At 40.5% G+C, this 72,089-nt stretch overlaps 2 protein-coding genes, 1 long non-coding RNA gene and 1 pseudogene across 13 annotated transcripts in view; 3 read left to right on the top strand and 1 right to left on the bottom strand.

Annotated features, from left to right (window-relative positions):
- Positions 1 to 21,705: 21,705 nt before the first annotated feature.
- Positions 21,706 to 39,041, top strand: LOC143883480 (prohibitin-1, mitochondrial-like). Its single transcript, XM_077386828.1, has 6 exons — positions 21,706 to 21,951; positions 22,355 to 22,532; positions 30,459 to 30,575; positions 37,827 to 37,997; positions 38,140 to 38,352; positions 38,588 to 39,041. Exons 2-6 carry the CDS (start codon positions 22,368 to 22,370, stop codon positions 38,777 to 38,779), a joined length of 858 nt encoding a protein of 285 aa, XP_077242943.1. The 5' UTR covers positions 21,706 to 21,951; positions 22,355 to 22,367; the 3' UTR covers positions 38,780 to 39,041.
- A 3,248-nt stretch (positions 39,042 to 42,289) lies between these two features.
- Positions 42,290 to 44,678, top strand: LOC143883479 (uncharacterized). Its single transcript, XR_013252395.1, has 2 exons — positions 42,290 to 43,720; positions 44,065 to 44,678. It is a non-coding gene; the product is annotated as an uncharacterized LOC143883479 (long non-coding RNA).
- Positions 44,679 to 58,660: 13,982 nt separating this feature from the next.
- LOC143883478 (abscisic acid receptor PYR1 pseudogene) lies at positions 58,661 to 59,915 on the top strand (annotated as a pseudogene). Its single transcript, XR_013252394.1, has 2 exons — positions 58,661 to 58,730; positions 58,822 to 59,915. The product of XR_013252394.1 is annotated as an abscisic acid receptor PYR1 pseudogene (transcript).
- A 9,479-nt stretch (positions 59,916 to 69,394) lies between these two features.
- Positions 69,395 to 72,089, bottom strand: part of LOC143884951 (ASI1-immunoprecipitated protein 2-like) — a 12,422-nt gene continuing 9,727 nt past the window's right edge. For 9 of the 10 annotated variants that reach the window (XM_077388839.1, XM_077388833.1, XM_077388836.1 and 6 more), the window contains exons 12-13: positions 71,097 to 72,089; positions 70,416 to 71,004 (exon numbers count right to left, since the gene is read on the bottom strand). The exon at positions 71,097 to 72,089 is cut by the window's right edge and continues 364 nt beyond it. In XM_077388839.1, the coding sequence (XP_077244954.1) occupies positions 71,335 to 72,089 (755 nt within the window). In that variant the 3' untranslated portion in view covers positions 70,416 to 71,004; positions 71,097 to 71,334. Of the gene's footprint in view, positions 69,694 to 70,415; positions 71,005 to 71,096 lie in introns of those variants that run through there. The other variant, XM_077388834.1, reaches the window with a different exon arrangement.

Genomic DNA, 72,089 nt, shown 5'->3' with positions numbered 1-72,089 from the left:
GAGCTTGAGAATCCAGTCAAACAGCTTCATTTCAAAGATGATCAACCCAGAAGAATTCAGAAGTAGAAACATCAGAAAGCCCAGCTTCCGTAAAAAGATCATACTCCAGGAAGGCATCTTAAGCTTGGAAGAGCCTCAGATGCAATGATGGTCGAGCCAATTTCTCAGAAAGATGAACCGTTAAAATTCAGAATTTCCTTCCAGTTAGTTAAATACTATCTTGGTCAAGAAATGTTTATCTAAACACCTATCAAGAGGCAAGTCCCACTTTTCCATGATTATATCTAAGAGAGCCGTTGTTCTAGATTACCAATTTCAAGTGTCTTGTTCAAGGTTTCAGTCATCCAAATCCCCAAAGACAAGACCAGCAGTCTCTTTGAGAAAAATCTTGTTGAAGTTTCATAAAAGTGTTTCTAATCCATTCTTGTTAATAATGGTTCTTTGGTTTGCCGTTTCATCATTCGTCACGGTTTGCCGTTTCATCATTCGTCAAAGTCCTAGTTTCCGATATCTTTGTCAAGCACGATCTGTAACATCCCCGATTTCATTAAGTTCAAAAAATCAAAAATTCATCAAATCCAATCCTATGTCAAATTCAAGTTCATGAAAAATCTCTAAATTCTTCTTTGTTGAATTCATCAATCAAAGCTATCTTGTTTCTTTGAGCCTGTTTGTGAACGGTGCCTCTTTTCTCGAGTCCATTTCTAAATGGTCTCATCTTCTCCTTGAACCCGTTTGTGAACGGTGTCTCATTTTTCTGAGTCCATTTATGGTCTCATGTCCTCCTTGAGCCCGTTTGTGGACGGTGCCTTATTTCTGAAAAATCAAAAATTCATCAAATCCAATCCTATGTCAAATTCAAGTTCATGAAAAAACTCTAAATTCTTCATTGTTGAATTCATCAATCAAAGCTATCTTGTTTCTTTGAGCCCGTTTGTGAACGGTGCCTCGTTTCTCGAGTCCATTTGTGAATGGTCCCGTCTTCTCCTTGAACCCGTTTGTGAACGGTGTCTCATTTTTCTGAGTCCATTTGTGAATGATCTCATGTCCTCCTTGAGCCCGTTTGTGGACGGTGCCTTATTTCTGAAAAATCAAAAATTCATCAAATCCAATCCTACGTCAAATTCAAGTTTATGAAAAATCTCTAAATTCTTCGTTGTTGAAGCTATCTTGTTTCTTTGAGCCCGTTTGTGAACGGTGCCTCATTTCTCGAGTCCATTTATGAATGGTCTCATGTTCTCCTTGAGCCCGTTTGTGAACGGTGCCTCGTTTCTCGAGTCCATTTGTGAATGGTCTCGTCTTCTCCTTAAGCCCGTTTGTGAACGGTGCCTCGTTTCTCGAGTCCATTTGTGAATGGTCTCGTCTTCTCCTTGAGCCCGTTTGTGAACGGTACCTCATTTTCTGAGTCCATTTGTGAATGGTCTCTTATTCTCCTTGAGCCCGTTTGTGAACGGTGCCTCGTTTCTCGAGTCCATTTGTGAATGGTCTCGTCTTCTCTTTGAGCCCGTTTGTGAACGGTACCTCATTTTCTGAGTCTATTTGTGAATGGTCTCATGTTCTCCTTGAGCACGTTTGTGAACAGTGCCTCGTTTCTCGAGTCCATTTGTGAATGGTCTCGTCCTCTCCTTAAGCCCGTCTGTGAACGGTACCTCATTTTCTGAGTCCATTTGTGAATGGTCTCATGTTCTCCTTGAGCCCGTTTGTGAACGGTGCCTCGTTTCTCGAGTCCATTTGTGAATGGTCCCGTGTTCTCTTTGAGCCCGTTTGTAAACGGTACCTCATTTTCTGAGTCCATTTGTGAATGGTCTCTTATCCTCCTTGAGCCCGCTTGTGAAAGATGTCTCATTTTCTTTTAAAAACCGCTTGAGAACGATCTTTGTTCTTTCTCTTCGGAATCCATTCGAAACTGGTATCTCATTCTCTCGTTGCCCGTTTGTGAACGGCACCGCATCAGGATTTCTTATTATGTTCTAATTCTAGGATTTCATTTAGGGTCTTGCATTAGGTAGTAAATGTTTGCGTCTAGGCTCCGTTTTGTGTAGAGTCTTTTGTCGATTAAAGCTACGCAAAATGGCTCTGTCATTTTGACTTTGGTATTCGATGACTACGTCATCTCTACCAAAGAGGGGCATCTGTAGACACCCCATTTTGCTCTACCTTAATCGATAAAGAAATTAGGGTTTGTTTTCCGTCGGTTTTCCAATGTCTTTCTTTCCCGCATCCGTTTGTTACATTTCTAAATATTTTTGGTCATTTCCGTCGTGTTTCGCATTTTCCCGCTAAATGTTGAGAAGGATTATTCAGAAAAATCTAAACTAGGGAGAATTTGTACCCGTTTGTGTGGGACCCGCTGGTGTGGGACCTGCTAGTGTGGGACCTGCTAGTGTAGGACCCGTTTGTGTGGGACCCGCTGGTGTGGGACCTGCTAGTGTGGGACCTGCTAGTGTGGGACCCGTTTGTGTGGGACCCGCTGATGTGGGACCCGTTTGTGTGGGACCCGCTGATGTGGGACCCGCTTGTGTAGGGCCCGCTGATGTGGGACCCGCTTGTGCGGAACCCGCTGATGTGGGACTCACCATTAGCATGACTTAACTTTCTCTACCATTTCCACTAACTTCATTTTTCCCTTTAAAATAACACCATTATCTCCATTACCATTATATATTCCATTATCCCCACCACCATTCCCACCATTACCATTATATATTCCATTATCCCCACCACCATTCCCACCATTACCATTATATATTCCATTATTCCCACCACCATTCCCACCATTACCATTATATATTCCATTATTCCCACCACCATTCCCACCATTACCATTATATATTCCATTATTCCCACCACCATTCCCACAATTACCATTGTTTATTTCCATTATTCTCCACCACACCCACCATTCACATTATATATTCCATTATTCCCCACCACAATTCCCACCATTACCATTATATATTCCATTATTCTCCACCACACCCACCATTCTCATTGTTTATTTCCATTATTCTCCACCACACCCACCATTCTCATTGTTTATTTCCACCTCTCCACTAAGTTTTTCACTATATAAAGAGAGGTGATGAGAGGAGGAGGAAGAGAAAAAACAACACATTGTTTTTGGATAGTTTTCTCTTTCTCTCCCTCAATATCTCTCACTCTCTCACTCTCACACTATCATTATCTACTTTCTCTCCTTATTTGTTTATCCCCATCTCTCTCCCTTGTTCCATATAAAAAAAATATAAAAGAAAATAAAACAAAGAAAAAGAGAAAGAAAGCGGAAGCGGATCAAGCGGCGGTGCGATTTTTGAATTTTTCGGCTCTCGGATTCGGCAAGGATTTCGATCACAGGTAGGTACTTAATTTTTGGATTTTTCTAGAATTATTTGGTATATTTGCATGATTTTTAGTATTTAATTGGATTTAGTTGAAAATTAAATATGTATGCTCAAAATCATGATCTCCATGAGTGTTTCGAAAATAAAATATATACTAAATGAATTCCAAAATTAATGAAATTTCGTGGGAAACTAATATGATACCAGTACATTCTACCATGAAATTTTGAGAATTTTGAGAATTTGTTTGGTATATTATTTTATGCTTTCTTTGAAATTTACCAGCTTTTGGAGGAATTGTTACTGACATCAGATCACAACTAAAATTCTTAAAATTTTTACAGTAGTCTTTAATCTCACATTTCCAGTTACTGTAAAAGTTTCAAGTGATTTGGATCTGTTTTCATATGGGATGTAGGGTTAATTCATAATCTGGTCTGAAAATTAAAAAATCTGAAACTGATAGTAAATGGTTTCCAAAATTCATGAAAATTTCTCAGTATGTTATTTTTACTTATATCTTATTAATGTAGAAATTTCATTGAATTTTGATTCATATTTCTAGTGGTTTCTGTGTTATTTGTGCAATCTGGTCAATCAATTGTTAAATCGAAATTAAATATGAGCTTAATGTAAAAATCTGTAAAACTCTTTCCGTAAGCTACATTTCATCATATCTTGCTGCTGTAGAAATTTCAACTCATTTCGAATTCGTTTGCTACAATTTCACTTGTAAAACCGCTCATATGCTTAAAATTGATAAAATCCATGGAAAATTCGAAATTAATTGAAAATCATATAAAAATTCCTAAAGAACTTTAAAATTCTGTCACATGTTCACTCCTTAATCCATTGAAACAGAAATTTTAGGATCTTTAGATTTTCCTGGAAAAATGGCCAGTGCATCCATAATCGTATCCCAATTGCAACTTGATCTTTGACAATTTGAATACTTAAGCTATAGCATGTTGTTGGCTCCGAGGTTACTGTCCACGGAAATCCTGAGATATGCCAGGCAATAAGATGTTATAACCTAAGTATTAAATTGCGCAAGGAAAGAACGCACGATTCCCTTCCTTGGATGCTATTCTGGGCCGAAATTGGTGAACCCTAGAACCATTGGTAATCCTCAAGTGTCCATAAATCGAAAATCCAGGAAATCTGAAATTAATTAACTTCAAGAATTTGAATTGATTTGTCTCGAGTCTTCCGGAACCATTGGATTATGGTTTCCAATCTAAGAACCATTAGAGCCCAATTTAGGAACACTAGTGTTGTGTCGTGTCCTAAGTTTTAGGGAGTCCTAGAGTTAGGAGTCCAGCCTCATCACGGACGCTTGCTATGTATAGCAACCGTACCATAGGTCTAGTTACACTAGTCACCCGATCTTTCCCTAGGACAAGCCTAGTAAACTAGGATGTAGGCAAACCTGCATTAGTCTAAGGGACAACTTGCATTCAGATAAGAATCATATAGCATCTTAGATGAAATCCTAAGATAATAAAATCCTCAACTTGAATTAAATAATTCCTCTTAAAACTGTTGAAACAGTCAAATCCGTCTAAGTCGGTGTCCTAGTTGAGTTAGGCATATGTAGCTTAGCTTAGGTGCACCGAACTACGTCGACTCTGATCCCAGTAAGGCTTGGGTACGTAGGCAGCTTGGATGTCTGATGGCATACCACCCGCGAGTCGGCACCACAAACAAATTGTGGTGTTTTGTATATTAATTTTCTTGTAAATACTTAATCAAATCAGTTAGGGTTTTCCATGAAATTAGAATTCTAGGAGAACTTTCACTTAGAATGAATCCAGACAAATTAATAAATCAAGATACACATCTAGGATTCACATTGAAATTAGATTCTAGGATGCATGTCACTTAGTTCGCACATTAACATAGAGTTGAATGAGCCATTTAAAATAAATTTAAAAGAGTTAGCTTTTGGAATCGAAGACCGATTATCGGACAAGAATGGTGCATGTGGTGGATAACTCCCCATACCTTCCATTCTCGTAACCAGGTAGCGAGTCTAGATTTCTGGTTAATTATGGGTCCTAGATCCCACATCTAGGTGGCGACTCTGTCAGTCTCTTTCGTGTGGAATTCGGATTGCCTTAGTGATCCCAAGTTCACAGGAAAGACGAATCAATAATAAAATGCACACGCCAATCGCGTGGGTACGAGAGACCAAGAGAGAGTGCATGGCGGCTCGCGCCCCACCCCTCTCGCGGGATCATGTCCCACAGGGCCATACCATACTTTTAATAAAGTGAGAGTGCGCTCATAAGAAACAGTAGTGTTGATAACATTTCCATCTGTTTTTTATTTTATAAGAATTTACTACCAAGCTTCTCCTATGGCAATTTCTCGGCAAGTGGCCATCGTGGTGCAAAGATACGCACCGGTTGAATGTTGCTAGCAAACGAAAAAAAGTAATCATTACACAAAAAAAAAAGTAAGATAGCTAAATTATAAAGTTTTAAATGAAAAATTACCTAAAAATGGTTATAAAATTGTAAAATTACGAAAAAATACCAATAAAATATAAAAGGTTATGACAATTACGGAAAAAACAGATGCTTTCAAATCAGAATAATTATTACAATCCCATATTTGCGGGTGACCCGCGGGTTGACCCGGCCCACCTGCGGGCCGCGCGGGTCACCTAAATTTTGACCCGCAAAAATGCGGGTCATTTCCTCACACGACCCGTGGACCCGCACCCGCATCACCCGCAGGTTGACCCGGCCCGACCCACCCGTTTGCTAGGTCTAGCTACAAACGCGCTTCTCGCGGGTGCTAGATCTAATGATTTCCGCCGAGCAGTGGCTCGCCGGAATTTGCACTCTCTAGCAGATCTAATGGCCGGGGCAGAGGAATATATATCAGTGGAAGAAACACTGGCTGCCCTGGACTCAAATCGGAGGAGAACCTCTGAGGACAAGAACCCTACTAAACAGCGTAGGGATGACAAGGCCTTCAGAAGAGAAAAGTCCCCCCAGAGGAGGGAGGAGAACTTCACCCCTCTCAACACCTCCCGGAGACACATACTGGCCGCTATCAGCAAAGAAGAGTTCGTGAGGTGGCCTACTAAAATGCTCTCCAAGGGAAACAGGAGAGACAAATCAAAGTACTGTCGGTTCCATAGGGACCATGGTCACGACACGGACGAATGCTGGCAGCTCAAGGACGAAATCGAGCAATTGATTGGCCGGGGCTATCTGAAAAAATACATCCGAAGTGACGGCCACAGAAGTGAGTGCAAAGGGAAAAGTCCCCAGGGCCGGAGCCCTCGGCGGTTACCACCGCCCCCTGCCCGGGGTCAGTCTCCTCCGCCATCCAGTCCACCACCAGAGGCACACCGATCACAGCCAAGGGGAGTCATCAGCACGATTATGGGCGGACCCGCCGCTGAGGGCACATCATCAGCCGCCAGAAAAGCATATGCATGCCGAGTCAACGCCGTGCACACATGCAGCAAGAAGATGAGGACGGAGAATGAGATCTCCTTTTCAGATGCGGATCTCGACAATTTGATACTGCCTCAGGACGACGCACTGGTCATAACCATGCTCGTCGCGAACTGGGAGTTGAAGAAAATCCTGGTCGACAATGGGAGTTCAGCCGATATTTTGTACTATCATGCTTTCGAGAGAATGATGATAGGAGATGACCACCTCAGGCCAGTGAACTCAGATCTATTCGGTTTCTCGGGAGAGGTCGTCAAAGTGGAGGGACAGATTGAACTCCCAGTCCTCGTCGGAGAGCCGCCCTGCCAAGCTTTCGCCATGGTCAACTTCCTGGTAGTGAGGGCCACTTCGGTCTATAACTCTATCTTGGGACGGCCTGGCCAGAACCTGATCCGCGCCGTCGCGTCGGCGTATCACCAGAAGATGAAGTTTATTACGCCAAACGGCGTGGGAGAAGTCCGGGGGGATCAGCCGCAATCCCGGGAGTGCTATGCAATGGCATTCAAGGGCAAAAACACAGTGGAATCACTGCCGATTGAGTTACTTGATCTGAGGGATGAAGCTCAGGGAACTCAGCCTGCCGAAGACCTCATCTCCATCGCCTTGTGCAAAAATGATGATGAGAAGGTCGTTCAGATCGGCTCCTCTCTAGACAGCGGCACCAGGCACAGCCTCACCCAATTCCTCCAGGACAACGCAGATGTCTTCGCATGGGCTCCTGTTGACATGCCCGGCATAGACCCAGAAGTCAGCACACACAGGCTTGGTGTCGACCCTACCTGCAGGCCGGTGAAGCAGAAAATGAGGCACTTCGCCCTTGAAAGGCGGCAGGCGATTAAAGAAGAAGTGGAGAGGCTCCTGAGAGCTGACTTCATTCGAGAAATCCAATACCCGGACTGGTTGGCAAACGTAGTCCTGGTAAAGAAGACAAATGGAAAGTGGAGGACCTGCGTTGATTTCACTGATCTGAACAAGGCCTGTCCCAAAGACAGCTATCTGCTACCAAAAATTGATCAGCTCATTGACGCCACCGCAGATCACGAGCTACTGAGCTCCATGGACGCCTTCTCCGGATACAACCAAATCAGGATGTACGAGTCCGACATACCAAAGAATTCCTTTGTGACGGATCAGGGGACATACTGCTACCGTGTCATGCCCTTCGGCTTAAAAAATGCCGGAGCCACATATCAGAGGCTCGTGAACAAACTCTTCCGGAACCAGATCGGCCGCAACATAGAAGTTTATGTCGACGATATGTTGGTCAAAAGCCGAAGTGCACAAGATCACGTCTCCGACTTGAAAGAGACATTTCAGGTCCTGAGAGAACATAAGATGAAGCTCAATCCCACCAAGTGCACCTTCGGCGTCAACTCAGGAAAGTTCTTGGGGTTTATGGTAAGCCAAAGAGGGATAGAGGCCAATCCAGAGAAGATCAAGGCCGTGGTGGAGCTAACTCCACCGAAAACCATCAGAGAAGTACAGAGACTAACAAGAATGGTTGCCGCGTTAGGGTGCTTCATCTGAAAGTCTGCAGAGAGGTGTCTGCCCTTCTTCAGCGCTGTCAAAGGACTCAAGACTGCGCCCTGGACGGAGGAGTGCCAGACCGCATTCGAGGATCTGAAGCAGTACTTATCCTCCCCACCACTATTGACAAAACCGGAACCGGGTGAGGAGCTACTCTTGTATCTGTCCGTGAGCCCCCTGGCCCTAGCAGCTGTCCTAGTTCGTGAAGAGCACAACCAACAAAAACTGGTCTACTATGTTAGCAAAGTCCTGCACGATGCAGAGGTCAGATACCAGCGAGTCGAGAAGTTGGCCTACGCCCTGATCATGGCAGCCAGGAAGTTGAGGCCGTACTTTCAAGCTCACACAATAAAGGTCCTGACTGATCAGCCGCTCAGGCAAGTTCTCCATAAGCCGGACACCTCAGGACGACTCGTGAAATGGGCCGTGGAGTTGCGCGAATTCGACATCTAGTACATGCCAAGACCAGCAATCAAGGCTCAAGTACTGGCAGATTTCGTGGCTGAATGCACCATCCCCCAGCAGATCACCGAATCCGAAATTGTCCAAACCCCAGCTGTAGAAAAGGTAATCACAAATGAGGAATGACCAGAAGATGGAACTTAAGAAGAAATCATCTCCATACCAGCAGGACATGATCCATCGCCTGCCGGACCGCTCTAGGAAGTATACGTGGACGGATCTTCAAACAAAGGTGGCTGTGGAGCCGGTCTGGTTTTAACCGGGCCGGACAACTTCACTATAGACTACGCCCTAAGGTTCGGATTCCGCGCATCCAACAATGAAGCTGAGTATGAAGCCCTCCTCACTGGAATGAATCTTGCAGTCCAGACCGGCGCCCAAATACTGAAAGCCTACTGTGACTCTCAACTGGTTGCAAACCAGATTCAAGGGGTCTATGAGGCCCGCGACGAGCGCATGATCAAATACCTCTCCAAGGTCCGCCAGTTATCCAGCAAGTTCAAAAGTTTTGAGGTCATCAGAATCCCCAGAACAGAAAATGCAAAAGCAGATGTGCTGTCTAAGCTGGCCGCGTCCGGATACACAACTCTCGGGAATATATGTATGGAATTTCTCTAGAAATCCAGTATCGAGAATAAGGCCGCTGAAGTGATGCAGGTGGAGCACGAGTCCTGCTGGATGGACGAGATCGTCGACTACCTACGTAGTGGGAAACTACCCGAAGCCAAGAAAGAAGCTCGCAAAGTGACACAAAGAGCGGCCCGGTTTTCCCTGGATGGTGAGAACCTCTTCAAAAGGTCCTACACCCTCCCGTACCTAAAGTGCCTCCTGCCCAGCGATGCCGCGTACGCCCTGCAAGAGACACACGAAGGTATTTGCGGCGAGCATCTAGGGGGCAAGGCCCTGGCGATCAAAGTGTTGCTGAGAGGTCTGTACTGGCCCACATTAAGACAAGACGCACTGACCCTGGTCAAGAAGTGCGAGAGATGCCAGAAGTTCTCTCCCACCATTCACCAGCTTGCCGTGTCTATGGCCCCGATCATCAGCCCACTCCCCTTCGCAGTTTGGGGGATGGACATCTTGGGCCCCTTTCCACCGGCCTCCGGAAGGCGCACGTTCGTAGTAGTGGCCATCGATTATTTTACCAAGTAGGTGGAGGCTGAACCTCTAGGCCAGATCACAGAGCAGAACGTGCAGAACGTGCATAACTTCTTTTGGAAGTCAGTGGTTTGCAGATTCGCGATCCCACTCGTCTTGATAACAGATAACGGTAAACAGTTCGACTACCAGAACTTCCGGAAGTTTTGCTCCGACTTAAAAATCGAACAGAGGTTTACTTCAGTAGCGCTCCCGCAGACCAATGGGCAGACATAAGTGACGAACAGAATCCTGCTTCAGGGAATTAAAAAAAGGCTGGATGATCAGGCTGGCCGGTGGGCAGATGAGCTTTATCATGTCCTGTGGGCATATCGCACCACCCCGCGCACACCAACGGGTGAACCACCATTCAACCTGTCCTTTGGAACCGAGGCAATAATACCAGTCGATGTAGGCACCCCGTCTCCCAGAGTCACCAACTTCAGCGAACAGCTCAATGATGATGGGCTCCGGGCGAACCTCGACTTGCTGGAAGAAGCCCGGGAAGAGTCTCGAATCAGGGTCGCGACTTACAAGCAGAAAGTGTCCAACTATCATGATTCGAGGATACGCCCCAGAGAATTCCGAGCAAGGGATCTAGTCCTAAGGAAAGCTGCTATCTCCTAGCAAAAAAGGTCGGGAAACTTTCTCCGACCTGGGAGGGACCGTATCGAGTGAAAGAGGTGATTCACCCGGGCAGTTATAGGCTTGAAACGCTGGAGGAGCACCTATTACCCCATGCATGGAACTTCAAGAATCTCCGGAAATACTATCAATAGCAAATCGCCGGGCGTAAAAGGTGACTTTGTAAATGTAAATATTGTTGAAAATGAATGATATAGAGACTCTTTTGCAAATCTCCGCGTACTCTTAGAAACCCAGTTCACTAAAACTAGGGTACTCGACGCTTGGTTCGCCACGGCTCATCTCCGCAAAGACCGGGAGCGTACTCCTGGTCCGGGACCAGTCCGGATGCAAAAAACCAAAGCTCCTCAGAAACCCAGTTCGCTAAAACTTGGGTACCCATCAAATTGGAAACCCAGTTCACTAAAACTAGGGTACTCGACACTTGGTTCGCCACGGCTCGTCTCCGCAAAGACCGGGAGCGCACTCCTGGTCCGGGACCAGTCCGGATGCAAAAAAACAAAGCTCCTCAGAAACTCAGTTTGCAAAAAACTTGCGTACTCATCAAATTGGAAACCCAGTCCACTAAAACTAGGGTACTCGACGCTTGGTTCCCCACGGCTCGTCTCCGCAAAGACCGGGAGCACACTCCTGGTCCGGAACCAGTCCGGATGCAAAAACCAAAGCTCCTTGGAAACCCAATTCGCTAAGACTTGGGTACTTGCAACTAGGAAACCTGGTTGCTGAAGCTAGGGTACTCGATAGTTAGAACACCACGGCTTGCCCCCGCAAGGACCAGGTTCAACCTAAGCTCGAAACGCCTGTCCAGGGTAATATCGACACAGCATAGAACCAAACAATATTAATCAGAAACAGACAAGTGGAGAAGGGGTGGACAGTAAAATTTACTTTCCATTCGTGAAGTAGGGCCTCAAAGGGCCATTACAAAGATTGGGCCTCCAAGGGGCCATTACAAAAAGGAATCGTCAAAAGAGAAGGAATAAGGGGAGCTCAAGGCACCCCCTGGCTGCCATCCTGTGCTGGATCCACCTCTGGGACCACGGGTGCAGCAGTAGTGGCCGGCTCGTCACCACCAATCGTAGGTGGGTCAGGAAGAACCAATCCCGTCAAAACCACGGCCGGATTGGATTCCTTAACTTGCACATGGCAGTCAAAAAACCCGATCTTGTAGGCCTCGCTAGACAGAATAAAGAGTTCGTCCTCCCATTTTTGAACGGCTGCTATCTGCCTCTCTCGGGCTCTCTCTCTCTGAGTGTTGAGGGCCTCTGCTGCCTTCTCCTTCTATGCGGCCAGCTGAGCGGCAAAGTCTTCTCTGAGCCGCTTGTTTTCCTCGGCCGCCTTTTCAACGGACCTTTGTAGCTCTTTTGCCTCCTGTATCAGTCTCCCGTTCTCCTCCTCGGACCTTGTTATTACCTTGGAAAACTTCTGGCTCTTCTCTCGGAGGTCGTTATAGTACAATAAAATCTGCATACCAGCCAGTGTTAACACAGGAAAGGAAGGCAATAAATAAAGATAAACAAGCACTCGAGGGCCATCTCACCTGGTAAGCGGACGAAAAGATGGCCTCATCAGCTGCAGCTGGAGGTTCGTTGAGAACCTTAAGCTTGTCATTGCTGAGGAGAACTTTGTTGAGGAGCTCCTTAGCTACCCGGCTCTCACCAAGGCCGGTGTCATTTTTCTGAATGGCCCAATTGGGCCGAAAAACATTGTCTCCGGTCCTTACCGGGGGAGGACGGGCTGCAGCAGATGTCCCCCCGACTTCGAGGACGCCCGCCACGGCCATAGGCGCTAACCAACCTCACTGTAGTCTTGGCTTTGGGAGGCGGCGGCGCGTCCTGGGTTTGGGCCGGACTCGCCATCTCTACAGCCTTTCTTTTCTGGCCCTGCTGGACCTTCCCAAATGCCCCCTGCCTCATTCTCTCTACCATGGACTGCTGCTGCATCTCTGAAAGTCAACACAAACAAACGAAACTAGTCAGAAGCAAGAAAAAGAGGAAACGGAGTTTTAAAGCAAGACTAGCCACATACGTACCGGGGTCGCCGTACTAAGGCCAAGCCCGACCAGAACCGCCTCCCCAGAAAACTCTGAGCAATGAATGGGGCCCCCTCGTTCCAACTCCTCGCAGATTAAGGCAAACGTCCTCACATCATCGCCCTCAAGTAACGGCTTGCGGCTCAACGCAATTGTGTCCGGGACGTCCCATCTTAAAGGAACCGGCCAGGGCTCGGTGGACTCCCTGTCCTCGACGTAGAAGAACCTGTTCTTCCATAAGTGAATGGAAGAAGGAATGCCAGTGATCATTTTCACCTCCGGACGCTGGCTAATTTAAATCCAGCCCCCCTCCTTATGCCTCTTCAAATGTGCACAAGCGCGGAATAGCGACACCGACACATTTCTCTCAAGCCGGCCATGGATGAGGTACATGAACCCAGTCAGCAACCTCCATTAGTTCGGCGCAACTTGGGCCGGAGCCAGTCCATAATGTCGGAGAACCGCGGTGAAGAACGAGTGCAAGGGGAACCTGAGTCCAGCCCTCAACGATTCATCGTAAATACAAACATCTGAGCTTTCATTACAGGCCCTATCTCCCTCTGTCGCCTCCCTCGGCCCAAACCTGGAGGGAACACAGTACATATCCCTGATATCCACCATCATGGACTCATCAAAGTAATTCTCCTCATGAAGAGCCCGTACGTTGTATTTAGGATTGGCATCCATCCGGGCCCTAGCTACGACCTCAACAGCCCGGCCAGGGAGGAACATTGTGGACGCCTCGGCGGCGTCACTACCAACACTCCCCTCTGCTCGGAGATAGCTATCCGTTGGGAGCGGAGTGGTGTTCAGATCCAAAATCACTTCGTCCCCAATCACCTCGTCATCACTATCTATGATATCCACACTGACATCAGGACTTGCCATTTGTGAGGCTGGTGTCCAGATCGGCCTATCCTGGGTCCTAATCGACGACCTAGACCCTGAGCTACTAGAAGACGACTCCCCTGAACCGGACTCAGAACTAGAGCTACTACTTGATATGAAAGTAAGAAAAGAAACGAATGAAAGGCGCGCTCAAGAAGATTACCGGACAGAACTGAAATCTCCGGTTTCGAACTGAAAGCTCCCAAATCCGCAGCCGTTCACAACCACGAACCACGCAAGCCGAACTGGCAGAGCGAAAAGCAGAAGGAGAGTAAAAAGTGAACAGTAAGAAATGAAGGGTGAAAACCCTCCTTTTATAAACCTTGGCGATGGGGGCCTGCATTTAATGAAGGGCACGCGCGTCGAGGGCGCCTACATGGTGCCACGTGTCTTTCATTAATGACGGGCACGAACCTCGAGGCGAGGACGTAGGTAAAAATACGCGCGTATCTCCAAAAGACTAAGGGCATCCGTGAAGGTGCTCGTGTGAAGGGTGGCTCTCAAAAGGGGATTGAGTTCGGCCCAAGCCGGACTGGATATGACGCGTCTCACAAGACGACAAAAATCAGTCCGGCCCAAGCCAGACTGGATACGACGCGTCTCGCAAGACGACAAAAATCAGTCCGGCCCAAGCCGGACTGGATATGACGCGTCTCGCTACACGACAAAAATCAGTCCGACTCCGGATATGACGCGTCTCGCCGGACTAACAAATTCTGGACAGACTCCCAGGCCGGACTGACAAATTCTGGACTGACTCCCAGACCGGACTGACAAATTCCGGACTGATTCTCCAGCCGGATTGACAAATTTCGGACTGACTCCCAGGCCGGACTGACAAATTTCGGACTGACTCTCCAGCCGGACTGACAAATTCTGGACTGACTCCGAGACCGGACTGACAAATTCCGGACTGACTCCCAGGCTGGACTGACAAATTTCGAACAGAGATGAACTCACCACACTTCCCCAAGTCATCACCATGGCTTGGAGAACTGGAGGGCAACTGATGGGGTATAAAAACAGCAGCCTATTAGCTGTCGACACGTGGCCCAAGGGTGGCCCACCGCAGATCTCACGTCAGCAGGGGTAGTTTGGTAATTGGCAGGGGTAGTTTGGTAGTTACAGCAGAGTAGGTGAGCTCGAACCTATAGCTGGCCGACACCTGTCCTGGAGTAATAACTCCCCAACTACCCCAGTTTTCCCTCTATAAAAAGGCTTCCAAAGCTCATAAAAAGGGTAACAACTTCTTACCCACCACTCTTAAAACTAGCTCTGCACTCTTGCTCATACTGACTTGAGTGTCGAAGGGCCTGTCCGGAGTAACACTCCGGGTTGGTCATTCTGACCTCGTTTGCTCTTTACGCAGGGCTCAGCTACTCAGCTCCCTCACCTCGGTTTCTCGAGTCCTCCAGCTCGGCTCTTACGTCACTGTCATATCTGTTACCGATTTTAGGCCTAACACTTAGTGTTTGTCGCTCATATGTGCTAAGCCTTGGTCCTCCCTCTCTTGCATGTTCCAAGTTAGGGTTGGTTTTGTGCCTATTATTGTATCATCTTTCTCTTTATCCAATAAACTGGTAGGGGTCCCCGCCAAACCCCAGCTTACCCATAAAAAATAAAAAATAAAAAAATGACTTGTGGGTCAATTCCAGTTTCTATGAATTTTGTTTTATATTATGATCATAGAATGATATGATGCTGAATGGAGATCTTGAAGAGCCTTTTGGAGCTCCGATGGGTAATTTAGGAATGAAAACTCATTTGTGTGTGTTATTGTACCTCAACTGAAATAGGAGAATATATAGAGGGGAAAAAACATAAGAAAAGGTTAAGAGAAACAACAACTAGCATATGAAGATGGTGACGACGATTACCGGCTGCAATGACTATGGGGATTTATACAATGCGCTGTCTTCAAAGGGTGCAGATATCAATTTTGGGGGTCCACTATTTTCACGAAAACATAAAAGGGTATTTGTTAAAAGATAGGATGGTGAATTACTAAGCCCTCTTCTTTTTATACATTGGTTTGCAAAAGAAGCATGGTAGGGTGTCGATATCAATGTAAAGGTAGTATAGACATGATATAACAGATATAAAAGGAGGTGTACTAACTGAAATGACAGGTTGTAGAAAAGAAAACGATGAAAGCATCTAATGGAGGAGTGAAATGAAAAATGATGTGAATTAGGAATTTAGGAGTGCCATTATCAATGTTAGGATAAATAGTTTCCAAAGAACAAAAGTAAGTTGTGGGTGTTGAGACCCAGGTAGAACTCGCCCTCAAAAGCTAGCTGTTAAGGGGAGGGAACCCAGTCCCTTATAAACCCATCCACATCTTTACACTTTTCCGATGTGGGACTATATTGCTTTCAAACCCCCCAACAATCTCCCCCTCCACGTGGAAGCACGGTGGACAATCTCGCCCCTTCATGCAGCAGGAACGTGGGAATTATGAGATCTTTTCCGGGGGATTTTTCTGTCCTCGGAGGCATACCAGGGTTACCGAGATCTTCGCTGAGCAATGTTTCCATCCTCGGAGGCTAAACCGAAGTTACCACGTGCCTGACTCTGATACCACTTGTTGGGAATTGGGGCTCAAATCAACCCTCCGCGGTGACAAGTTAACATTCCGAACAAGAAAATGTGTTTCCGGTATTGTGTTTAAATTTTATGCAGCATTTCTGAAGTAAATTTGCAAGAAAAAAATAATAAAGTGCAAGCCAAACCACAAGAAAAGCACACAAGATTTACATGGTTCATCACACGATGTGTGTAACTATGGTTTAAAAAGAAAAGAGGCATGGATATTAGCATCCTCTATTTACTACCCACACCTGCTTTTTGTCCTTTGGTAAATTTCATACCCTACAAAATTGATATTGGCACTTTATGTTCTTTTCAATTTTCAAACGTTTACAGTATGCATTTCCAAACCCATAATTTTTATCCAACACTACTATCTTTCAATGCCAAAAAAAAAGAAAAAAGCACCATCCCATCTTGATCAAAGAGCCTCCTTCATTCTAAGTGAAATTCAATCCCTATATTTGATATTTGCACCTTCTTTTCCTCCAGTATCCATGTTCTTCCAAATTTTGCCAATAATTGCCATCATTATATTAGCCGCTTGTTGTCGTTTCTTCTTATTTTCTTTCCTTTTATGTCAATTTTTTTCATTCTTCGAGCTGTTTTAGTTGAGATGCCTTACATGGTGCGTGCTTGAAATAGGACTCTTTTCAGTTGAGGTGCTTCAATTAATTTGAAGTGCGTGCCTGAAGAGTATTTCATTTCTATGAGGATCGGTACTTGCCGACCCATGATGTCTTGCCCATTGAGGCCCATTGAGGCCATTAAGGCTTCATTTTGCACATCGAGGCTTTAGTCCAATGTGACCCATTTCCAGAAAGTTCGATATTCTAAATCGGCCTAATGACTAGCCCGTTCTGGCTAAAGTCCAATCCAGTTCTTTGAAGCACTTCGTGGCTAATCTTTCATGCTACACATCCTTCAACAACAGGCGGCACTTATCTTCAGCAATACGGGCAACATATATCTAGCGGATATCAGTCATGGCAGTGTGCATCAAACTTGGCGGACATTCATCATCAACTTTCAATCATGTGCATCACTTGGAGGATTTAAGTTACATTTCTTAATTGGGGCAAATTCAAACTACATTTCTTAATTTGGGATATCTTAATTGGGGGCATTTTATTGTAATCAAATGTACTTGGATTTTCAATCAACATACGTTTGAGGAGGCGTGTTAGAATAAGATCAAATCTTAGAAGATTTGATTTGATTATTGGATTGATTTGGTTAGATTTAAGTAGTTGGATTGGATTATAAAGTGAATTAGATTAGGATAATCTCTTTTTATTGTTATCTCTATCTTTATATGTTTATCTCTATGAGTGTTTTATATAAACACACATTAAGGCTCATTGTAATCCATCCAAGAAATCAAGTTTAGTGGAATTTCTCAAATTTATCATCTACAACTGTAATCCGGTAGCTTCACCAAGGTGGAAGGCATGCTTAATTAGATCAGAAAACAACTATCTAACAGGTGGGTCCCACAATTTGGTAATCTAGGACCAGCTTAGAATATCCTACCTTAAAATAGTGTTTCAAAATGCAGATAGGGGACAAAACACATCTAAAACACATCCTAGTTGACTCGGCATGGCACAATCAATTATTCAGTTGATGCAGTCATAACTTAGGCAGTGTTTGTTTTGGATTTTGAGAACCGATTGTGAGTCCAAAACTGTTGGTTGGACTCAAAATTAAGGCCTGTGTTTGTTTGAGATTATGAAAACTGACGGTGAGCCCCAGACTCATTACCATTTGAGTCCGATAATGGATCCGGGGGGGCTCACCATCGGTTTTCATAATCTCAAAAGAACATGGCCTAAATGTGAATTTGAGTTCAATAATCAGTTTTGTACACACCTCGGTTCTCAAGATCCAAAAAAAAACAGGGCCTAGTAGACTCTGGTTAGTTTTGAAAGCATGCCTTAGATCTCTAATGGCTTGCAAAACAAGATAATTAGATGAACTTAACTATCATATTAATAGATCAAAACAGAGAGGGTCAGAAGAATATAAAAGCAACGGTACACATTCAACGATGAAAAATAATCAAGGGCAGTAGCTATCATGGGGCGTCTGGCTGAAAGGAAATTTCACACAGAGGTGCCTTGAATGAGGATAATCTCTACAAGCCACCTATCAAAAAAATAAGAAAAGAAAATCAGAACCCAATCACGATTAATAACATTAAGCATTCTATAATCAACAAACTAATAATTAGTAAAAACCTGCCTTTTTCAAAAGTACAGTAAGGCCCACTCAATAGGATGATCCAAACCGTCCATTCGTCGGACCACAGCTTAAATGGGTTCTGTCCTTTTTCTCAAAGCAACCTCTCATGCTTGCACGATAACCCAAGATTGGTTGATTAGATTGGCCTCAACCTTTTCTCTTTATTCCAAGCACACTCAAATACAAATCATGTCACTCCTAGATATTGATAAGGACACTCATACCATTTTCCAAAATCTTCTTCACTAGCAGTTTTAATCCCTTTATTATCTGGGAAGCCACCACCTCGCCGTATCTAAAACCCTTAGATTTGATACTTACACCCGCACTTTCTAAATCCGCAATATTGTCAGGCTTTTCAAATTGTTTGCCACCATCATATATCGTTCGTTATCGCTCATCTTATTTTCTTTTTTTCATATCATTATTTCTTATATTTCAGTTGATGTTTCTTTTTTTAAGGTGCGTGCCTGAAATATTGACCCGGTTCAGTTGATGTGTTTTATTCATTTCGAAGTGTGTGCCTAAAAGACAAATTTGAATTCTAAGAGGATGTGCATTCAAAGCTGACCCATGATGACATGTCGATTGAGGCTCATTCTTGCACAGTCTTGCATTGGTCCATAGTGACCTATCTTGCTCATCGAGGCTCATTCTCACCCATTCTTGTATTGGTCCATAGTAACTCATCTTGCCCATTGAGGCACATTCTTACTCATTCCGGCTTGGTCCATGCTAACCCATTCCTATTTGTCCATCGAGGCTTGACCATCATTTAGTCCCACTGAGGCTACGATCTATTGGCTTTTAGGCCATCTTCGCGACACATCAACAAGCAGCATCTTCTTCAGCAATCGGTATCGACCATCACCAAACATTCGGGAACACAAAATCAGGGGATATTCATCATCAAACTTCGGCAGTACGCTTCAAATCAAAAGATTCTATTGAGGAGAAAATATTATTTTCATATTGAGGAATTTTAGTTAGGGGTGTCAATGGATCCAAACGGTCCGATGGATCCTTCGAATCCCAATGTTAATGAACAGGATCTAAACATATCAATAGGATCCATGGGCTTATTTTGGTTCATCAAATGTGGGATTCGAAAACTTTTGGATTGGATATGGGCTTGCAACAGATATCCATTGGATAGTCATGATCCGAACTGTTTTACCAAAATACCCTCCAAATTTTCATAGTGTTCATAATTCTTTTAAGGGTATTTTCGTCAAAACCTCTAATTAATGAAGTGGAGTGCGATTTCACGACTCAAAAGCGACTTCTCGCCTCTCCTGTTTTAGGTTTTTTTTCCCCTTTTGCTGTGAGATTTCAAGAAGAGAGAGGAGAGGAGAAGAAGAAATTTCGACCTCCTCCTCCGGCCACTGATCCCCTCCACCATCTCCTTGGCTCCTCCCATATGCCACTTCCACCACTTCTTCTAAGTCCCGGCCGCCGCTCCATAATTACCTCAAAATCACAGTACCACCATTATGCTTTCACCATGCTAGTTTATTGAACATATATGATGCCATGAATATACTATTACTTCATGATTTTGTTTGTACTGATTGTTATTGTTATACATCTTATTCTTTGATAATAGTTATACATTATATTCATATATGTAATTTAGATTAATTTTATTGTTTACAAGCATTATTTTACTCATAGATTAAACATAAATAAAATTTTAATTTATTTGAAGAAAATGCATATAGACACACTAAGAGTGGACTGACATTCTAACTCTTTTAAAAAAAAATTTAATTGTGTACTAGCTAAATGGGACATAATAGGATACTCCGATGGACGTTCCGAATTAAAATGGACCGTGCTCGTGTGAGGGGGAAAGTAGGATCCAAAGAACAATCCGAACCTGATCCGACCGATAAGGAATTTGAATGGATCGTGACCGTGACATAGGTGGATCCGATCCGAAGTGGATCCATTGACACCCCCAATTTTAGTGTAATTTGTTTGGGGGGGCATGTTAGAATATGTGAGATCTCATTATCATCTTGGGTTGAAATACCACCATTGGATCATCAAGGTAGCAGATTAGGCAAGTTGGTTAAAAGGGGTAATCTTGTTAGATTAGGCACCTAGATTAAATTAGTAACTAGTTTAGATAAGAATATTCAACTAATATCTCTTTCCATGTTTACCATGATCTTCCTTCTATGTTTATCATCTAAGTGCTCTATACAAGCACTACTTGATTCTCTTGTAATAACATCCAAGATTAATAAAAATTTATGTTTTTTTGCTGTCGAGGGTCAGGATGATCCTATGGAAATAATATTTGCGCCAACAAATGGGCGTTTTTGGATCATCCTATGGAGTGGGCTGTACCATACTTTTTGAAAGCAGGGTTCACCGCCGCACATCATATAACTGCTCTAAGCAGAATGTTACCAGCACAACCATATTTTGATATTTGCAAAAACTCAGTTGTCTTTTCTTCTTTAATTGGCTAGCGAGAGGTTTATGGGAAATGGAATAACCCTTTGACTGCTATTCAAATAATAAAAGACAAGCTGTTTGTGGAAATATCAAAATATGGCCGTGTTGGTATGATTTCCCTTTCTCTGAAGTATAAACGAGTAGTCCTAAATCCACTAAGTTTGGAGAGGTTCTCAAGGTGGCAAACGGGCCATGCCGTGCCGTGCACGGCCGGCACGAAACTTCTCGGCACAATGTGGCCCGCAGGCCAGGCCAGGCACGGCGCGAAAAAGTTTGAGGTTAGGCCCGGCACGGCCCATGGCCCGTATCGTGCCAGGCCGTGCTGGCCCAGGAAAATAGCCCTAAATGCCCACTTTTTCACTGATTTTGCCCTGACGGGCCGCTTGTCGTGTCGTGCCGTGCCGCGGGCCTAAACCCACAGCCCAGCCGGCCCGCGACTTCGTGTCGTGCCGTGCATTGCAGGGCTGTGGGCTGGCACGACCCCATTTGCCACCTTGAGGCTGTTCCAAGTAAGAAAAGGGCGATCATATCACTGCCCTTTTTTGGAAATTCCAACTGGCCCTCCTCATTTTTTGAGACCTGGTTTCGGGTCCAAGTTGTTATTAGTCTCAAAATTAAGTTGGACATCTGCACAAGAGATCCAGAGCAAGGCGTATGAAATTGACAGTTCAGATCGATCAAAGGTGGGATCCCACTATGCTATATCGGCCTCATACGCCACATTTCGTGATTTAATAATATCGAATACGGGATTTGGAATTCGGATGTGGCATCTCTAAGGTGGGGTCTACGGGATGAACGGTCCACATCATTTTGATGCTTTCTTTTCTATTACTAGTCCACCTTAAAAAACAAAGATTATTTGTCGTTTTGAACCATAATCGGAAAATCGGAACACTAATCTAGATGTTTTCCCACCCAACCTGAGTCTCTTGGGTGAGAAGGCAAAGGCAAAAAGACAAAACTGGAAAGCGTTTTTAGGGTTTTGGTAAAACCTACAAAGGAAACGAGAGAGGGTTTTGGGCTATTTGTGTGTGCGGAACGAGGTGAGAGAGAGAGAAGGGTTTTTCTTCTTGGGTTCTCTCGGGTTAGTCCTGTATGGTCTTGGTTTGAGAGAAGCAGGGAAAGAAAAGAGAAGCAAGGAAAGGTATTATGAGACTCAAATTTAAGTGTAATTTTGAGTCCAATAATAGGTTTTGGGCTCACAATCGGAAACAACCATGCCCTAAAATTGTTCTATTGCTTACGTTCTTCTGCTCTACGAATGCTGGTGGCACTAAAATATGATTTGCCCAATTGTAGCTTAGTATGGTAGAGTTTAATGATAAAAATCTTATTTTGAGTAGAAAAGAGGGACCTGTGTAATTAAGAGAATATTGTTATGGTGTGCTGTTTATCTATTTCCATGTCTGGGTTTTTGTCAAACTAATCAATAGTACATTTCAATTTTTTTTTTCTCATGAAAGGCTACGTATCGTCTTTGAGATATGTTGTTGATAAAGTTCTAAACTCCTGGTTACTACATTGATATTTGATTTATATATTTCCAGATCTTAAGTGAATATGGATTTCAGTAGACTCCCTAGGGGTGGTGGTGCAGCAACTACTCTGGTAAGAGTGGCTGTGCTTGGTGGGCTTGGTTTGTATGGAGCTTTTAATAGTCTTTACAATGTTGAGGGAGGGCATCGCGCAATTGTGTTCAACCGTGTAGTCGGTATCAAAGACAGGGTACATGTTCTACCCCTGTTTGCGGAGTTTTTTTTAATTCATATTGGCAGTTGTTTCATGCTTCATTGATATTTGATTTATTGTAGAGAGTTGTTTCACATGCATTTCTATTTTTTTTTATACATTATGCTCAATATATAATTAACTTTCCGATTTAAAGCTTTCATTTTTCCATGTTACTTTTTTACCTGATTTACGATGTAGAATTTTGAAAGTTGATTCTCTTGTGTTTTCGTTTAGATGAATGTCTTACCTTTTTACCTGATTTACAATGTAGAATTTTGAAAGTTGATTCTCTTGTGTTTTTGTTTAGATGAATGTCTATTCCTCTTCTTTATTTCTGAACGTACAAGTTCCCATTTGGAAATATCAATTTATGGTTCTGTAAGTTAGGACAATCTTATGCAAAGGTGCATTTTTTTACGAGTTTGCATGATTAAACTTAGTTTTACGTATCTTTCTTGAAGTCATATGTTTTATACATGCTCGTGCTTGATTGCCGACTGCTGGTTTCTGATTTTAAATGTGAATTTCAATTGTTTACTTTGCACAAATAAAAAATGCTTTTATTGCATAGGTAGCTAGATAAATCAGGCTACTCAATTCATTCTTAATATACTAATATTAAGGCTCATTCGTTATTGATGATTGCTACTTTCAATTAATAAATCAGCAATGTTATGCAATGCAATGCCATTAAAAAAAATGTAATGCAATGCAAGAGTACTACTTGGAAAAAATTTGGATCCAAAGTGCATAGAAACTTAGACACAAAACAATCTTATTTGCAATGGAATATATTTACAACTTTCCCATCTTGAAAAATGACTTTGTAAATGGATTGTGCTTTGTAAAAGTTACTTCTTACGATGCGAACATCAGGACATGAATAAACTGTCTTGAGTCTTGACCACCAGATTTATTTTTTTCCCTCTCCCTGTTGATTGTTTAAGAGGTGGGTGTACTAAGATTTAGAATAGGGACTTGGGTAAGGATTCTCACCGAGCCATGTTTGAGTTTTACCTATAGTCAATGGTCGTAACTCGTAAGTCACCATGCCCCAAGGTTTCAAATAAAAGAAACAAGAAAAAAAATGGTGGGTTTTACCAGGTTTATACTGTCAACTCTGACGGATCCCTTTAGAGGTGTCAGTCAACTTGTTGAAGTTGTGATAAATCACCATCTATTGGTAGGTGTGGGGCTGTGTGGCATCGTGTTTTTAAGCTCGTCATAGATCACTTGCACACAATTTCGGTTGCATTATGAGCTTGTGGCTTCTTGCTAATGTTTGGCAGTTCAATGCATGGGATCATTTTTCATTGCATTAGAAATTGCTTTTTATGAAACAAAGGGCCCCATGGCATTTGACTAGATTGGATGGAATGAAAAATGTTATTCCGAGTGTTCAACAACTGTTTCCTACGGACCTGGTTGATATGATTGATTTCATGAAAATTTATGAGGAAACTAGTGGAACAATTTGCCGTGTTTTCCCACCTAATGACCACTGGACATAGCGGTGCAACTCGGGTTGGGTTGAGGCTGACCTGACCCGAGGAACCGTTTTTCCAACCCAAACCCGACCCAACCTGAGTTCGACCCGACCCGAGTTTTTAAGCTTACAAAAAATAAAATAAAAAGAAATTTGATAAAAAATGTCCGGTTTCACTTGGGTCGGGTTGCTCAAACCCTCAACCTGGACCCAGCTCGAACTCAACATGGGTTGGGAAAACTCTATCTGACCTGACCCGACTTTTTTCGTGTTGAACCCGGCCCGAGTTGCACAGCTAACTGGAGAGGCATAAATCGGTTTGAAGTGCTCCGCGATTTTTTTATAGAATGCTGATGCAGATGAATTTACATATTTCTTTTAATTTATGTTAACTTCACATTTGAGATATATGTGGAGAAATTTAAACAGGACATGTAAAAGTTGTTGGCTTTATTTGTTTGAAGATGATAACTGAATGTATAGTTGTTTTCTTTTTATAGGAAGTTAGGAACACATTCTTTTGGGCGATAGTGCCATTCCAAATACGTGATGGTCCAGGATTTCAAATGATTTATACAATAATATAAAATATGAATGCCAATGCACAAGGAGGATTATTCTTTATTTTTCTCATGCAATTTTGAAATTTACATATTATGCTCTCAATGTGTAGAATTTTCACAAGTGTCAGCAGCAGATGCCATGCACAACGACATATTATTCAATAGCTGTTCGATTTGGCAAGCCTCTCCTGAAGTACCGTTAAGGAAGTGGTTGCTCCACAAACGTACTTCCAGGAGAAACTTTACCACTGAGTTTATAATAATCCAACAGAGGTTGCTTACTGAAGCCATATTCGTTATGGATGGTCTTTGTAGAATGGTTCCACTTGCCTCTATTGAAGACATAGCTATGGCTTGACATGAAAAGGATCAATCTGGTTGGAAGGGCATTTGGATTTCAAGGCTTTTAATTCATAGTGGCCATTAAACATTACAATAAAAGATAGTGGTGAATCGAAGGATGTGCAAATTAAAAATCAGCCGAATGCGTAGATAGATCGTAGATAATGTTGGTGAATAGTACCACTTTAAGCATGGTATCCCATTGGTGAAATGGGAAAAGGTGAGCAAAACAATAAAATGAGGTGGTCTTGGTATCAAAAAGGTGACGGGAATGGATCACGCTCTCCTTGGCAAATGGCCGTGGAGATTTGGTAGGGAGAGGCCTCACCTATGGGTAAGAGTGATAGAAGGAAAGAATGGTGCATCTATGGGCCATTGGATATCGGAAGATAACTTCCTATCTCAAGGGATGACTGTGGGTGGGTGGGTGGGTCGGGGGGGGGGGGGGTATCTTGAGAATAAGTCGCATGTTCTCGGAAGGAGTCAAAGTATAGAGTCTATTTGGGAGACATGATTAGATTCTGGTTGGATAAGCAGTGCTCTACTCAGCCTCTTGAAGATTTATTCCCGGATTTGTTTCTTACTACTGTGAACAGGAATGGTTTCGTGAAGGTCAATATGGAGGGAAAAGCGGAAAGAGTGGTGTGGAAGCCACAGTGTAGGAGGATTTATTTTTCGACGTAGAGCTCATGTCCATCACAAGGCTTGAAGAAGGTTACATCAATCAAGGTGGACGGGGAGGGCAAAAAAGGATTTGGATCTGCGATTCATCTGGTGTTTTTTCTGTCGCCATTCTACCATTACCTTTTGGCTAGCCCCGAGTCTTCCAATGTAGCTAGAGTGTGGTCAATCCAGGCTCCACCTTGGGTGTGCACCTTTGGGTGGGTGGCCCTTCTCGACAGGATTAAAACTGTAGAGTTCTTACGAAAGAGGAAGATGCTTATCGACCATTGCGCCCTCTGCTTGGAGGCGAGGGAGGATGTGGATCATTTATTTATCCATTGCAGGCTTCCCAGGGAATTATGGAGTAAATTATTGAGTAGATTTAGAGTTGCATGCCGAAATTTCGAAATTTCTTTAGAAATTTGACGAAAAAAAAAAAATTTTTTTTTTTTATCCACTTCAGGGAAATATTAAATAGTGAATAAAATATATATATTTTAACGGGATTTTTCAAAATTTCGTCGAAATAAAGTAGCGTTTCGAGGTTACCCAATTTCGATTTCACTGTCGACTGAAACCCGAAATTTAAAACCTTGCTCATGGATGTCCTTATGGGGATGGTCCATGGTTCCGTGGAGAGCGAGTGGAAAAGTCCTGTGGAACGTGTCCTTTCTAGCAATCATATGGGTCCTTTGGAAAGAAAGTAATGATAGAGTCTTCAATGGCATCTCTAGAAGCCCTGGTTTTCTCTTCATCAAAGCAATTGCCTTGACCATTGCTCGGGTTAAATCTCTTCCGTCCTTTAAGTTTGTCTTTGCCTTTGCTTTATAGAATGGATGGAGAGAGGTGTGCCTTCGAGTGGAGATGAAAAATAAAGTTGTACAAGAGTGGGCTCTTCCCGCACCTGTTTTTTTAAGCTCAACTTTGACAGATCGAGCTATAGGAATCCAGTCCCTGTCGTCGGTATTGGTGGTGTTTTGCAGAATGAGCTTGGAAAAGTGATATGGGCCTTTGCGGGTCATATAGGGGTGGCATACGCTTTAGAGGCCGAGGTGAGAGGAATTTATCAAAGGTTAAAATAGTTAGATAGGGCCTGATGGATAAAGTGGTGATTGAAGGAGACTCCCTTAATGTTATCCGATAGCTCAAAGGATCCCATCCTCACCCTTGGAGTTTTGATCGCTTTTTCGACGAAATGCAAGATTGGGTTGGAGCATCCTTTATTGTTTATCATCATATTTGTCATTCCACTAACGGGCTAGCCGATCTCCTTGCTAGAGATGGTGTTTCTCTTGCAGATTTGGCTCTCTATGATTCTCTTCCCCCTTGATTGTTGTTCTGTGTTTTTTGTATTTCTTCTTCTTTCTTTGACTGTGTCGCTTCTTGTATTGACCATCTCGGTCTTGTCTTTTGGATTTAAATTGGCTACCATTCAAAAATAAATAAATTGGTGAATAGTGAAAGGAGTTAGTGCTGGATACAATTGCAATTTCCATATTCCATGTTCTCCACAATATGGAATAGTTTCAGTTGATGTGGACTTCCATTGTGAAGATATGCTTTAGAGTTTAGACAATTACTTGGAAAATGGTTGCCCTAATGGTTGCCTTTAAGACACTATTTAAAAACTCCATGTGTTAACCATCGACTCGGCTGAGTTAGTTCCCTTTTACTTCGGTTGTCCTGTTTGGGTGTGAGTTTGGCTATATTATGTCAATCAGAACTCCTTTGACTCTCTCGAGTTAATAAAAAATTGATCGCATCAACCATTGACTTGCCCAAGTTGGCTCCCTTTTACTGTGGCAGAGTTCTTGTCTAAATTCGAGTTTTGGAACATTGGTTTAAAGAATTTCATGAGAGTGGATAAACTAAGAGATAAATATTGCATTTATTATGCTCCCATTCCAAAGAAAGGTGTGGTTGAAGTTAAGGACTTGTAGAATTCTTCTCATTGAGATTGAGAGAAGCGATTTCGATTCGATGGCCATCTCTTCATTTTAAGGAGCTTTAATAGAGGATAAAATCAAGAAACACATCATAGGTGAGGTCTTAATAGCTAATGATTGCCTTGATTCAGGGAGATGGGAAAATGATTGGGTATTGATTGATATGGAGAAGGTGCATGACCATATTAGTTGGGAATCCGTCAACTATATTCATAGGAGAATGGTGTTTGGGGAGATGTGGAGGGGATGGATATATGCGTGCCTATCAACAACTTCCTTACCGTTGCTCTTAAATGGCTTCCCATGGGCTTTCAATAGCTTAGGGCCCCCAGGATTCCATCAAGGTATTATGAGGGATGGAACAATGGTCTGACACCGTTTTTGGTAAGGCTTTGTAACAAATGTTCAAAATATTTCCAGACAACTTGGCCAAATGGGTGCCATAGACTCCTGAAAAAGCCCTCTAAGAATCATCTGAAACTTTCCTAATCAGGGATAAGACCGAGGAAGCCAATCCATTTTTTTTCTGCTATAAACTGAGATTCACCCACACAACGAGAATTCCACATGCAGATTCTGCAGAGTTTAGACTTTAGAATTGTGTAGGAACATCATGTCTTACACCTCAATTCTCTAAGATGCTATCCGGAGAAATTAGGCAACATAGTTTCCAAAAGGCAAAAAACATGAGGTTTGTTCAGTTGAATCGTCTCTTTAACATGGGCTAATTTTTCGGGAGTGTCCAAACTCCAAAACTCTCACATTCGAGCATATAATCTTAATGGGTTAACGACTACACCGACTCTCCCCCTATCCTTCTATTTCCCTTGGGTCTATCTTTTGCAGCCCCTGCCCTTTAACTAGCTAATCCAGCCTCATAATTAATTCCAAAATGCAGTCTAACCTTCTCCCTGACTACTTCCCTCGACTTCTCCAGCCTAGAATGTTGCCCAGGATCTTGCTTTAATCTGCCCTGCATCTCTGATTTGAAATATAACTTATGCAATATGGAGTCTAACCATCTCCCAAACCACTTTCCTCGACTTCTCCAGCCTAGCATGTTGCTCGGGATCTTGCATTAATCTGCCCCGCATCTCCGCTTTGAAATATAACGTATGCAATCTTTTCTTCAACAAATTATCCCAATTCGTTGTGGTAATATTTAAAATATAGTTTAAAATGAAATATAAATGACTAAAAAATCAAAATTGTAAAACAAATATACGTCACTAAGAAGCCAAAACTGTAAAGCTAAAATCTCTAAATCTTTAACCCTAATCAACTGATCCTACATAACTTTTAGCCCTAACCTAGAGTTGCCCTCCCTAATCTATCATAGCCCCTTCTCTTCCTATGCACTTCTTGTTTATTTCCCATGATGTCTCTCCAAACACTCTGTTCACTTCCCATGATACTTCCCATGTGTTTCTTCTTTTGCTTTATCTACTGCTTCCTGAGAGTCCCCCACTTCCTGCACTCTTTTTTAGAGCCTTTGTTTCTTGCTTGTACTTCGCGAATTCTCTTCCCCCTATGGCGACTATGCTTGAAGCACCAAGTCTATTAGACTATTACTAAGTAAAGGTATGGTTGAAGTCTTAACTTACTAAAAAGACTACTATCTCTCTTTTACAATTCAACTGGGATATTATTATCTTGTGTAAAACGATTTGTATTGGGTTTCAGAGTGAATTTGTGTAAAATCATGATAGTAGGAATAAATGTTGAATCCGAGTCAGCCCTTTCAAATCTACCTGTTCATTTTATGTTCCTCTCCAAGATCCTTTGAAAGTAGATTCAAAGTTAGAAAAATTGCAAGGTGACTTTTTTCTTGGGATGGTAAGGATGAAACAAGTGGACCAAGCACTTAATTAAATGGAAGAATGATCATAAGTCAAGAAAGGTGGGCGGTCATTGAATTGGAAACATAAAATTAAGAAATAAAGCCGTATTGGGGACAATCTATGGAGATTAGGTGAGGAAAATGATACCTTATGGCACGGAATCATTGGAAATAGGTTTGGCCGGGTGGGGGAATAAGAGAGTTAGAACCCTTCGGCAAAGGGTGGAGGGCATGGTGCTTTGTTTGTTCATCTGGAGTCTTGTTTGAACTTTGAACCGATGGTTAGGTTTAAATTGGGCGGGGCAGAGGGTATTAGGTTATAGGAGGACCATTGGTTAGGTGTGTATCCATTGTCCCGTGCCTATTGTAACCTTTATCCTTATTGAACTGTATAGGGGTGAGAGTAAAAGAAAGGTATCCTCACCATCTTCTTGCCGGATTCTGAATTCTCAAGTTGGATCTAGACACCTCGTTTGCCGTAGGAGATTGGAGCAATGTGATCTCATCTGCTCTAAAAAGCTCATCAAGACCTTGGAGTTTTGCTGATTTTATCCCTGAACTCACGTGCTTGTCTAGAGAAATATGCGCATGTTTTTATAGGGTGTAGAATGGGCGAGCCTTTTTACTGACAATAGCACCAAGGAGCTGCTGCTGTTTTTATTTATTTTTATCATGATGTATTTTAGTGTTTAGCAGGGGACAGCTTCTCCCAACTTTACGTTCCTTATGCGCTTTTGAGTATTAATAAATTACCGCTATCACTCAAGAAAAAAAGGAACTCTAAATCATATATTATGTGTTTTTTTCCCCTTTTTATACATTTCTTTGGCTTGTTTTGTATTATTTCGACCTGCTGTTGCCTGCGATGAGGCAAGGTGTTTGCGTGGAACCCAATAATGGGAGAGAATTGTAAATGAGATGGCCATTCAAAAAAAGAAAAGAAAAGAAATTGTGAAAGGGATGATCCAAAAATGCGTTTATGCATCCAATGTTCCATCTCTTGTCCTGTATTATGTGTTTCTACTTTTCTCTTTTTTGTTAATTTATTCTTTTAAAATATCTAAGTGGCTTTTTTTGCAGGTCTACCCTGAAGGAACTCATTTTATGATCCCTTGGTTTGAGAGGCCTACTATTTATGATGTCCGTGCACGCCCACATCTTGTGGAGAGTACTTCTGGAAGTCGTGATCTTCAAATGGTAAATAAATCCTGTATGGTTTCAGTTTGCTTACGTCTAAGAAAGTAGTGAATGCATACTTGTTGTTCCGTCACATATGTTTTACGTATCACTTGATCATATTTGTTCTCTGGAAACAAGTAGAACTTGTCATTGGTAAACTATCAAACCTTTTTTAGGATTTGTACTTAATTTTTATTAATAAATTTTGTGATTCTTTCTTGGTGGCAAGCGTTATTATATAGGTAATAAAGAAAATGATGTATTTTTTGCAATAACATGTTCTCTCCATTTCCCCAATCACTATTATTCTGGTCTTCCTTTTTCTGATCTGTTGGTTTTCCACGATTCTTTGAAATTTTCTTGTAATGGCATATACAAAAATTATGTATTTTCTAATTAGCTGCCATGAGAAACTAATATGTTCTTTTATTTTATCCCGTATTCTTTGAAAATTTCTATCAATGGCATAAAATAATATGCATTTTCAGAGCTTTTCAATGTTTTCTGATTGGGTAATAGAAGAAACCAATAAGTTCCATTTTATCTTTTCCATAAAATTTTATTAGTAGGTTAAAATCTGTGATAAAATGCTGCTGCTGCCTCTCTTTATCATAGTTTCAAAACTCCCCCATGTCACCGTGCTCTCCCTCGACTCAACTCCCTTTTACATTCGCCTCTTTCTTGTGTGAGTCCATGTTTTTCCCTATAAGGTCAATCAAAACTCCTTTGACTCTCCATGTTATGACCACATCAACTGAGTACTTGACCACATCATGTTGAGTCAACTAGGATTTGCTTTGCCTTTGTTTTGACCCACATCCAATGCATTTTCAGTGCTTTTCAATGTTTTCTGATTGGCTAATAGAAGAAACAAATAAGTTCCATTTTATCCTTCCATGAAATTTTATTAGTAGGTTAAAATCTATGATAAAAAGCTGCTGCTGCCTCTCTTTATCATAGTTTCAAAACTCCCCCATGTCCCCGTGGTCTCCCTCGACTCAACTCCCTTTTACCTTCGCCTCTTTCTTGTCTGAGTCCGCGTTTTTCCCTATAAGGTCAATCAAAACTCCTTTGACTCTCCATGTTATGATCACATCAACTGAGTACTTGACCGCATCATGTTGAGTCAACTAGGATTTGCTTTTCCTTTGTTTTGACCCACATCCACATTTTAAAACAGTGCTCTTGACGGTAATGTTGAAGTTGATATGTAGTATGCTCAGATAATGCCATTGAAAAAAATGTTATACTCAGATAATTTTTCTGATCCAAATATTACATCATTGGTGAATTCCACCCCTTGCTTCACTAGCTGTGCCATTTGATACACAAGGGGCTTGATCCACAATCCATGTCCCAAAACCCTTTTATTTACTGATTTAGCTTTCCTTTTTTCTTTGATTTTTTTTTTGGGTGTAATTGCATACAAAAAATATGCATTTGCAATCCATTTGAAAAGCAATATGGACTTCACCATGGATGTATAACAAGCTGTTGGGTTCCTTAGGCTAGATGAAGAAATATTGCGGGGCATTCTAGTAGACGAGCAAGCTTTTAGAAACGGCTAGTTAAGGAAGAGTCCATTCAAATAGATAGTTTAGACACTTGGATTCCTGGACCAATAAGCTAATCTTGTGAGCTTCTGAGCATAGATAGCTGAGGGATGCCACTCTTTGATTCAACTGTGGTCTACATTCTTGGTTGGCCCAAATTGTTTGTACTTTTATAGTCATATTCAGAACTTTCAGCTTGCCTGCCACTTGAGTGGCCAAACCTTAGGTACCCCGGGCCAATTTAACCTGTATGTGATGTAGGACCGGGAGAGATAAAAAGAAGAAAGTGGAGAAAAGGGAAGAAGATGAAGAATAGGGGAAGAAGGGAAGGAGAGGAGAGGAGAACTAGAAGTAGAAGAAGAAAAGAATTAGAGGAGAAGAAGTCTTGGGGGAGAAGAAGAGAGGAAATTATAGAGGAGAATCTCAATCAATCTTTAATTCAATTAATCATTCCAAGTCACAAATAAGCTTTAGCTTAGCCTATACAGACACTTAAGAGTCCTAAAATAAAGAAACTTGCTAAATTAAGAATTTCTATAAGACTAAAACACCCTAATGACTAAAATAACCCTAATAAATCAAGTTTGCCCCAAAATGTCCCTAATAACACTAAAAATAACGAAAATTCCTAAGGGGCACAAATAACAATAAAAAAGATATCTTCGGGGCTCCTCGAGCTCGGCCCTACCGAGAATAAACTCGCAAGGGACGTAGATCCCCATCATTCATCTAAAACCTGCACAACCTACTGATAAGTTTAAGGGTTCCAAGCTTAATTCATCTTCAAAGCCACCCAAACAAAAGGGTTTCCATATTCTGAATCGCAAAGAATTTGAAAGAGCCAGTAAAGAGACAGGACATATGTGGGCCTTAGTGAATGAAGGAGCTCTTCTGCGCTCATATGAGCAGACCGTTGACCTACCACCTGAGGTCAACCAGTTTTTATAGGAATTTAACGATGTGATTCCTGATGAGTTCCCTATAGAATTACCACCCACGAGGGATGTTCAGCATGCGATTGACCTGATCCCAGGTTCTCAATTGCCCAACCTTCCACACTACCGCATGAATCCTCTTGAGCGAACTAAGTTGCGCAGACAAGTCGAGGAATTATTAGAGTGGAGTTTGATCCGAGACAGTCTTAGCCCTTGTGTTGTACCCGCATTGCTAACACCTAAGAAAGATGGGTCATGGAGAATGTGCGTTGACAGTCGTGCCATAAATAAAATCACAATCAGGTACAGATTTCCAATACCCCGTCTTGAGGATATGCTAGATCTTTTAGCAGGGTCTCGTTGGTACAGTAAGATCGACTTATGAAGTGGCTACTACTAGATACCGATTCGTCCTGGAGATGAATGGAAAACTGCCATTAAAACTCCAGACAGATTGTATGAATGGTTAGTCATGCCCTTCGGGTTATCTAATGCTCCAAGTATTTTCATGAGGGTAATGACTCAAATATTACGTCAATTTTTAGGCAAATTTGTGGTGGTCTAGTTTGACGATATTTTAATCTTTAGTCAGTCAAAAGGAGTACATTTGGATCACCTTAGGCAAGTTCTTAAGATTCTTCGAGAAGCCAAATTTTATGCAAATCTCAAGAAGTGCTCATTTATGCAAACCCATGTGATATTCCTTCGTTTCATTGTCTCGGAAAAAGGTTTTGCTGCAGACCCTGAGAAAGTAAAGGCGATTAATGAGTGGCCGATTCCTAAGACGCTTTCAGAGGTTCGAAATTTTCGTGGATTGATCACCTTTTATCGAAGATTTGTTAAGGGCTTCAGTACCCTTATGGCTCCAATAACGGAATGCATGAAAAAAGGAGAGTTTCGTTGGACCCCTGCTGCCACTCGAGCTTTCCAAAATATCAGGCAGAAGATGATTGAGGCTCCTATCCTAGTTCACCCTGACTTTTCTAAAGTCTTTAGGTTTCCTGTGATGCGTCAAGAGTGGGGATAGGAGGTGTATTAAGTCAAGGACACCCTGTAGCCTATTTTAGTGAGAAATTTAATGAGGCTAAAAAGCGATATTCTACGTATGATAAGGAGTTGTACGCTGTTATACAAACATTGCTTCATTGGAGGTATTACTTATTACCTAAGGCGTTTGTCTTGTATTCTGATCACGAAGCGTTGAAATACTTCATTCAAAAAAATAAAATAAAATAAAAAATAAATCAAAGGCACGCTAAGTGGATATAATTTCTACAAGAATATACATTCGTCCTCAATAATCGAACCAGAGTAAAAAATAAACTCGCCGATGCCTTAAGTCGTGTGGTTATGGTCTTATAGTGTATGAGTGTCAAGGTCATAGGATTTGATAGGCTGAAAGACGAGTATGCCACGTGTCCCGATTTTGGCATCATCTGTCAAGATGTCCATGTTGGTAACCGTCGAGACCATGTTGATTTCTTAATATAAGACGGTTATCTATTTCGAGGATCTAGGCTGTGCATTTCCCGAACTTCACTTCGAGTTTTCTTAGTTTGAAAATTGTATACTGGCGGCCTAGCTGGACACTTTGGCAGAGATAAGACAATCGCGTTAGTCGATGATCGATTTTACTGGCCGCCTTTAAAGAAAGACGTAGTGCGAATTGTGTCTCAATGTCGCACCTGCCAATTGGGAAAGGCTAAGAAGCAAAACACTGGATTATACATGCCATTGCCTATTCCTCATTCTCCATGGCAAGATGTCAGCATGGACTTTGTCCTTGGACTACCTCGGACAGCTAGAGGACATTACTATCCTGGTTGTGGTAGATCGATTCTCACGGATGGCTCACTTTATTCCTTGTAGCAAGACAGTTGACGCCGTGCAAGTTACTATGTTGTTCTATAAGGAGGTTGTCAAACTTCACGGGTCACCTATTTCTATTTTGTTTGATAGGGATGTCAAATTTTTTAGTTATTTTTGGAGGACACTTTGGAAACTCTTCGGAACCCATTTGAAGTTTTCATCAGCATTTCATTCATAGACCGATGGACAGACCGAGGTCGTTAATCGTAGCTTGGGTGTTAATGCATATTTAATAGAGTTCGTAAGTATGGCTCTAATGCATATTTAATAGACTTACCTGCTGATATGAATATGTCCTGTATTCAATATCGAAGATCTTATCATATATCGCGGTACCTTCAAGCCTCCTACTATGTCGACAAATGTTTCTACAGTCGGACTGCCAGCTCTTCTGTTCCAGCCCTAGTCTCAGTGGTTCCGCTAGTTCCACCACTTCCTACCAACCAGATTGATGCTATACTTGACGATGAGATTGTTTCATCACGTCATGGTGGTTTTCAGCACTATCTTGTTAAGTGGTGTCATCGGCCAGATTTCGACGCTACTTGGCTTACAGAGGAGGAGCTTCGTCGTTTGGACCCCGATATCTTGGAGCAGTACCAGACTCTTCACTCTGCGGATGATAGTTCTTTTCAGCAGAGGGAAATGATGGGGATCAATGTCCCTTGCGAGTTTATTCTTGGCGGGGCCGCCCTCGAGGAGCCCCGTAGAGACCTTTTTTATTGTTGTTTGTGCCCCTTAGGGATTTTTTTTGTTATTTTTAGTGTTATTAGGGGTATTTTGGGGCATAGTTAATTTATTAGGGTTATTTTAGTCTTTAGGGTGTTTTAGTCTTTTAGGGATTCTTAATTTAGCAAGTTTCTTTATTTTAGGAACTCTTAATTGCCTATTTGTAACTTGGAATGATTATTTGAATTGAGACTGATTGAGTGCTTCTTTCTTCCCTAAATTTCTTCTCGTCTACTTCTAATTCTCTTCTACTTCTCTACTTCTTCTTCTTCTTCCCCAGCCTTCTTGTTTCTCAAACCATGTGGTCTTATTCTTGCCTGTCTTCTGTACTACTAGTAACCATGCTAATTACCTCTTTCTGGTGAGACCATGGTTCGAAAAAATGTTTTGGTATATATGGAAATAATATATCCCCCCTCCCCCACTCCCATTGTGCTTGTCTTTTCTTAAAAATGATTGCATTTACATTTATACCACCGGTTTTGTAGGAAAGAACAAACAGAAGCAGGCAGAAATATCATTTCCCATCTATCTACCTATACCTATATATTTATAAAATCGGAGCCGGGGTGCCTTTGTTGTGATCTCAGGCCATTCATGTGGATGATGGATGAGTCCCATCATGAATGACCCACATTGCATGATCCTATAATTGGAACATGCATTTAATCTTGTTGACTGTGAGTCTTTGACCTTAGAAGCGGAAACTTTCCTCATGGGCGTCGCTCCCATTTCAAACTCGCAATTCGACACTCCTTAGGACGGGAACCGCACCCATGGAGCTCCCAAAGAGATGGGAACTGCTCGCATGACTCTCCCAACCTGCTCCTATTACACCATCAGTCCCACCATCACCAACTTTCTTGTATCAAACTCCTCCAACTCTTCAAAGTACTTCATTGGGGTAAGCACAAAGACATCTTCAAAAGGCACAAGGAATGAGGGCACCTAAATGAAGATTACTATTTTTTGATGTACTTAAAATTTGAAAGACAAATGTGAAGATGGTTAGAAATTACTATTTTTTATGTGGGAATTGCTAGCGTCCATTGCAGAAGGCATTTCGTGGATGCCTATTGCATGTGAGAGCAGCCATCTCGTGAATGAAAACAAAATCTGCTGAAAAGTAAGCATGTGTGGCTGCTCTCACATGCAACAGTCCATTCACGAAATGCCTTTTGCGGTGGACGCTAGCAAATCCCTTTTTATGTACTTCAATTTTGAAAAGGGATTTGCTAGGCTCCATCGCAACATGCATTTCATGGTTGGTCTGTTGCATGTCAGACCAACCACCTCGTGAATGGAGACACAAGCTTTTGTCTCCATTCACGAGGTGGCTGGTCTGACATGCGATAGACCAGCTGCGAAATGCCTTTTGCGATGGACGCTAGCAATTCCCTTTTGAAAAACATAAAAAGAAAATATTACATAAACGCTCCCAACCTTAGCCACCTTCCCAAAAGGCTACTTTGCGCCCATCCTTTGCATGCGATCATGTGATGATAGCCATTTATGTTGACTTTTTGGCAGATTTGTCTTATTCATTGACGTGGCTGTCATCATATGCATAGGATGGGCATAAGTAGCTTTTTTCAAAGGTGGCTAGCAAATCCCTTCATGATAATCATATGAGTAAGGTCTAGGAGAGAAATTATGGGAAAGGGGATTCAAATTAGAAAAACTACGCAAAAAACTATCGAAAGAAGGTACCTCTATAGAAAAACTACGGAAAAATGCATCAAAATCTAAAAACCACGGAAAAAGTCCCAAAATAAAATGTTGTTTCACTTCTCTACGGGCACCTGCGGGTCCACCTGGACCGGCCAGGTTTTACGGGCCGGGTGGATCCGTGGGTCATTTTCAAACAGGTCACAAATGAGTGACCCGGACCCAGAAAATACGGGCGGGCTGAGTCGACCCGCGGGTCCGGCTCACTTCTTGCCAGGTCTAATTTTAACCATCTACATATTACACAGGCAATTGATTAGACGTTGATCATTGTTGATATTTTTGGATCCTTGGATATTTTCATTTTTATATCATCAAAATTATGTATGCACATGGATATTTTCATTCTGCTTGACACCTCTGCCCATGTCTTCTTACATGGGCTTTTACTTCTCTGTAGATTATTGTTCGCACTTGTTTCCCATAGTAATTGTTGCTCTACTTTTTTTACACAGGTCAAGATTGGGCTCCGAGTTCTCTCACGACCCTTGGCAGAGCAGTTACCTACAATCTATAGAACCCTTGGAGTGAATTATAATGAGAGAGTCCTGCCTTCAATCATTCATGAGACCCTTAAAACTGTGGTAGCACAGTACAATGCCAGCCAGCTGATCACTCAAAGAGAGGTATATATATTATATCAGTGACCCTCTGATACACTATTGGCCTCTATGCAATAATGTTATCAACCATATTTGGAATAAAATGTATACAGTTTGTTATTGACATATGAATAATAATGTGATTGTTTTTTTTTTTTTTTGGTAGAGTGTCAGTAGGGAAATTAGAAAAATATTGGGTGAGAGATTGGCGAACTTCAACCTTGCACTGGACGATGTATCTATCACAAGCCTAACTTTTGGGAAGGAGTTTACTGCTGCAATTGAAGCGAAACAGGTAGCTGCACAAGAAGCTGAACGGGCCAAGTTCGTGGTTGATAAAGCAGAGCAAGACAAGAGAAGTGCTATTATTAGAGCTCAGGTGACCAAATTTTGTCTTAAATTTATATATTTTTAAAACTTTTTATTTTTTTTATAGTTTTCCCTATATTCTCGAAAATTCGAAGGAATTTAAAATATCCCGAGATACACCACCCTTGGCAAGGAATACCCAAGGCGAATATTTTGTGACTATGATCTTGGGTTTGTCTTTTAAAAGGAAAGGAATCATCATCCCAATGTTTTAATTTCCTTGCATTTGACTTTCGCTTTAACAGGGTGAGGCGAAGAGTGCACAGCTTATCGGTGAATCCATTGCGGATAATCCGGCATTTATGACTCTTCGGAGAATTGAAGCCGCAAGGGATGTAGCACATACCATTTCAAATTCCAACAACCGAGTCTTCTTAAACTCGGAGCAGCTCTTGCTCAACCTCAAGGCTGTGGAGTTGGATCAAAAAAGGAAATGAAACAGGGAAGTTTTTTTGTTTCACCCCTTTTGAGACTGCCTAAGTTATAATGGAGTTGCTTTTTTTGATTGGAATTGCAATTACATTTCTCGAAACTTTTGGACAAAGAAAATAACTAAAAGTGGTGTCCCCGCTTTGCAACTACAGATTTTTTTTCTCCACTGGAAGAAGTTCCTCGGTAGGACTTTTTCTGCACTTCTTTCAGACTAAAGATGCACTCTTTGTTTAATTACATTGGTCATTTATAAACTTTGTTTAGTTATATTTGTCATTTATTTTACTGTTCTTTTTGAATTTCATGGGTCTGCATTCCTTTTGAAGAGGCTGCATTTATCATTGTCCAGCAGGAATAGAAAGAAACAAGTTTAAGAGTTTGCACGCTTGCAAGGTGAGGAATGGCAAGCCCAGGTGGTGTATGGGTTGAACCTGGGCTCGGTGAGGTTTGAGCTTTTGCTAAAAAGAAAAAAAAAGAATCGGATCCAACCTTAAATTCGACTTGCTTTTGCTAAAAAAATGAATTGGCCCAACCCGAAATCGGACTTGCTTTTGCTGAAAGATGAATTGCATCCATCCTGAAATCTGAGTCACTTTTGCGAAAAATGATTGATCCAATGCTGTCTCTGACTCCCATTTGCTGAAAAATGAATTGGGTCCAAATCCGATATTGACTGGCTTTTGCTAAAACATGAATTGGATCTAGCCCCAAACTTGCACTTTTGCTAAAAATGAATGGGATTAAAACTTAAAAACAAACATGAATTGGATCCTATGGTGTGGACCGTACACTTCATTTTGAAAAATATAGGTGAGCCCTACAAATGGGCCTTAATGTTACTGTACCACCCACACCATAGGATGATCCAAGCCATCCTTTTTGATGGGCCACAACGTAGATAGGTTGTGCCCCCAAAATCATTTCCTTAGGATGATAGCAACCCTCCGATCTATTTACGCTGTGACCCATCAAATGGACGGTTTGGATCATCCTAGTGTGGGCCATACAGTTCATTTTAAAAAGTATCGGTGGCACCTACCATTTTCAAAGATTTCAACAAATTAATTGTTGGGCCCACCAACGATTCATGTTGCGAGAGAGAGAGAGAGAGAGAGAGAGAGAGAGAGAGAGTTGTACCGGTTGTAGACTAGAAAGGGGAATATCACTGGCTTTCTACTTCCCATTTTAATACACCTTTAATGTTCAGTTAATCACATAATTAATATTATTTGAGGAGAATAGGGTGATCACCATCGACTGCCTTATTTTTAGCATTGCAATAAAGCAACGCTTTTCTAATGCGCCAATTCATTTGCGTACTAAACAATTTCCTTCGTTTTCTCCTATCCATTTCCAACCGTTTTCAAACTCAGGCCGAGGTATATAATAGAATGGCTGGTGTCCCTTTTTGTTATGGAGCTGGTCACCCTCTGGTCATCGACATGGGATATACCAGTCTTTGAAAGCTGGAAAATAGTGTTATTCAGGGAGTTGTTGAGAACATATCTCAGTAGAAATTACAAGTTGCAAATTTTCTTCTTCATAATTTTTTGGGTTCTTCTTCTTCTTTCTTTTTAATTACAATTTTGGGGTTCTTCTTCACGTATGTGGTGATCCTAATTCCATAATGAAGGAAAATTCGGGAGATTTGTTGCGCTCTTAGCGGCGGTGTGAAATTTTAGAAAAGTTGGAAGACTATCTATATCAAATTTGAATAGTGTAAAAACAAACAATAGAAGTTTCAGCTGCCTAAATGACTTGTGGTTCATTGCAGGAAGTTCACAAGAAAAATTGGCTAAGACAATCACTAAGAGCCCAGCATACCACTGCCAAATTTGCTGATTATGTAGTTCACTAGTGTTGAGCATTAGATCTCTTAGGCTTAGTATTTGTCGCTCATATGTGCTAAGCCTTGGTCCTCCCTCTCTTGCATGTTCCGAGTTAGGGTTGGTTTTGTGCCTATTATTGTATCATCTTTCTCTTTATCCAATAAACTGGTAGGGGTCCCCCGCCAAACCCTAGCTTACCCATATAAAAAAAAATAAATAAGAAAAAAATGACTTGTGGGTCACTTCCAGTTTCTATGAATTTTGTTTTATATTATGATCATAGAATGATATGATGCTGCATGGAGATCTTGAAGAGCCTTTTGGAGCTCCGATGGGTAATTTAGGAATGAAAACTCATTTGTGTGTGTTATTGTATCTCAACTGAAATAGGAGAATATATAGAGGGGAAAAAACATAAGAAAAGGTTAAGAGAAACAACAACTAGCATATTAGCATATGAAGATGGTGACGACGATTACCGGCTGCAATGAGTATTGGGATTTATACAATGCACTGTCTTCAAAGGGTGCAAATATCAATTTTGGGGGTCCACTATTTTCACGAAAACATAAAAGGGTATTTGTTAAAAGATAGGTTGGTGAATTACTAAGCCCTCTTCTTTTTATACATTGGTTTGCAAAAGAAGCATGGTAGGGTGTCGATATCAATGTAAAGGTAGTGTAGACATGATATAACAGATAGAAAAGGAGGTGTACTAACTGAAATGACAGGTTGTAGAAAAGAAAACGATGAGAGCATCTAATGGAGGAGTGAAATGAAAAGGATGAGAATTAGGAATTTAGGAGTGCCATTATCAATGTTAGGATGAATAGTTTCCAAAGGACAAAAGTAAGTTGTGGGTGTTGGGACCCTGGTAGAACTCGCCCTAAAAAGCTAGCTGTTAAGGGGAGGGAACGCATTCCCTTATAAACCAATCCACATCGTTATACTTTTCCTATGTGGGACTATTTTGCTTTCAAACCCCCCAACAATCTCCCCCTCCATGTGGAAGCACCATGGACAATCTCGCCCCTTCATGCAGCAGGAACGTGGGAATTACGAGATCTTTCCCGGGGGATTTTTCCGTCCTCAGAAGCATACCAAGGTTACCAAGATCTTCGCCGAGCGATGTTTCCATCCTCGGAGGCTAAACCGAGGTTACCACGTGCCCGACTCTGATACCACTTGTTGGGAATTAGGACTCAAATCAGCCCTCCGCGGTGACAAGTTAACATTCCGAATAAGAAAATGTGTTTCCGGTATTGTGTTTAAATTTTACGCAGCATTTTCGAAGTAAATTTGCAAGAAAAAAATAATAAAGTGCAAGCCAAACCACAAGAAAAGCACACAAGATTTACATGGTTCATCACACGATGTGTGTAACTACGGGAGAAGACTTCAAAAGATTTCATTTTGTGGAAAATAAGTGGGTTACAAGAAGTACTCACCAGATTACAAAAGCCCAAGGTTTCTCCGGATTATACAAGAAATAATCTTTACACCGTCTAAGATCCGAGCACCAATGCTCCCTAGAATAGCCTTGCTTCTTCTTCTTCCTTAAGCAAGATCAAATATCCCTCTCCTTTGTATCCTCTTCTCTTGCCCTCTCACAAGAGAACCAAAAAGAAACCTTTGAAGAACTTTTTCTTTTTCCTAGTCGTGAAGAACTCCCACAGCAATAACAATTTTGTTTTTTTTCTTTATGTGCAGAAGTCGTACAAGATAACCCTATTTGCGTTAAATATGACTTCTCCAAAACCGACTTCAAGAGTCCCGTGTAAATATTATTTCTTATTAGAAAGAAACCCAAAAAGAGTTAAATACAGCAACGTATCTGCCTTGCAAAATTCAAGGCAACACAACATTCTCCACCTTGGCTGGAATTTGGTTCATCCATCACTTGTAAAAATCCTTCATAACAAAGTCTTCTCCACCACACCCCGAAGGGTGCTAGCTCGACCCAATTTGTCGAACATTAATTAAGTCCAAGCAATGCTTGAATTTCTCCTTCATCACAAGCTTAGTCAACATATCCACAGCATTGTTAGAGCGGGGGTGGTAGTAAAAATTGGAGAAGAGAGTTCTGCTCCATGGACAATTACTGGAGAGGCCGTCCATGTAGGGGATCGTCCCATAAGTTACTAGCGATTGTTCTCTGATACATCCTTTCAAGCAAAAGTGAAGGGTCTGTTGGCTGCTGATGTAGAGAACCATGTGGGCAAGCTTTGGTGGGTTTGAGTTTTCTATTTGCAGTCGCAGTTGGTGGTGGGGATCGTGATGGGAGAGAACTGTGTTATATGAGTTGTATTCAGGCCAACTTAGGATCGATGAAGCTCTGATACAATATAGAATTTTGGGATTTGAGTAATCTGGATGATCTCCATTTACGAGTAAAAGGTATTTAAATAAGCACTGACAGATAAAATAAATGATAAGAGAAGGATAGGATTTGAAATGGTTATCCTAATCTAATCCTTATCTATACCAATTCCCTTTTCTACTCTAACTTTCTCTCTTCTCATCTAATACATCCAACAGATCATATGAAATCTGATATTCTCTAACAAAGTAAAATCCAACAAATAAATGGTTTGGATTATCCAACAACCATTTGGGCCCATTTCAATTTTGTTTTAAAAAAATATGTGCAAAAACATGCAGAGACAATATATTACCTGGATTACATTTTATATGAAGAAATCATAGCTAAAGATGGAAATAATTATACCAAAAATTTGTGAAAAATCGTTATACAATGATTGAAATGAATCATGGCAGAATCTGTAGTCAAAGATAGAAATGAATCATGGTTAATCTTTGCAAATTTTTTTGTCAAAGATGAAATGAGTCATGGCAGAAATCTTGGTCAATTTCTGCCAAGATAAGGTTTAGATCTCACCGTTGGATCATCTTGGTAGTAGATTAGATATGTTAACATCTAAAGGATTCAACACCATCGTGCACTATAAAATTGGCTCAATGCCAGCACACTCTTCACTCCCAATCAGTAAGTTGTTTGCAAGAGCCATTGACACTGAAAAATGGCTCCATTTGATTTGATGAAGCGACTCTCCTTGGCCCTTATGCTCATACTTTTCATCACATCTTCCGTATCAGGTAAACACCTCTCTCTCTCTCTCTCTCTTAGCCACTCTTGTTTTGGATTTTGAGATTTTGAGATTTTGAGAACCAATTGTGAGGCCAAAACTGATTACTGGACTCAAAAGTAAACATAAATTTTAGTCAAATAATCAGTTTGGAACTCAAATCAGTTCTCAAAATCCAAAACAAACAAGCCTTTTTTGTTTTCTTTAGAAATTTAATTTTCAACAAATAAGGCTTTAGTATTAAAATAATCGTAATTACAAATAAGAAATCAATTTCGGTGGCTCCAAAGAAGACCAAAACTTTTCTTTCTCTGTTATATCTAACAAGTCTAAGTTTCGTCTTTCCCTAAACAGTGCATGCTTCAGATGAAAAAATTCCAGTCCCCGCCACCGAATTCTGCCTTAATGGTGTTTGCAAGACGGATTTGAATTGCTTCAAGAGATGCAGCAAAGTTGGTGCCACAGGAGGATATTGCACAAGAATAGCCATGATACCGAACCAGTGTTGCTGTTACTAACATGCCCAAAGCTTCTTTTCTATGTTACTATTCCTATATTTTACTATGAGCTAGCATCAAGCGGTTACATAGCCGCTTGAATGTACTTAAGTTGTTATTGGCTTCTCACCTTATGTTGCAAAATAATGTGTATGGATGCATCAATTGTTTGTAGATAGACTTCTATCTCATGTGCAAGTGATGTGTACGTCCATATATCGGCTTGCATACGCATCGGGGTAGGATATTTGGAGATGCATGCTTATCTGGGTAGGAAGTGATAAAGATGAGTTGTTGGATTTCTTTTGTAAAGAAAAATAAAGTGGAACTTATCTGCCACTTGTAGGTGTAGGATTTAGATTTCAGTTATAAATAGGCATTAGGAAAAGTAGCCGTGTGGATATGATGAGCATATTTTATTGTATTTAAAGCTTAGATGTTAATGGAAATGGCATGCAAATTTTTATCTCAGAAATTGTGTTTGCGCACAAAAGAGGACGACCCTTCCCTCGAAGTGGGTCAAGAGGCCGATCTTCCCTCTGAAGATCAGTTTTTTTTTTTTTCACAACAAAAAATCTATAGACTATATGTTTGACTGTGAATCATGTATTTCTGCTTGATGAGAAAAATGAAGAGTTGCTTATTGTGATACCCGGCCCCAAAGTGGGAAGTTCTTGGGGTGTCTTTATCAAATATTGGGGATAAATTTTAGAACTTGCATGGGGGCCAGTTATCAAAATGGTCTTAGATGTAAATTGGATTCTCTATACAAGTTTCCAAGATTTACGAATCTATCTTGGGCATCTTTCCTTAGAAAGAGGGGCTACCTAACTAGTATTATTCAGAGAGAAAAGTTTTAGGGGCTGTTTTGATTTTGAAAAATCTTTCTAAATCATATTCCAAGAGCTCTCCCATTTGAACAATTCTAAATTAACTAAGTTGCCAAAACCATTCACATGATCTTGTTCGAGAAACTTATCTCTATTAGAATTAGGGCTCTTATTCTAAGGGCTTTATGGAAATAATTATGGTGGGACCCACCATTGACTAAATGTTTAGTGAAGTTAGACATCAAGGCTTTAGACTTCTTCTAACAGTTAGATTTTAGTGTTTTTGATTTACTAAATGAGAGTTTCCATTTACAGTGAGATCTCATTTATTTTCCAATGGCAAAGTTATGCCCATCGATGGAGGGTTTCTAATGTTAATTGAAGTTTGCACAAATTTTGTATTTAAGATTCTGTTACAATTATTTCAAGGGATGGTTTTGTCTGTTAATTTTTAAAGTGTATTTTTTGGTTTGCTTTATTTTATTTTTATTTTGAGAGATGTAGTGAGGGCAAATATGTATTTTTGTGTCCTTGGGCATGTTGGTCATTTTCCCTAGCTTGCACATGTGTGAGCCACACATGTTTGCTCCATCTTTTCCCACTACCTCTTATTTCAAATTCAAACTTTACTTGGAACTCCAAACCCACCACTTCCCTAAGCATTATAGACTCCACTTTCCCATACCTACTACCACTTACCTAAGCTATTTTCTCTTTACTTTCTATTTACTAAGCCTATTCTCATTTTACTTCATTTTGGTAGAGATTCTCCACTATCTACCTAGACCTCCATTGAAGCTTCATTGAAGCTCTCTTGTGTGCAAGCTTTCCTCTTGAAGCTTTCTTTTTTTTATTGTTCTTTATCTTGTAGTGTTGTTCTTTCTATCATATATTGAAGTACATCTCTTTTGGGCATTGTTCTTCTTCTAATTTGGTTGTTCATCTTGGGTTAGTGTAAACTTTGGTTTCACTATTTAAGAAGAGGATTTTCCTGTATTGTGAAATCCATCTTTCTCTGTACGATATCAAAGGCGGGCTGTTTTGGTAAGAGTACTTTAAATAAGATAGGAAAATAAGGTGCATTGGAATTGTAAATCTACGCATTGTTTGAGAAAAAAGACTCAAAAGCCATGTAAAACTCTTAATCCCTATATAAATTTTTTGTAGATTTACATTTTCAATGCACCCCGGGGGAACTCATTAACAAAGCCCTTCCATATGTGATGACCGTTCAACTTTCACCATAGGGCTAGGTTCAATGAAGATGGCTTTTATTAATATTGGTTGGATCCTTGGATGCACATCCTTTGGGAGTGTCGAACTTGGACATGGGTTAGAGAAAGTTTGGAGGAGGCTAAAGTTTAGCTCTAATAGGATATCTTAATTAGAAGGTCTCCATTTTGGAGGTCATTACAATAAGCCTTTTGCGTTTAGTTTGATTGCCAATGCAAATGAGATGACATCCCCCTTTCCATCTCCACCACTCTGCTAGAACTTTGTATTTTTGGATAGTTGTGAGACATTTTATATACAAGATTGTAATTCGGTTTTCTTCTTAATGAACTGGTATACCAAACCCCAGCCCCGTCATCGGAAAAAAAAAAAACCTGTGTCAGGCTGATCGGGTTTCCGTAACTCCACCCTGCCTGAGAGGCTGAGATATTATCTAGGATTGGGGCGGGTCGAGTTTTCTACCTACCGTATCTAAATTTAAGTCATCAAGTGCATGAATTTGGAGGAAATTATTTTCTCACATCACAAACACCTTTAAAAAAGCAATTATATCAATATACTGAAAAATAATTTATCATGCTATTCAAGAGATATTTAAAAAAGTCCATAGTGCACCTATAAGAGTCAGCCCGTGTTTCAGATTTCGAATTTTTTAAAGCCTGATCAGAGATTGGGGCAGGTGTTTCAAACTGAAACTCGACTTAACACAAGACCCATGATTTCTAAACACAGCCCAGTTTATTTTTGGGCCGGGTCGATGCATACCCAGGTTGCAATCTTATTATATTGGACACCCTCTCTCTCACACAGTACACATTTTCCTTTTTTAAACTACTAAAATACTGTTAAATAAGATCTCATCGTTGGATTGTGTCTAGTTCTCACCGTTGGATCATCTTATTATTTTAGGCTAGTCGGTTAGTAGGGGTATCCTACATAGATTAAGAAACTAGGTTGGATTAGTATTCCTAATCTATCTAGGTTACCTCTACTAACCAACTTGCTTTATATAATAAGATGATCCAACGGTAAGATCTTACATATTCTAAAAAATACATGCAAGCAAAGAGTATTAGTAGGTGTCACCGTGGATGGTCTAACCATTATGGGTGGGACGTCCCATAAAAATTGGATGATCGTAGCCCTTCGATAATTCACATGCAAGTAGCTGGTGGTACCATAGAAAGAAAAGGTCCACTGGTGTGTTTGGATTGCCGGAATCAAGTGCTGGAATTGGGATCTGATTCCAATTCCCTCCAAATATTCCACTGTTTAATTAGTTTAATAAAGAACGAAATCAAGGTGGCAGAATTCACACCAAATCCTAATTAGAAAGGGAAAATGCCGGAATCTATTTCCCACCCCAAGAGTGTTGGTTAGGGATGTGGGGGAATTTTGGATTATACCTTTTCAAGATGAATTTGATGATGTAGCAGCAGCAATATATATAGCTTGAAGGTCATATAGCTTATATGAGCTTGAGGGCCCAAGCACATGGGTTCTACATTTTTTGTGGTGATCCAAACCATTCATTTGCAAGGCCCTATCATAGATAGGGTGTGTACCAAAAATCAGCTCCATTGGATCATCCTAACCCCTCCAAAAGCGGAGGGGAAAATGGGCAGATTTGTGGCAAACGGTGTTTGTTCATTTTGCCCTTCACTTTTGGATGGGTTAGGATGATCCTATGGAGCTGATTTTTTGTACACACCCTATCGATGTAAGGGCCTTTCAAATGAATGCTTTGGATCATCCTAACAATATGGGCCCACATGTGTTTGGGCCCTCAAGCTCATATAAGCTATATGAGCTTCAAGCTCACAATCATTTTCCTATATATATATATATATATGAGGGCAGTGTTCCTGCGCAGCTGCTCAGTTAGCTTAACTGAGCAGCTGCCCCAAAAACTCATGTGGCCACATTTTGGGTGGGATCCAAAGCATTCATTTGATGGGCCCTTTCATGGGTAGGGTGTCCACAAAAAATCAGCTTCATTGGATCACCTTAGGGTGTCCATTTGTGGGGCAAAAAATGGACAAATTTGTGGACAAACAGTATCTGTCCATTTTTGGCCCCACAAATGGACACCCATTGGTGATCCAATGGAGCTGATTTTTGGTACACACCCAATCCATGGAAGGGCCCATCAAATGAATGCTTTGAATCACCCAAAAAATATGGGGCCACATGAGTTTTTTGGGGCAGCTGCTCAGTTAAGCTAACTGAGCAGCTGCGCAGGAATACTTTGCTCTCTCTCTCTCTCTCTCTCTCTCTATATATATATATATATATATATATATATATATATATATATATATATATATATATATATATATATAGAGAGAGAGAGAGAGAGAGAGAGAGAGAGAGAGAGAGAGAACTGTTGGTGAGCTTAAGCGCACCATTTTTGGTGCGCTTAAGTTGTTATAATGCCTCCCATTGGTGCGCTTAAGCGGGACCCAAACATTTAAACGAATGAGAGGCGTTATAACAACTTAAGCGGACCAAAAAAATGGTGAGCTTAAGCGCACCAACAGTTTTCTCATATATATATGTATGAATTTGAAATCTGTGCAAATATGATATGTAGAAACAAATAGAAATGAAAAAAACAGTGAAGGAAACTTATCAGTGAGTCGAGGCACAAATCTAGATTCGCTGTCCTTGATACAAGTATTGCCCCTACATACGACGAATCGTGGTGCAGATTGGTTTCTTGGTGTATGTCTGCAGGATGCAACAACTACGCTCCAGGGGGTGTGCACTCACGCTACCCAGATGCCTTGCGAACACGCTTATGCAACCTTTATCAGAGATTAAAATGACCCATAACTTGGAAAAAACAGAAAGAACCAGTACACGAAAGAAGATAAAACTCAAAGAGAATATCTTTCTGTTCATATCTTCTCTCATACCAAAACAAAGCCTAAATAGACTTTCAACAGTCACGTCCTCAATTAAGGGACAGGTTTTGGAGACGTTTCCCAACGGGCAAAAAGATAACTCCGCACTTATTGGGCGGTTACACAACCAAAAGTCACAACTGTGCAAAAAACATTAGGAACGGCGCAAGTATTCGTCCAATACCGGCACCGTTATTCATCAATAACGGCAACGTTATCCGCTAATAATGACAGTTATTTGCCCAATACCGGCGCTGTTATTCGTTAATAACGGCGACAATATTAGCAAATAACGGCGAAGGTAATCAAGAAAAAACTGAGGCCAAAAGATAAAATAAAGGAAAAAATGGTTCGACCCACGCGCGGCCGGACAGGGCAGCGCGCGTGTGTTATAGCCAAAAGCCCACCCGGTCCACTTGGCCACTCATGCGCGTAGGCCTTCCCATTTCCTCTTCTCGTTCCCATGACCCTTTCCTCAAACTTCCAATGTGGGACTAAATGTTTCCACACAACACAAGAGAAATTAGGGAAACTCAAAAGCTCTGACGATACCACGCTTAAAAGTACACACAAAAGAGGACATGAAATGTTAAATTTCTTATTTTGAATTAAAAAAAGACTTTCTCTTCTCAAAACAAGGAAAAGTCAACAAAGAGGTGGTATTATGATTCCACCACAGTTGAAGTACAATTTTTATTAGATTTTTTTTCTCATTCTGTTTAGGGGAGAACTGGGATAAGAATTGGAATATGATGTCGACTTCCATCCCTAATTCCAGCAATCCAAACACATGCCTTATGTCTATTTTACACTCCTTGGCTGTTGATAGTTTTTAGAACAATTTATGAAGTCTTAACAGCTAATTAAAAAGTTTTTAGACCAATTTAGTGCGCATATACCCTTCCATTGCAGTTTCCAATGGAAGTGCTTAATAGTAAAAACAAGGAGTGGAAAGTACCAAAGCAATGGAGTTTAATAATCACCTTCCCTTCCACAAAACCCAAAATAACAAATTCCCATGACGACAGAAAATCCCGTTCCCATGAGAAGAATGTTACAAATTAAGGAAAAGCCGGGGGCACCCTCGCCTTAATGGCTATCTTTTAAGTGTGAGTTCTACCCGGGTCCCAACAAGTAGTATAAGAGCTGATGCGTGGTATCTCTTGTGAGCCCTCAAGGATGCTGAAAATCCCTCGGGGAGGATCTCGGTAATCCCTGTGTACCCTCGAGGTTGGGGGAAAAATCCTTCAGAGAAGATCTTGTGGTTCCCACATTGGCGCCACATGGACGAGGAGATTATACACGTTGCCTTTACGTGGAGGGGGAGATTGGGGTTCCACGCAAAAGCAAAGACTATACACGTTGCCGCCACATGGATGGGCTTATAAGGACTTGGGCACCCTCTCCTTTAACGGCTAGCTTTGAAGGGTAAGTTTACTCGGGTCCCTTTGGTAGGTAAGCAGGGATAATCTTCAGCCTTAAGGTTGAGAAACCAAGCCTCAATCATTAAGCTACAGGCCTAAAATGGTGAAAAATCGAAGAGATCGCAAGGCTACAAACACTAGCTTTATGCGAAAAATATGCATGCATATCCTCAGAGAAAAGATGTTATGTGATTTGTCACAGCAGCACTCTTTATTCCATGCTTTTAGTTCTTTTGATAAGAAAAGGAATGGCCTTGATGACAAAGAAAAAAGACAGGGTCGTGGCCCAAAGAAAATGCTATGGCTCACTGGTGTTTGTGTTAGAGATAGTGACGCCATGTCATTACCCGTCCCAACAAAGAGATTCTCTTGATATTTTCTTTCCTGTAGATGCAGGCCTAATGTACATCTTGATTCTTTGTTTTCAGTTATCTTAGATTTGTTGATCAAAATGGGTAGGAGATAGAGAATATTTTGGTGGACATATAAAAGAAAATGAGCTTCAAGGTGCGTTACTAAGTCACATAAGACAATATTTGCCCCATCAATTGACGAATTTATGTGCACCAAATATTTGTGAATTTGCTTCCAAGATACAATAAAGCCCAATAGACAGAATCTGCTGATCTATGCTTACGTCGTGCACGAACGGAAACAAACCCGAAAAAACTTTGGATTTGGCAATTCTGTGAGACATTCATAATAAGAAGAGGGAAAATAAAAGATAAACAAAAAAGTGAGTTCAAAAAATCTTTCCAAAGTTGGTAGTCACCACACAATTCTTGAATTATACTGTTAATTTTGGATTTCTGGTAGACCTCCTAATCAATGCGGTCTAGTATCTGATCGTTATCTCGCACTCAATCTCGATTCTATGGTCCAGATTGACTGTTTTCTAGTGTAAAATCCCGGCCCACCCCATAATGATTACTTGACTGCTAGATTGTGATCGGTCGGCAACTTGTGGTCTTGATCACGCTGGATTGAGTTCTGATCGTTCATATGCATAATGTATTTGCAATACCAGTAGCCTATCTATATATATATATATATATATATTAGATGGCGACTACTATTTGCGCTACCATGTTTAGATAATGACACAAACTCACCTTGTCCTTTCATTTTTAAGCAGCAGCTGCTGAGCGCTTCTTTGGAGTTATAATTGCTTTTGACAGCTGGTCAAATAATAAAAGACAAGGTGAGTTCTTGTCATTATCAAAGCATGTCATTATCGAGAATTTATATGATGCCCGACCATCGAGGCAACAAGGGCTAGGTGGGAAACCACCTGGCCCTAGATTTTTCATACGGTCAAAACAGGTACGGTCAAAACACCTGTTTTGACCGTATGAAAAATCAAGGGCTAGGTGGTTTCCCACCTAGCCCTTGTGATTCTCACGGTCAGGCATCATATAAAAACTCGTCATTATTAAAGCATGATAGTGCAAATATCAGTAGTCTTCTAGATTTTTAAAATATTACAACAACTAAATTGAATAAGATAAAAAAAGAGGAGAAGAGTTGCTATATGTGTATTAAGCAACAAAAAATACACATCATTGGATCAAATGGACATCTCAGATCAATCAAAGGTGGTATCCGCTATCCTATAATGGTCTCATAAGCCACATTTCGTGTTTGACAAATCTTGAATAGGGGGGTTTGGGAATTCGGGATGTATGTCTGCCTGGGCATCTCTATGGTGGGGTCAACCAGATGAACGGTCCACAACATTCTGATACTATGCTTTCTCCATTTCTTTCTTTTCTGTTGCTAGTCACCTTAAAAAACCAACAATTATTTTTCGTTTTGAATCATAAAATGAAAATCGGAACACTAATCAAGACTTAAATCATGATCGGGTCAAGTCTACCCGATGAATCGGTGGTCGGCCGATTGGTTAAAGGTTACAAAAAAAGTTTATAAAATTAAAATTGTTAAGTTATGATTAAGAGATCAACTAGCAAGACAATCCCAGTAGGTCTACCAGATAGATCTCATTCACAAGATTTGAGACATGAAAATATTAAAGACATAGAGATATATTTAGGACGTCTCTTTTAACATGCTTGATCAAAGACTTAGAATCATCCGGTGATGGTGGGATGAGGCTCAATAAGCATGGAAGTTCATTTTCTTTGGACGCATAATGGGCGTAAAACAAATTAAGAATGATTATAGTAGTTTTAGAAACAGTATAGTTAAAAAAATAGACTATGCAGAAAGTCACTAATACCATCAATGGCTAAAAAGTACATGGTCTTGGTTCCAAGTTCCAACCAGTATGGACATAGAATGTGTAAGTACTGGCACTGTTTGGATTGTAAGAATTTTCTAGAAAAGTTTGGAAAGGAAAAATGTATTAAATTTCTTATTTAATTACACATGGAAAAAGATTTAGATTAACCAAGTCTATTCAATTTTTATTTAGAGGGGTCTTCAATTTATGATTATATCCTTCTAAATTAACAATAATTATAGTGAACTGTTATCAACACTACTATATTTTGACGATGGCACTCCTCACTTTATTAAAAGTACGGTATGGCCCGCACCATAAGATGACCCAAACCATCTCATAAACAAAATAGGATGTGCCCCAAAAATCATTTCCATAGGTTGAACAGAGGGTTAGGATCGACCTATGGAAATGATTTTTGGGGCACATCCTATTTAGGCTGTGGCCCATCTAATGGACGGTTTGGATCATCCTATGGTGCGGGCCATACCGTACTTTTAATAAAATGAGGAGTGCCCTCATCAAAATACAGTAGTGCCGATAACATGTCCCTAATTATATCATTTCCCTATTTATTAATGAAGAATCAAAAAAAAATTCAAGAAAATTTTTCCATTAAATATTTTTTTTCTTGCAATCCAACCAGGGCAGGAAAAGGTAAAGAAATGGGAATCTGTTTCTCTTTTCTTATTGTACTCCTATTCTATGCACATCCAATACCAACCATGGTAATCCAAGGACTTGGTACCATACTTTTCTTCTATTCTCCATAAGCATAAATTGGGTCACCTTTCAGTTCCTTCCACAAAATGGTCTAATAAATTGAAAATTAAAATAGAAAGCTAGAGTAGCTAAGGACTGAGAGGGATGGGCACTTCTATTTCTGGAAAAAGGGACAAAAAGGAGGAATTTTTAAGTTCAACTCTGGGCCCCACTTCTAATCTTTTCTTTAATATATTCTGCAACTTGCAACTTCCTACTTGCAACTTGCCATTTATGTTTCTTAGTACAATGCTTATAAGCAAGCCAAGCTGCCTATGACCAAATGGCTCGGAGGGTAAGATGTGGAGACAAAACCAATTGATATACACTGACCATATGATATTCCCACTCTCTTTTCCACAATTCAAGCTGTATTCTCTGTTTAGTTGCAGGTATTTATCTTCTGTGGAAAATGTTTGTTTCTTCCCAAGTAGAAAAATTGGCACCACAACAGATCCAATTCTACTTATCACTATTCTACCAATTTGATTGCCACATGCCTGTCTGAAGTAGAAAAATACTTTTTTGGTGTTTAGTAGCCAATGTAGCACCACAATCCCTACTAGAGATTCTCTTACAAGATTCAAAGCTAATTAATATTTGTTCGGTAGAAGCACTCGAAATGTCTTTTTCTTGGGCTGAAATTTTGGCCGATTCAGCTGAAATTTTGTAAAGGAATAACAAAATTAATATTTATAAAGGATTTCGCCGAAATTTCGGCCGATTTAGTTGAAATTTTGTAAAGGAATAACAAAATTAATATTTATAAAGGATTTCGCCGAAATTTCTGAAATTTGGTAAATTTCAGTTTCGGAACGTTTCGGTTTGGTCCTCACCAAAATCTGAAATTTAAAACCTTGCTTATACCTTCCATTCCATCTTCCTTAAGAAAGGAAAAACTTGTGAAGCAGAAATTTTCTCTCTCTCTCTCTCTCTCTCTTTCTATATATTAATAATGACACCACCTCTCATTACTCCTACGAGATTGACAACCAAACACTACTTATCACTATTTTACCTAGTAAAACCTAGGTAGATAAATGATTGTAAATGTTTATGTCTCTTCCATATTGATGAAATGTTTGTCTTACCTCCTACGTAAGTGAAGAATCTTAGCCGAGCCAGCCCAAGCCGCATAAGTAGCTTTCGCTACTTTTTTGGGTCCATCGCATTCAATTCAAAGAGAATCAATGTCAGCATTATCCATTTGCCGTCTCAGCTCATCCAGCTGGACCAGCTCTACGCCAAAATGTTTTAGCTCAGCTAAAACGAGCCGAAGCGATTTAAATTAGAAATTTAGAAGAGAAAACGGTTCCTACACATATGTGTAGAGAGTTCTCTACACACTAGCTTAAAATACAGTGGAGGCCCACATTGTTTGGGTGATCCAAGCCATCCATTTTAAAGGCCCTCACATAGATAGAGTGTCTACAAAAAATCAGATCCATAAGATCATCCCAACCCTACGATTTGTGGAGGTAAAATGGATGTCTTTAAACCTTCACAAATTAGTCCATTTTTTGCCTCCACAGTTCGAATGGTTAGGATGATCCTATGGATCTGATTTTTTGTGGACACCCTATCTATGTGAGGGCCTTAAAAATGAATGGTTTGGATCACCCAAATAATGTGGCCCCCACTGTATTTTAAGCTAGTGTGTAGATAACTTATCTACACATATGTGTAGGAACCGTTTTCTCAATTTAGAATGGGTGGTTCAAATTTAAAGAGTACTGGCAACATAAATAATGAGGATGTGCGGATTAGTGAGTATTCATCTTGGTGGGTCCTATCTTATCTTGAATTGGTCGTAGCTTAAAAATGCTTTGATCAGATTCACAATCGACGGTTAAAATTCCTTATACTATAAGGTTAGGATCACTTTGTTTAGAGCCATTTTCCTCAATGGTTAATCTATAGTGGGGACCACTAGGAGAATAGCTAACAGCCTAACATCTTGTGGTGGGCCCACCAAAAGGGCTCTAATTCTATCATTCCCCAAAACTTGTAGGCAACGATGAGTACTCACCTTAAGATTTCTTCCTAACTATATATCATGAACTATCTTAATTAGGATTTCTTCATAACTATCACTTGTTGGGTCCTACATGTGGCATGTGGATGTGATCGTGTCTGTACAATTCTCCTGTGAGCACAACCACGGATGGCCCACCAGATCAATGATCCCAATTACACATACATGCTCCACGTGAGACAAGCAGATACAGATCAAGTCCATTGGATTAATTTGAAAAACCAAAAACCATCAGATCAATGATCCTTATGCCCTCCTTCTCCGTGGAAACAATTGCTAAGAACATGAAGTCCGATTTATTTTCATGCGTGGGGCCGCCTTTGAATGGGCTAAACCCATTATCCATCCAATGTAGGCCCACCAACCTAATCATTGGCAATCTCCAATGTACTACAACCATTGGATCAAAGTGATACGATTGTTATGTTCATGAACGACAAATGTCCGATATGCAATTGGCTACAACCTGTAAAATGGCCCCTCAGATGCTTCTAATAGGGGCCATTTTAGTCTCTCATTTTACATCCCTGAGAAAATGAATCTGAAACCGTCTTTTTTAGCAGAACATTTAGGTTATAGGGTTTTGATCTTTTTTAGGGAGGTAAGTTGGGATTGAGCCTGCGACCTCAAGATTGACGTTAGAATATGTGATCTATGTATAAAGTATAAAAGAATAAATAACACCTTCTCCAACAGCTTAAGCTTTTAAATTAACTAGTAGTTTCATATGGTATCAGAGCAGAGGTCCTGAGTTCAAACCTCCCGGATAGCATAAATCCACATGCAATGGCCAAATCCAAAAGAGGGGCCACATGTGCCACGTGTAGGCCAACCCCAGCAATAGGGGCCGCACGTGAAAAAAAAAGATCATGTTGATTGTGGAAAAAGATAAAGATAGAGACATCCTAATCTAACCTAATGATCACATCTAGATTAATTGCCCAATCGAGCATATTTTCCTAATCTATCAACCAAGTAATCAAACGGCCAGATTTACACCTAATCTAACGGTTGGATCACACATATATTCTAAAAGTCGAGATACAAAGCCTCAACCATTGAGTTCAGGCCCAAACCCATGGAGTTTTGATCATACCGTCGTGTGAACAAACATTCGTCAGCAAACAAAGGATTGGTTGTGAGAGCGGCGACAGCAAATCTCATATATTTAAGTTCCAGTTGAATTTCATACTCTCATTGACTCCCACTTTTTGTGATGTCACACATGGGGCGGCACCTCCTTATCCACTGTACCTCCCTAGTTTTTTAATGGGAAACAATGGTAGTCCTTGCCATCCTGGAATATCAAATTTGGCACTAACCCTTATAATATATATTTTTTTTAAAATAAAATAAAATTATACAATTCTTGAAAAAAAACCCAAGTTTCTAAAAAAGCCAGTTTTTAAACTTAAATAAAATATGATGATAAATTGAAGGTTTCCCTTGAAGAAAAAAACCCAGCTGTATTTATCATTTCTAGATAATTTTTCTATGATTTGTGGACACGGACACGAGTGCCGCGTGTCTATACGGAGACGGAGTGTCGGACACAGCAACCCCCCTCAAACTTTAGAAGTGGGGCACGGCTAAAATAGAAAATATATGTAATAATGATTTGTGGATATGGATTAGTGTGTCCAATTTCGACATGGATACGGGTTGTGAGAATGAAGTAAACACAATATTCAATAAAAAAAACAGGATGTCACACTTGACACGGTACAAAAATATGTCTACACGCCCACATTAAGTCTAACACGTCCAACAATACAGGTAAAAGTGTCTAAAGGAGTGTCGACACGTGTGGACATGTGTTTGGCGTTGGATACAACAATGCACATGAGTCGGCAATAAATTCGAAGTCAGCTAAATCATAGTAATTTTGCCCGTGGCTTACACTGGGGAAAGCATCCACACAGGTTCAGTCTTTATTTTTGTCAGATATTGTCTTATTCCTTTAATTCATCTGAGGTGGTGGTTCTTCTGCAACAATGAGCTGTGTGAAATGAATTTTCCTGCGAAATTGCCGAGCAAATCATCTTTTTAAGTTAACATTTTTCAGTGTTGTCATAACTCATAAGTGGCAGTTGAGTGATGTCGATATAATGAGGTGACCTTGCGTGCAGCTGGGTGTTTGCAATAATATAAAACAGAGAAATGCTAAACTGAATGACGCCCTTAAAAAACACCTACAGTAAGGGCACCCGTCATTAGATTATGTCAAAAAATCACATTTATCTGTTCTTTAATTTCATATTTTTTAGGCTAAGGGTACCCTTCACTTCACCCTCTTCTACCAAAAAAAAAAAAAAATTTATTTTTCGATTAGGGCTAAGGGCCTTTAGTTGAGCCTTTACATGGGTCCCACACCTTGACATTTGATATCTTTGTTTTATGGCTCTTTTCGCTGTAAAGTGGTACGTCAAATAACCAATAACCGTTCGATTGTTAGTGGATAGCTAAAAAATCGCATCGGTATCTCGTGGGCCTTCGCCGCCCAATATTCACCATGAAAGTGGTACGTAGATCTAGGATGGGCCCACTCTGTGTTGCCAACATCCCGAAAGAGATGGCTTGATGGGCCCCAAAAAAGGGCTTCCATGTCCTCAGAAATTAGAATAGCGTGCTTAAGCAACGTTTTGTGCGCACCACGCACAGGTGCGTACTTTAGCATTTCTTAGTCTTTTCTGTTCGCTCACGACAAAATAATAGTCTTAATCGGCTCGGCTCAGCTCAGCTCAGCTCAGCTCAGCTCGAGCCAGCCACCACGATTCCAATTTCACCACTCGAAGTCTCCAGCATCCAAAAACATAAACAAAAATAAACAGTGGAAATATAATATGACAAAAACAAAAGAAATATGTTCCCCCTCTTATTTTAATAATTTCCCACCTTGAGATATAACATTATTTATAGGATGCTGATATTGGCACTACCATGTTTTGATACTTGCACAACTCATCGTGTCTTTTATTATTATTTAACCACCTTTCAAAGGTCAATACAATTTCCCAGAAACCTCTCTTCTTTTTTTTTTATAGGTGCCAAAAAAACGCTGTCATAAACCAATTAAAACAGAAAAGCCAAGGTGAGTTGGTGCAATTATCAAAACATGGTAGTACCAATATCATCGACCTATTTTTTATAAATAAATACCCCTCTTTCTCTCCGTCTTGCAGTGGCAATGGAAGGAGAAGAGAAATCAAAATCAAAATCAATGTTAAGAAGTGAAGGCGAAGGAAGCGAACAGATCCCAGCCGGTCTTTCAAAACAAGAATTCGAGGAATTAAAGCCGATCATCGACACGTGGCACACATACCGTATGTCTACAGGCCAATGCTCTTCCCTCCTCTCTCAGCGTATATACGCCCCCGTACATACTGTCTGGACCGTAGTCCGTAGATTTGACAAACCCCAGTTGTACAAACACTTCATCAAGAATTGCTCCTTAAGAGGAGAGATGACCGTTGGGTGTTTAAGAGACGTCAACGTTATCTCTGGTTTACCGGCTAGCACCAGTACGGAGAGGCTTGATATATTGGATGATGACCGGAGGGTGACCGGTTTCAGCATCATAGGCGGTGAGCACAGGCTAAGGAACTATCGTTCGGTTACGACTGTGAATGAGTTTTGTGGGGATGGGAAGATCTGGACCGTTGTTATTGAATCGTACGTTGTAGATGTGCCTGAGGGAAATACGGAGGAGGATACGTGCTTGTTTGCTGATACTGTCGTGAGGTTGAATCTGCAAAAGCTGGCCTCTACCACGGAAGGGATGGTGAGGTAAAAAGAGAGAGAAAATTACGAAAAAGGGTTCTTGTTTTTTCGTTAATAAAAATGTTTTTTTTTTTTTTTTTACATGGAAATGATATCAGCACAACCATGTTTTGATAGTTGCACAAACCCACATCGTCTTTTATTATTTAAAGAGCTGTCAAGGGTTATCATAGTTCCCAAAAAGCTGTTGCAAACGCATTAAAAAGGAAAAGACAAGCTGGGTTTGTGCAATTATTAAAGCATGGTTGTGCTGATATCACTTCCTTTTCTGAAATGACCAAATGCCCTGATTTCATGTATCTTGAGGTGCCTCTTCAGAAGAAGAAGTTCAAGAGAGTGGTTTCATGTTTTGGTCATTGTTTTTAAATTGGGGAGGGGTTTGTAATTTGCCTTCTTATTTGGTTTCTCTTTTTGGCCTTTTGGATTTTTGTTTTGTGGTGGGAAGAAACTGGATTTGGGAATTGGGGAAAGTGCAACCTGTTCAGCATTTATTTTCTTTTTCACTTTGCTCCATTTTCCACTTGAAAATGGCCAAATGGGAGTAAAATTTGTCCATTTTCCACTTGAAAATGGCCAAATGGGAGTAAAATTTGTTTACAGCCCAATCCATTTTAAATATACGTTCCCTTCCAATACGATAGCTATGATTCAATTCTCCAGTTTGCCCTACATGAAATGGAAAAATTATGTTCCAAAATCGTTGGCACTAGAGATTATTGAAAGGGTATTTTTGTGATTTTGTCGTTCGTTCTGGATCATTGAAAGGTCTATTTCCCCTAGGAAAGTCGAAATTACATAATTGCCATTTCGCCCTATTGTAGACTACGTGCATGAAGTTCAGCGCTTTTTAGTTGATGCAATGTCAGTTTGGATCATCCTATAGTGTGGAAACTACATAATAGATCGGAGGGCTAGGATCATCCTATGTTAATGATTTTTTGGGCACGACCTATTTACGTAATGGCCCATCATATGGACGGTTTGGATGATCCTATAGTGTGGTCCGTACAATACTTTTTGAAAAATAAGGGATCTCGCAGTGTCTCTAAAAGAAAAACTAGGAAAGAGAGGACATATTTTTGGTAAGGAATCTTTCTATCAAGATAAGGAGAATTTTGTGGTTATCTGGTTGAGGAATCAAGTACAATAGATAAGGATCTTTATAATAAAGAGGAGGGTGCTAATATCAAAACATAAAGGGGGTGCTAATTAGGGCTGCAACTCGGGTCGGGCGGGTCGGGTTTTGAAGAACCCAACCCTACCCGAGAAATATCTCGGGTCGGGTTTTTTTCCAGAAAACCCACTATTCCCAAACCTGGCCCTACCCATGATAAATCTCGGGTCGGGTCAGGTTTTTTCACGTTGACGCAATTTTTTAAGGAAAACTCTTGTTTGGCAAGGCAAGCCCACTAAAAAAACCGGGTTGCTGAAAGAATAAAAGAGGGGAATCCTCACTTGACAGATTCTCGCAACTCTTTATAGCTTGAGCAACACAAACTCTTCAACAGCAGGTACATCGCCAATCTTCTTAAGTGTCTTCTTATCTGGTTCCATTGTGCTAGCTCCAAGATGAGGTGTAACAGTGACATTATCATGCTGCACTAGGTGTATCAGTCAATTAAAATCATATAAAACTACAACAATAATACATTTTGAGCACATTGTAATTAAACTAAAAACAAGTTTAGCACAGGGATTCTAAGGGTTCCCAATATCATTACAATGAGTATGGATTTGAATATGAAACAGTCAATTAAAATCATATCCCAACTAAAAACAAGTTTAGCACATTGTAAATAACTACTTTGCCTCACATGTCTGTACTGTTAGTAGCTTTCCAGTCACGAAGGTGATTTCTTATATAAGGTCAATGATGACATTGAATGCCATATTAAGAAACTTATCAAGACATAATTATCATATTAAGCACAAAGTTGCTCAAACCCTTCTTGTTTTCTCTTTTTCCAAACCCTTTTCAAAAGAGCTCTTCTTCTCTCTCAGCCCAAATCAAGTGAGAAAGTAAAGATCCAGAGAAGGAGAGATGGAGAATAGATCAAAGATAGAAATGAAATCAAAGACAGTAGATCAATGGTGGAGAAAACAAAATCATTGAGAGAAAAGAGATCAGAAACAAGGTGAAAGAAGAGTAGCATAGTAGATCTGAGATCTCATGTGAGGCTCGATTGTGTGAGGCTCAGTTTTGTAGCAGAGTAGCATAGCAGATTTGAGATCTCCTTGGTTCTCTTGAAACAATGAAACCGTAGCACCAAAGGGGGAAAAGAGAAAACGAAGATGGAAAGAGTCCCTGTTTGCGTGCGCGGGTTTTTTGCTTTTACCGTTTTTGTATTACAATTTTAGTCTTTTACATATTATAAAACCTAAGTATCTCGGGTCGGGTCGGGTTGGGCCCCTTCAAACCCAGCTCGACCCGAGATTGATGCGGGCTTTTTGATTCTAAACCCGGCTCGGCCCAAGACCCGAGAAACATCAACCCAACCCAGGCTATTTTCGGGTCGGGTCGATGCGGGTCGAGCAAAACCCGGCTCAAGTTGCAGCCCTAGTGCTAATAGTTTGTTTTAGACTTTTCGTGCCCAGGGTTTCCTTATAAGCCTTGAGGGACCCATCAGATATTTTGTTTTGAAAGGTCAATTGGACGTCATAATCAAGCCTCCGCGTTCTTGTTTGGTAGAGAAAGAAAATCTGTTTGTGAGGGTGGGCGAGACATCGACGGTCCTATGACTCCCATGTTCAACATGGCCCCTACCGTGAATGGTTAACCTTGTTTTTGTACCATCTTCGCCGTTTGGATATCAATATTTTAAAATCTTGGATTTCCTCAGAATCCTAGATGGGAGACTAGAGAAAAGGAAGTTTGTCCATCATTTTCTAATTTCTCTTCCCTCCTTTTGTTGAGCGAGAGAGTAAGAGATCGTCCCGTGTTTTCAAGTTTTAGAAATCTCAGGATGAAGGAGAGATTTCTAAAATAATAGATTGTAAAATCCATAATTTTACACCACTTTCAAACTAAAACCTGGATTCTAAAATCCACATATACAAATGGTCGGGAAAGTTGCCTTGTTTTCCCCAATTTTGTTGGATTATATAGAAGGTAAATTAGAAAGTTTCCAAAACCTAGTTATAAATCTTTTTGGCACACATTTTTCTCTTTGGGAGAGGTTCTTTGTGTGGCTATTGCAAAGACAAGGCAAGAGAAAGACAGAGAAGGAAGAGAGAATGGGAGAGAAGAGTGTTTCTTCTTGAGTTTTTATCAGGTTTTCTCTGGTTTCTCTAGTGTACGGTCTTTGATTGAGATGTTAAGTAAAGGATTGCGGGTTTGTGGGTTTTGTGTTAATCTCACAGTGAAGATAGTGTTCTCGCCCGTGGATGTAGGCATCTTGGCCGAACCACGTAAACTCTAGGTGTTTATCTTTTTGCTTGTTCATCTTTTTAATTTTCCGTTTATTTGTCCATGATCCGATTTGCCAGACAGATTTTCTCAACATGAATAGGATTTGCAAACGCATTTAGGCAGCTGCACCATTTACTCGCAAATTATCCCTACCCATGTACATACTGTTCCTATTTCATGCTTCATCGATCATTAAAACATTGACATTCATGTTACATTTAGGGAGATGATTTTTCACCCCCCTTGCAGGATTATGCGCTCCCCTTGTAAAGTGAATTGTGGCAGACTTCAAATCACGTTAACAGAGGGGGGTGCATAATCCCACAGGGGGTGAAAAAAATCATCTCCCTACATTTATTCCCAAAATGTCATATTTTAGGGTTGCAACTCGGGCGAGGCAGGTCGGGTTTTCTGTAACCCTACCTTACCCAATAAATCATCTCAATTTGAGGTGGGGCTAGTTTTCTACAGAAAACCACAAGATTCACACCAAAAATCTCTAAATTTAAGTCATCAAGTGTATGAATTTGAGAAGGAAATTATTTTCTTACGTCACAAACCTTAATCATCTCAATAGAAGCAATTATGCCAATATACAAAGAAATAATTTGTCATGTTATTCAAGAGATATTGAAGAAAGTAAATTTATAGTGCACCTATAAGAGTCAGCTTGGGTTTTAGATTTCAATTAAAAAAAAAAAAAAAACCCTTGCCCCCTACCCGTTTTCAACCTGAAATTCGGCTTAAGACAAGACCCATGATTTCTAAATCCGGCCTAGGTTATTTTCGGGTCAATGTGTCCAGTAAAACTTGACCCAGGTTGCAAATATTATTATATTAGATTCCTGGCCTGAAATTCGGCTTAAGACAAGACCCATGATTTCTAAATCCGGCCTAGGTTATTTTCGGGTCAATGTGTCCAGTAAAACTTGACCCAGGTTGCAAATATTATTATATTAGATTCCTGGCCTCTCTCTCTCTCTCTCTCGCAGCACTCTCATGTTTTCACAAAAACACATTCTTCTGGCTGGCGTGTTTGGTTTGCCGGAATGAGTTGCTGGAATTGGAATCCGATTCGAATTCTATCTGATTCGGCATTTGGTTAAAAAAAAGAACGAAATCAAGGAGGCAGAATTGGCACCGCGGCCTAATTAGAGGGGAAAAAAAGCTGGAATCTGTTTCATGCCCGAAGAGGTGGTAATTCCACGCTAGTAGAAAGAATTTTTATTAGTACTTTTTAATTCAAATTTTTATTTTATTTTTTCTCATTCCGTTTAAGGGAGGAGAACTGGAACATGAATCATTCCTGATTCCAGCAATCCAAAGACAGCCTTCTGCCTATTTTACCCTCCTTGGCTGTCGATAGTTTTTAGAGCAACTTGTGAAGTTTTGACAGCTAATTAAAAAAGAGAAAAATAAAGAAAAAAAGCCATTGTTAAAATCAGAGAGTGCAAATATCACCTTCCATTGTAATTCCCAGTGGAGGTGCTTGATACTAAAAACATGGCTAGGCAAGAAGCTAGAAAGAAGACTGTATCATGGGTGGATGACCATCATCTAGCAGTTAATTTGCATGATCCTCAGTGAGCAAGGGGACAATGAAGGAGAGGGTCCAAAACTTGAGGAATCAAATGTATCGCTTTTTGAAGGTGAACAATTGTGGAAGGTTCCAAAGAAGAATTGCTTAAGATGCTTCCAAAGATCTCAACATGTCCCCATAAAGCAAGCCGATTATGTAACTCAGGAGTATTGAGTCTCTGTTTGGTTGCCGGGTTTTTTTTGTTCCCGGGAGTTTTGTGGGAGAGTAAGTTAAATTTTGGTCCCATCCCATGTTTGGTTGCCTTTTAGCACTAGGTTTATTTTAATCCCACTCTTGTAATGATTACTTGTGGGGTGAATTTTTTAATCCCACTTTTGTAATGATTGCCTTTTCATCCCATCCCAAGATAACCCCAGGAACAAAAATAAACTCAGGAACAAAAAATAAGCTTGAGAAGAATTTTTTTCTACCCAACAGTTCAAGCAACCAAACAAAGGTTTTTTTTTTCCCACCATAATCCGGTGAACCAAACATGGGATTTTTATTTTACCAGGATACTTCCAGGACTCTTTTTTTCCCACCTATCTCCCAGGGTATTTTTTTTCCCACCTGTTTGGATATGCGGATTTTAGAATCCAGGTTTTTAGTTTGAAAACAGTGTAAACGGGGGTTAATGATCAAGCTGTTGTATGCTGTCCTGGCATCGTTTCTTGGATTTTAAGTGAGAAATTCAGGTTTTAAAAATCTCTCCTGCATCCTTAGATTTCTAAAACCTGAAAATATGGGAGGATCTGCTACTCTCTTGCTGACGGAAAGAAGGGCGAGAAGTAAAAAACTAGTCAAACACGACAGTTGGTCCGCTTCTTCTCTTGTCTCTTAGCTACAATTTTGAAGAAATCCCGGATTCTAAAATCTGCGTATCCAAACGGCCCCTTAGATTTAATGTTTAGTCTTTATCTAACCGGAGTTTTTGATCTCCCTCTGTCATGTTTTCCGAGTTGGGGAAGGCGTCTTGTACCTATGAATGTAACATCTTTTTCTTTATCTAATAAACCGGTAGGGATCGCCACCAAACCCCAACGTACCGATAAAAACACACACACACAAAAGGAGTGGAAAGTACCAAAGCAACAAGGGTGAAAGAATCAGCATCCCTTCCACAGAACCCATAATATCAAATTCCCTAGATAGCGGAAAATCCCGCTCCCATGGAGAATAAGGGTAAAGGAAAAGCCAGCTGCCTCTTTGCTAGGCCATTGATCAGAAAGAAAGTTAACAACTTGCCAACCAAAAAAGGTGAAAAATCGAAGGGATCTCCAGTCTACAAACACCAGCTTTACGAAAAATTCATATCCTCATAGAAAAAATGTTAGGTTAGTTGACACAGCAGCACTACTTTATTCCCTCTATTTGCTTCTTTTGGTAAGGAAAGCGATGGTCTCATAACAAAGAAAGAAAACATGGGTCATGGCCCAAAGCAAACGCTACGGCACACTAGTGTTTGTGTTGAGGATAATGATGCCATGTCATTGAATCCCAACAAAGAGATTCTCTTCATATTACTTTCCCGTAGAAGCATGTCTAAAGTATATCTTAATTCTCTATTTTCAGTTATCTTGGATTTGTTCATGGATAGGAGATGTGGAATGATTGACATGACTAAGTCGCTTTCCTTAAGATAACAAATTGACAATTGGTGTGCACTGTGTTTCCATGAATTCGCCTCCAAGATACAATGAAGCACAGCAAACAATATCTATATATGGATGTGTTGAAGTTATGCACAAACGGAAAAGACCGAAACAACTTTGGATCTGAGTAGTCTGTGAGACATTGGTTTCTGTTTCCGAAATAATATATAGTTATAGGGGCCGGGAAAAAAAAAACGACATAAGAGTTAACGAAATATCGAGAAAGGGTAGAAGGCTTTGGAAGTTCCAAATTTGGTAGTCAATACACCAATCTCGAATTCTACTGTAAATGGTAGATTTCAGGTCCTTTTATTGACCTTCTACTGTCTTTCCAGTTTGAATTGCACCTGAACAATGCGGACTGATAATCTTACTGTTAGATCGCACTCGATCTCGATTTTAAGATCCAGTTTGACTCCAAATCGTGACTGCAGGATTGCGATTGATCGTAACTGGTGGTCTGGAATGCCCGTCATCGACTTTTGATAGTTTGTATGCATCTGGTCATGCATGCTTTGTGACGATGTGACGTGGAAAGTGCAAAGTGTGCCACTAGTACCCTATAACCCACTACCCACGTTGTAGGTGTGTGTGCGTGCATATGGTCCTATGGCTCACCTCAAAATGGCATTTGCTTTAAAATCAAGTTAAAAGAATGGAGGAATACTTATTAACCTCTCTACAATCTACTAACTTTTCATGCGGGGCTAAACTTTTGGTCTTCCCACAAACTCTTCTACATTTCCTTTCAATACCGCCCATGGCAATTATCAAAATGACTTTTTAGTCTCAAAAAAAATTTTAAAAATAAAAAAATTTTAAAAATAAAAATATTTTAAAAATTAAAATATTTTAAAATTCACTTTTATTTTGAAAATATCCAACAGAATTATCTTTTTCTGTATATTCATCTCTAATGAATATCTAGTCTCTTTATTCTCAGTTACCTTAGATTGCAAAAGTTAATTAATTATTTTTCTATTCAGCAACTTAATATTATGGAGATATGGCAGCATAGCAACTTTCAATGATACATGCAATCACTCTCACAACCAAAGGTGCATGGGATAATTTACAACAAGCTCTTAGACTATTGGGAAAAATACAATTAGACCCCCTGTGGTTTCTGACACTTTCAACTTAACCTCTGATGTTTAAAAAGTTACAAGAAGACGCCTGTGGTTTCAATTTGTGTAAGGTAGACCCCTCAGTTGACGGTTCGTCCACAGATTGAAGGGTTAGGATGATCCTATGGAGCTGATTTTTTGACACAGCCTATCTATGTCAAGGCCCATCAAATGAACGCTTTGGATCATCCAAACAATATGGGCCCACTGTGTTTTTGGGTAGTGTTTGGATTCGGATATGGGGTTTGGAGGGGTGTATGGGGTCTTCATTAGCGTTGATAGTGTTTCAAAAGAGGGGGCCTACCTTCTACAAATTGAAACCATAGGGGGTCTACTTGTAACTTTTGAAACATGAGGGGTTAAGTTGAATGTGTTAGAAACAACAGGGGGTCTAACTGTATTTTTCCCTAGATTATTTGATCCTTTTTACACTGTGGATGTGAGTTTGGAGATTTTATACGGACTGTGCAATGTGAAGACCAGTATTTTTCAAAAAGAACCGTGGGCCTGCTTCACAGGATGATCCAAACCGTTCATTTGTTGGGAGTTGGGACACGATGAAAATAGTCATCTCTATAGGATTATCATAACCCTCCGATCTATAGAGGGACTACACATTATAGAAACCTCAAGAGATTGGAGGGTTAGGATCATCCTATGGAGATGATTTATGGGTACAAACTATTTATTTTGTGCGTCATGTTTTGAACGGTTTGGATCATCCTACGAAGAGGGCTCCATATTGCTTTTTGAAAAATACAGGGACTTCATGCAGACAAAGCATATAGGATTAATTTGCATTTGTAGTTGATTATCTATTGTAGAAAAAAGGTGGGGTTGGGCCTCTAGCTCAATGGTTGACTCTTTGTATCTTAACCTTGAGACCACAGGTTTGATCCCAGCTTACCCATCGACAAAAAACATAGAGAGGTGGTTGTCTATCGTTAGCCACGACAGAGATTTGTTGTGGCAAAATGACAAAATCGGTTCTTATTTGCATATTAGGCCATGTTAAGGGACTATGAATTTTTTTTTCATGAGAGGTAGGGGTACTATTCTCACTTCACTCACGAAATGCGTTACTGTGAATTTCCCTAGCAAATCTAATTTTATTGGGAGATGATATTTTCACCCTCCCTTAGGATGGACGACCCCCCGCCCCGACCCCGGGTTACGTGAATTGTAAGCGTGTAGGGACGCTAGCAAATCCCATTGAAATATTATAAATAAAAAAAATAGAATGGGGTGAGAGAGGCTCGAACTCTCGACCTCAGGATTTCTCGGAAGCTATGAGACCTACGTGCTAGCCAACTGCGCCACCACCCCTTTGTTGTAGAGACGAAGAAACATATTACAATACCTAATCCCTCATGTAGAATCACCTGAACGACTATTTTCGACAAGTGTCATATGTGTAAGATGATCCTGACCACTTATCTGTCTAGATCCTCAATCTCAAATGATCTTAGCCATCTGACCCACGGCCCGCAAATGAATGGGTAACAAGATCGAGGGTATTTCTGGAATTAAAATATATCTAAACTCCTCTCTCTCTCTCTCTGTTTCCATCACCTGTAAGTTCTCTTTGCTCTATGCTGTTCTTTGTTAATGAAAATAGCATATAAGATGTACACTTAAAGTGTGAATTTTAATGTGGGCTTACAATTACATGGTGACTTATAATGTGTTTAATATCAGAAAATTTGAAGGTCAGCACATTGGCTGTGAGGATGATCTGAATTGGCGCAGATTAGTGTTTAAGTGTCCATGATTAACGCATTTGCGGCATTTGAGGAAATTTGGAATGTTATTATTTTTTTTAAAGGTTTTTTTTAATGTTTCTCTTTTTAACAGCAACATTTGCAACATAAACGAGCACTAGCTTTAATAACATTCCAAGTTTCCAACATTTGCTGTGTTTTTTTTTTTTTAGGGGAAATGATTTCAGCGCTCAAAGTGTTTTGATAAACATGCGCTCCACTTGTTTGTCGTGTAGTATTTAAAGTGTTTTAAGAGCTTTTTGAGAACCGTAATATTCTCTGACATCCCTTTAAATACTACACGACAAACAGGTGGAGTGCTTGTTTATCAAAACACTTGCGCGCTGAAATCATTTCCCTTTTTTTAATGTAGGCGGATCTCAATTTAAGTCATGTGACCTTCGGTCTACAAAGCTCAACACGTTTGGGAACCCATTGAGACACATTTCAAAGAAAATCAAATCAGCCAAAACCTAGCTCTCTGTCTCTGCAGAATACAAGTATGATATTCTCAACTTTTCATAGTTCATGTGGAGAAACGTTCCCATGTGACATTTAAGTAGTATGAGCTAATGCCCGTCTTTTTTATGCAATGGCATATTGATATTTCCTTTTTATTTTTGCTATTCTTCATGTAGTGAGGGCTCAAGAGGTGGAGGTGCTGAGTTTCTTTCTGGTTTCCTTCTAGGAGCAGCAGTGTTCGGAACAGTAGCTTATGTCTTTGCTCCTGAGGCAATTGTACTTTCCCTGAACATACTTCAAATGTTATTTCTCATCTGTTAGTAATTCAATACTACTTTTCATGCATACCTGATAAATTTAAGAAGTGATATCAAAATGAGCATTGTTCAAAACAACTATTCTTAGATTGGCATGGTACTGTTTCTAAATATGATCAATGATTTTTGTTTTTGAATGAGGATGTATATTAAAAAAGGAAAAACCCCTGAGACCAAGATGGTCAAACAAGCAGAAAAAACAAAGCGAACAAGAGAGGGAAAAAAGAGGAAGAAAAGTAGAAGAAATAAGACTACAAATAGGAAAAATATGAGTAATGATTTAATACTATGTTTGCAGTACATTCATTTGTGTGCCAAGAGATCCACTTTCTTCGAGAAGCAAATGTTGCATGGTAAATGAGTAGTTTCCCCCTTTCTACCTTTGCTTGATGAAGTTTTGGTTACATTCTAATCCCTGATGTTTGAAACATGCACATTTTGTGATGGGCCTATTCTACTGACCGGTGAGTGGGATGGAGCAGATTTCTGGATTAGTTTTCATTATTTGCAATTAATAGAAGATGGTCCAGGCTTTCCATGCAATTAGCACTGCACCTATGGTTTAGATTATAAATCCTTTAGTTCATCAAATAACTTTCAAAGGAATACCAGTTTAGGCTTACATTATCATTCTACCATTTCAATTTGAAGAAGATGGTCTTATAAACAAACATTTGGGGTTATGTGAGATTTGTTGTCTAATCTTTTTTTCCTTTTTCCTTTTTCCTTTAAAAAGCAACAAACAGAAGTATAGGTTAAAATTGTCCATAAGAAACAGTTATACAGACATTATTCAACAATAGATGACAACACTTGATTATGGTTGAAAAGCTGGGTTCCAAGTCGGGCCCCATCAATGCGCATCTCAGCTTGCAGAGCTTATTGAGGGTTCAAGGCGGCCCTCAATTCACCATCACAGAGTCTCCCCTCCTCACCAAGATCTTTGTGCTCAATTTTCACCCTTAATCATGTGTGACATGCTTTATTACTTGAGTTCCAAACATAGTTTCGAAACCCCCTCAACCCTACTCCCTTTTACCTTTGGCTGCTTTCTTGTCCAAGTCCGTGTTTTGCCCGATAAAAATCGATCAAAATTCCTTTGAACATAGAAGAGAAAAAAAGCAACCAGGAGCAGCAATAGAGGCAAACGAACCTTAATAATGTGAAGTAGAAATAGATGAATTCATCGAACAGTTTCCTGAGTTCCTGGCGCTTGAACATATGGTCACTCCCCAAAAAGCTATGAACTCAGAACCATCCTCCATGGACACCTCATATCCTGATGAAAAGAGAGTACAATAATCTAAAATATTCACACACACACGAGAGCATAAAAAGCAGCTAAGTAAATTTGTAATTTCCATGACTTACATGTCTATCGAGAGAGTTCCGCATGGCATTATTAGACTGTGGGCTTCATTCTCTTCTTATATACAAACAGCCGTTATTCCGCATCTCAAAAACCAGCTAAAGAAACAAACAAGAACATAAGTACAAATGGATTTTGTATGGTTATGACAGATGGGGGCGGGAGAGATGGCTTCTGACAGAACCCATGGTTGATCTTCAATGATCTTGGTATTTTACAGGCAAGCAACATCGAATGAATTCATCTGTAGTTGTCAGGAAAGCCACCAAAGAGCAACAGCGATGTGTTAACATGGTGTTTCTCAGGCAAGAGCTCCTCTGCCTTAGAAACGCACTTTACAGTTCTTTCCTTCTTGGAGAAAGGGAAAGCAAGGGAGAGGGAAAGAGAAGCTTTGATATCATCATCCCCTTCATCTTTCGCTGGATCTGAAAGCTTGTTTCTGTTATTTTTGTCATCTAGTAACTCGGGAAAAATAGATAAGATACCCTTTTTTGGTGATTTCTTTTTGGCCCCCAATGCAAGTTCGAGATTTGGGACATCAGATTCTGGCTGGTCTTCATCATCTGAAGAAATTATTTGCCAAGGTATGGAGTTGCCTGATTTGCAATCCCTGACAGGACTAGAATCTACTGGAAAGAAGAATATTTCAGTAGATCCCGAGTTCTCAGGGAGGAAAGTGCCACTACAAATACAATCTCCTTTCTGTTCCTCAAGGGGGATAGGATCCAAGTCAAATATCTTGGGAGAAAGTCTATGCCCTAAACTCTCTTCCTGAGAACTAGTCCTGACACTTGATTCACTATGACACTTCATTTTCTTACATTCCTCAAGGGGGATAGGATCCAAGTCAAGTATCTTGGGAGAAAGTCTATGCCCTAAACCCTGTTCCTGAGAACTAGTCCTGACACTTGATTCACTATGACACTTCATTTTTTTACATTCTCTGTCGCCCTCAACTTCCATCTTCTCTTTAAACACCACTTTCTGACTTGATT

This window comes from Tasmannia lanceolata, unplaced genomic scaffold, assembly GCF_043159265.1.
Source record: "Tasmannia lanceolata isolate RefF3 unplaced genomic scaffold, GAP_Taslan_0.1 ptg000008l, whole genome shotgun sequence".
Classification (NCBI taxonomy): Eukaryota; Viridiplantae; Streptophyta; class Magnoliopsida; order Canellales; family Winteraceae; genus Tasmannia; species Tasmannia lanceolata.
The sequence above is the reverse complement of the archived record's forward strand: the minus strand, read 5'-3'. Positions and strand labels throughout refer to the sequence as shown.

Bases quoted from the DNA above. Each gene is read 5' to 3' on its own strand.
- LOC143883480 (XM_077386828.1), top strand. From the start codon at position 22,368: ATGGATTTCAGTAGACTCCCTAGGGGTGGTGGTGCAGCAACTACTCTG. The intron at 37,998-38,139 runs GTATATATATTA...TTTTTTTGGTAG, and splicing joins AGCTGATCACTCAAAGAGAG to AGTGTCAGTAGGGAAATTAG. The intron at 38,353-38,587 runs GTGACCAAATTT...TCGCTTTAACAG, and splicing joins GTGCTATTATTAGAGCTCAG to GGTGAGGCGAAGAGTGCACA.